The 52,659-nt window shown below is 40.5% G+C and overlaps 3 protein-coding genes across 3 annotated transcripts; 1 reads left to right on the top strand and 2 right to left on the bottom strand.

Moving 5' to 3' along the window:
- Nucleotides 1-327: 327 nt before the first annotated feature.
- On the bottom strand, nucleotides 328-20,114 carry LOC135705021 (all trans-polyprenyl-diphosphate synthase PDSS2-like). The gene is made up of 4 exons (XM_065226571.1): nucleotides 19,709-20,114; nucleotides 12,134-12,796; nucleotides 1,014-1,747; nucleotides 328-950 (listed from the first exon to the last, which is right to left on the bottom strand). The coding sequence occupies exons 2-4, from the start codon at nucleotides 12,481-12,483 to the stop codon at nucleotides 679-681; spliced, it is 1,356 nt and encodes a 451-aa protein (XP_065082643.1). The 5' UTR covers nucleotides 12,484-12,796; nucleotides 19,709-20,114; the 3' UTR covers nucleotides 328-678.
- A 1,917-nt stretch (nucleotides 20,115-22,031) lies between these two features.
- LOC135705061 (all trans-polyprenyl-diphosphate synthase PDSS2-like) lies at nucleotides 22,032-33,055 on the bottom strand. The gene is made up of 3 exons (XM_065226623.1): nucleotides 32,599-33,055; nucleotides 22,929-23,255; nucleotides 22,032-22,868 (listed from the first exon to the last, which is right to left on the bottom strand). Exons 1-3 carry the CDS (start codon nucleotides 32,931-32,933, stop codon nucleotides 22,184-22,186), a joined length of 1,347 nt encoding a protein of 448 aa, XP_065082695.1. The 5' UTR covers nucleotides 32,934-33,055; the 3' UTR covers nucleotides 22,032-22,183.
- A 6,483-nt stretch (nucleotides 33,056-39,538) lies between these two features.
- On the top strand, nucleotides 39,539-45,577 carry LOC135705108 (uncharacterized). Its single transcript, XM_065226682.1, has one exon. The coding sequence runs from the start codon at nucleotides 39,539-39,541 to the stop codon at nucleotides 45,575-45,577; it is 6,039 nt and encodes a 2,012-aa protein (XP_065082754.1).
- The last annotated feature ends 7,082 nt before the right edge of the window (nucleotides 45,578-52,659 follow it).

Raw genomic sequence — 52,659 nt, 5'->3', positions numbered from 1 at the left:
ATGCCTGTACCATTTTTGTATTAGTATAATTGTATGGTTCCAACCCGCAAAATTCCAATACCGGACCGGGAATCGAACCAAGCCTCCTCCAGCATGGTCTTGCTTTGTAGCTGCGCCTTTACCAACTGAGCTAAGGGAGGTCCCAAACGTACTGGTAGCAAGCCTGATGTTGGGCGGTACGCTTTCATATAACAATCCATATGAATATTGCTAGGAGACAGTTGAAAATCCTCCTTTTATCTCAGTAACTAAACTATTTTACGTTGATATGATGAATATCAACATATTGTTGGCTGTGATACGTTTGACGATAGAGAATGAACAACGTTCTACAAAAGTCAACAGTTATAAATATAATTCAGAGTATGAATCAAACACAATCACCACTTAAAAACTACGTCCTACCTAATGTAATATTGCCCACATTTTGTAAGAGTAAATACATAGTTCGGAAACGTCCATCATTTCCTCATCAATTCAGTGGTTTCACCATCAAATCAGCATTGTAACAATTGAAAGATTTTTCCTTTCGCTGGACGGAATGGTATTTTCGTTTTTTGTTTGGTTATCTTCGCACATCATCTTTCCTACCTCTAAAAGAAAACTGAAGAGTATTCACTATGTCTGGTTCAATAGTGGGTTCGTAGCAATTTCCTGCTGAATATTTAGTTATAAATATTACAAGTCCTGCATCGCTAAAATGATGTTCTGGAGAGCGGTCCGAGCGTCCGATGGAGGCAACTCATTTAGCACCGCCATCGCCGCCAGACTATGCTTCTTCTGCAGGTTGCACGTCTTTTCCAGACCAGGTCCTTTGAATACTTCGCTGTGAATCTTGGCGTAGTCTATGTTGTCCACTGATTCTCGTCCCTTTTTGATCTCCTCGTACAACGTTGGATCGTACTCTAGATGAAACAATACCGGTGCGGAGATGAGGCTGAAGCGGTCTCCTAGAAAGATAAAAAACAAATTTGAAAATTCCCTACAAATGCCATCACATTGAGATCAAGTACCTGGCGAGAGGTTGGGACTGCTGAATGGCTCCATATCGATGCAAGCCTGCCAGGCCAGTGATAGGTGCTTTCCGAACAGGTAAGCCTGCTTTTGCAATTTTACTGGTTGGCCTGCTAGAATCAACGCTCCCTGGCAACTTTTGCCCAGCAGACTTCCAGCCGCTAGGATATGCCTCAACGACCACTCCCGCTCGGGATTCCCCAGCACGTCCTTGATGTTCAACGGCTGAGTATTGTCTTCCAAGTCTCCGAATCCCAAATCGTCGTCGTTTGATACTGCTCTGGCCGATCCCGGTTCCGGTTTTGATGGCAGTGGGTTGTTCTGCATATCTCGATCGCCGACGAAGTTCGATTCAGCCAAATCTCGCACTGACGACGAAATCAACTCAATCAACTCTTGGTTCTTAAGACCCGCCAACTGCAGACAGGCATTCCCCAGCAGATAATCTCCACTTAGCAGAGCAATCTTGTTGCCGAAGATCATCTCGCTATCGCCGCTGAGTTCATTGCCGGCGTTTGCCAGTGGCTGTAGGTTGACCAAACCCTGATGAACGAGCGACGAGGTGCGAATCATTTCGGTAACCTCGGCCAGACCACGCTGCGAGTGCAGCACCCCGGCACTTTTGTCCTGTTCCATATCCGGAACGGACGGGGCATGTCCAACGGCTTTCGAAATGAGCAGCACGATGAGACCCCACGCTTGCATGTTGTTTTTGCCATTGTAGATCAGGATTCTGGAATGAGCAATAGATAATGATGGTGTAATTTGTTGGATATGGCAAACGGTGTTTTCGAGGTCTTTCGTTCGTCGAACTTGAAACAAATAGTTCTAGCGTTCAGAATCATAAGGGCTTTGCTGCGATGATCGATTCTCTTCATCGATTTTTTCTTCGCATAACCACAGTTCAGTGAAACAATTTTCCGAAACTATTACAATACAGTGTAGTGAAAGATTGTATTAACTTGCAAATGCAACATCAAACGCACCGAGAAACAATTAAAATGTTTATCCAGCCGAGGCCCTTATTTTTCTGAACGCTAGAGTTGTGCGACATGTTTATAATAAAAGCCCAATATATACGTGTAACGCACCTAGACAACCAGATGCCACATTTCACATACCTTGAGCTGGTTGAAGTGGAAAACTCTAAATGGTATGGATATTGCGAAACCATAAAAGAATGATGTTGCGTGACAAAGAAAATGATGGACGACATAAAAAATAATGCATGAAATGAGCAAAATTTCAGCGAACAGTGAGTTACGGGAAATTTGTACATGTTCATCAAACTTGGTAGAAATTCAGTGAACTTTAAGAAGTTTAGGGAATTTTAGGAAAGTTTACATAAGCTATGGGAAAATCATAGAAGTTGGTAGCATTCTCCAAAAATTTGCGAAACTCCCAACAAGTTCAAAGAACTTCATAGGAGAAATGAAAACTTCCGATAAGATCAATCGATTGGAAAGAAGTTCTGGAAGCGTTGTTTGAACTTTTTTGTTATACACGGATCTCCGATATGATATCACTAAAGCCCTCTGGATATTTATCAAGACGTTATTATCATTTTGAAGATCTGTTCAAAAAATCAAATGTCGTCTCTCAGATATTGATTCTACACGGCAGGGAGGATTCAAAAAATCTCCAACCGATCGAGGATTTCAGCGAAGATATCATATCGAAAAGACTGAGAACTTTGCCAGAATACAAGCGACAGATGCAGTAGCGCTGCGGTTGAGCGAAGATGGAAGCAGTGAAAAGAAAAATTAACAAATACACAAACCACTCTTCTGAGGTTGCAGTCTTTACTATCAAATTTGTTTGAATCATTTACCTTTGAGTGGTTGTTCTTGTCTCATGGTGGTCGTCATGCATTGAAATCTGGCATTGCTGATCAGTGTAAGATTTACATTACGGGTTAACTACACTGTACCGAAACATCATACTCTGTTCGTATGAATCCTCGGACCATTCATATTGACACATCGAATTCGCTTTTGAATATGATAGCTGCAACCGAATGACGGTTGTTTTGAAATCAGATGGTGTCTCTCTCGAACACAGGATGAACATTGATACAAGAAGCAACCTTCAGTTGAAATACGTATTGCTCTCTGCAGAATGATTGTCATCCTAAATTGAAATGCATATGGTATTGTTTCAGCTCCTTAACGCTAATCATGCAAAATGATCATGCAAATAATCTAATGGTACGGCATTTGCAGATCTGAGCTGCCCAACAAATTTAAGCTGATTAAAATCTGAATAAGCCACTTTCACCCTGAAGAACAATTTTTTTTTAATAAGCTCTTGCAATGTTTGTTGGATGGTACAGGAGATGAAAATATAGCCATCGCTATCAAAGCTGGTACGAACATGAATAAAGTGTGGAAAACCGAAGGTAATCAAAGGGGCAACTTCCTTTACGAACGGAAGATTTTTGTATCCATGATTAAATTACTCTTCATGAGTATTTATTATGGAAATGTAGATTAGGATAACCAATCGAAAAATTAATCATATATGTAGCTCTTACCAGTGTGGTCAGTTCTACGCGTTTATCCGTAGATATACGGATTTTTAGATTTATTACGGACCGACGAAAACGAATTTTCCAGATTTTCTTCATCATCATCATCACTTTTAAAAATAATGCTATTTGAATGACTGTTTTTTGCAAAATGGTCATTATATTTAGCAATAATTAACCCAATGGAAACAAATTTTCCTATCTATGGATCGTGAAAAGTTAACAGCACTGGCTCTTGCATGTCATACTATTCTTAAATTGTTGTTCTCTGGGCACTGAACGTTTAACAGCTAATTATCAAATAAATATCATCCGTTATTTGGATAACAGTAATATCGATGCTCATTATACTGATGGAAAATTTTAAATTTTTGCTCTACAAATTGATAAATATCAGGTTTTTAGCGATGGGCCCAATCTTAGATCCATAGGACAACATTAGAGCCATTTCCCCTATGAGCAAACAATTTGGTTTTCCCATAGTAATTTCCATATAAACTTCAAATGGTTTGTGCCAAGTCAGTTTCTTACTAAATTTGTTCAAACTTTGCATAAGTCTAATACTCATCAGCTATCGACATTATTCCTCTTGTTTTTTCTGTTTGCACTGACCTCTGTCACTGCAGTAAATAAGGGCTAGTGACTTTGACTTTATGCCCTGAATTCAACCATAAGGCAACCATCAGAAATTCGAAAGCATATTGTTAAAGAGCTTGAGCATTGCAGCATTCATTCGACGTATTGTGGATGTTTTCGTTCAGTGTGCCTTTCGTAGGTCTAAATTATCTCCTTGGATTTGTTTTCCGTCGATCTTGTTTTCCGTGCTGAGCACCAATGCCACCGACGCCAGGAAGGCAGCTCCCACACCTGGACCGTACCTATGGACCCATCAACTCATGAACCGGGGACCAACGGCTTTACTTCCCTTCCGAAGGAAGGCGTGATCAGAGATGTTATGCCTCAGAACATCCCGGCGGCGCCGACTGGGATTGAACCCAGGCCTGCTGGGGTGAGAGGCAATCACGCTTACCACTACACCACCGGCGCGGCTAGGTCTACATTATAGAAACTATAGATTCCATAGATAAGCGGAGACACAAAAAGATGTTTTGGCAACCATGAAAAATAAATGATCTTACTGGCATCTGTGAAAAAAGTTCATGCCATCATAAAGCTCTTCGTTGTGCAGTTTTGTTTTGTTTCGTGCGCAAAAGTTCAAAATGAAGGGCAAAGCAAATCTTTGCAACAATGAATCGAGGAATAGTTTGCTCTATCGATCCTTCTTCCGTTGTCCGCGAAATAAATCGAAATGTGGAGTGTGGAAAGCCTTTTGTGCTCATAATATTACAATACTTCTCCCTCAAACAACACAATGATGACGTCATGCTCGTTTGGTTACACTAACTGACAGTTCGTTTGGCTACATTATACTTTGCCTCCGCTTATCTATGGAATCTACAGTATCTATAGTCTAAATCCCTTTGATTGATGAAGATGAAACAGGTTTGTTCCCGTACTTGATTTTCTGTAAGATTCTGTAGAGCAAAAATCAAAAGTATGTTCCCGTACTTTCTGCACAAAATTATTTTCTAACATCAACTCTCGTGTAACATTTGAAAAGGGCCTATCCTCCTTTCTCTTTGGTTTACCACGGCAACATAAACGAATTTTTCGCTAAGCTCGCAGCTCAGTTCGACAGGAGATGATGTTAGCTTGCGCCTGAAATAACACTTTGAATGGGAAATTCATTTGCAGTCGGGTTATTCGCGAAAGAGAAAATCGATGAAGAGAATCGATCAACAATGATAGGCTCTTTTCTCGTGTTGTGCGAGTTACTCACAGAAAGCAGCATCAACTTACAGCAAACGCAAAAAATCAATTACGGGAACAGACCTAATGTGAATGTAAACATTTCATACACGGTTTAAAAATAAACTCAATAATTTATAATAATAAAAAAGGTCAAGGTCAAGGTGTCAAAAGGTCCTATCTGCTTTAATCGATTCTCTCCATCGACTTTCTCTTTTGCTAACCATTGCTATGCAAACAGATTTTGGGCTATTTTTACCACATGGTTTGATGAAGGAAGTTTTTATCTAGCAACCAAAACGTGAAATAAAACAGGGAAAGGTTTTGCAGCTGAGTTATTATCGCCACAGAAAGTCGCTGAAGAGAATCGATCAATGCAGATAGGACCATTGGAAATGTTTATCTAGAATTATGTTATGTTACTTTCACCCAACTCGCCGTCTAGCCAAAATTGAGTAAACAAGAGAAACTCAAATTAGGCTCAGCGATCCGAGGAAAAAATACGAATAGAAATAAAAGTACAACAAATTTTCCTTAGCAAAAAATAAAAAAAATAAAACACAAATAAATGATTGAAAATATATTGTAAAATCAGGGAAAATAAATTAATAAATAAAAGGTAAACGAATGAATTTTCGGTTCGAACGAAATTCGGCTTAGTTTCAAGCTGGTTACATTTTGGTTGTCACATTCTGGCACTTGCTGGAATTTAACCGGATTCATTCTTGTAGCTTGTGCCGGCTGGAATCCGTACGGAACTTTCCAGATAATTCGGAAGCTGGTTTGTGCTTGAGCGATGGTGGAGCGTAAGCTGGAATAGAAAACAATTTGTAGATAGCACACAAATATTGAATCAAAAATTGAACCTACTTGCTTGAAATGATTGCACATTGTAGTTGAAACAAAATAAAAATCAATACGTAATCTTAAAACACATACAAACGTCTGTCACTCGCGACTATTCACTTCAACTGTGATGCAGGAGCTGGAGCACAAGAGAATGACAGAATTGAATGTTGTGAAGATAAACAGTAAATTTTTGACCAAGGCATGACACATTTCACAGAAATTTTAATGAAGTACTCATTTGACGTTGGCACCATGCCGTGGTTTTATTTAGGAGCCACCCTAGGGTTTCGATTTTGTCTTGAACTAGAGCGCGACGTTTGACGTTTGAGCAATTTTTAGTTTGCACGGCGCTCAAATTAACGTGGTTCAAATTAAATAGTGTGCAGGTTAAAAACTGGCAGATTATCGGGGGTCCACTGTATAGAACTTAGAAATTTCATGCGAAAATTTTTGAGATTTGCAGACCAGTTTCTAACATTCACAAACTTTTCGAGACTTCAGACATCAAACAATTTTAAATTCAAAGATTCCAGATTTAAAAAAAAGTCATGGCTTGGACACAATTTTTGGATTCTAACGCTTCGAAGAATTGTGTACATAAGGTTGAATAAAATGCCAAATGAGTTTTGAGGATAACTGTAGAGGAATTTTAGGGATAATTGTGAAGGAAATCTGAAGAGAATTGTAAATTGTCATTTTGAGAAGTGATTCAAGATAATTGTTAGGAAAACTAAACGTGATTTCCCTGGTAGTTCTGATGAGACTTATATGGGGATTGAGAGGAAAATTCCAGGACAATCAAAGGCAAATTTGATGGCATCTAAGAGAATTCTGAGGAAACTTCAGAGTTACTTAACCTTGTGACAAACTTAATGACAGGGCTGGTAGCAATCACTGCTGTTAAAAATAGTGATTTTAGTGACCATTTTGATGAAATAAGTGACCAAAAAGTAAATTTTAATGAAAACTCATAGGAATTTCCGAGGAGCTTCAGAGGAAAATTCCAAGGGCATTCTGAGCATAATTTCATAAAGTTTGTGGGAGAAAACAACTCCGGAGTATAAGTCCTTGGAATTTTTTTGAAAATACTAAAGGAGGATTACAATTAACTCTAAGAATAACTCCAGGACATCTTCAAAGGAATTCGGAAAATAAATTCAGAAGAGTTTACCAAACAAATTATGAAAAGAAATCAAAGTAATTTGTGTGGAGAAATGCCAATAAATTCTTAGGAGACTTTGAACGAGAGTAGAATTCCAAGGGAAGGAGTGAGATTGAAAAGGTAATCTGAAATGAATTCAATGAATATTCGGAGAACCTTTCGAAAGGGTTTCTTATTGTGGAGAATTCCAAGGAAACTAAAAGAAAATTGAATTCGGAGCATAGCTTCATCAAAATTTTGAGGAATATGGTGAGGTTTTCAGAACTACTTGAAAGTTCCCAATTTTTTTCTGAAGTTAATGAAACTGCCTTGAAGTTCTTTTGTAGTTTGAGAAACTAGCCTGAGACTCACAATACTTTTCATCAAATTCTCAAACTTCCCTGAACTTTTTAGGACTTCCTAAAGTTTCCTATTTTTTTTTCAATGATCATGGATCTCCTCTAAACGTTTAATAATTCACTGAAGTTCTCAAAACTTCTTTAAAATTTATGTGACTTCTCTAATGTTAACGGAACTGCTCTGAGGTTCTTTGTTCTTTTCTGAAATTCTCAAAACTTCTCTAAAGTTTTAGCAGTTCTCATGAATCTTGTTGTATTGCGCTGAATTTAATTGAACCGCCCTAAAAATGCTTCAGTGAGTTTCTGAACGTATACGAAGACCTCAATTAACTTTTTAACGTCTCTGAAGTTATCTGAAAATCTGGGAACTGCTTTAAACTTCCCACTAATTTTCTGAAACTAAAGTAACAGGCCTCCCCAATGTTCATAAAAAATCCTGAAGTTCGCGGATCTCTCCTTAAACTCCATAGATTTCTATAAAGTTCTCGAAATGTTTGTGAAGACCACAGTCTTTCTGTGAAGTTTTCGAAGTTTTTCTAAATTTTTGGAACCTTTGTGCTACCACAATTTTCATGGAATTAGAACGAAATAATTATGTAATATAGTTCTATGATTTTCATTGAAGTTCTTAAGATTTTTTTGAAGTTCACTTCCCTTAAATTATCGACACTTATTTAAAACTTCTTCAATAGTCTAGACTTTCCTGGTGGTATTTAAACTGCCTAAACGATTATTGAATTTCTTTAAAGTTCTCTAGACTGCCCTGAATTTTCAGTATTTTTTTTAAGGACCCGCAACTTTACTGAAATTCAATTATTTACCTTGAAGTTTTGACAATTTCCCTTAAGCATTATAACCATTATAAACGGTCCCTAATTTTCCCTGAACTTATCAGTGGTTACCTGAAGTTCTCTTAATTTGTTTAATAATCCGGCAATTTGTTTGATATATATTCATAATTCCCTGACGCTTCTGAATTCCCTGAGTTTCTCGCAACTTCTTTAAGGTTTCTACAATTTCCTTGAAATTGTTTGAACTGCCCTTTGATTCTATAATCTGTCTTGATGTTCTCGAAGCTTCCCTAAAACTTTCAATTCTATTGGAGATCTCGGTTCTGCTGCTCGGAAAAAAAATGGAATTTCCGTAAAAACCTTTAAATTTCCCTGAAATTTTCTGGACTTCTGTGAAGTTTCTGAAATATTTCTGAAGTTTTCATAAATTCTCTCAAGGACTCTGTACTTTCCTGAAATTTTTGGAACACCTTAAGGGTTCTCGATTTTTTATTCAGCACATCATGGAACTGTCCTGAATTTTTCTAAATTTACGATTATAGGTATTCAAACTGCTCCAAAAGTCTGGGCTAAAGCTACGGAAACTGCTCTTAAGGTCTGAAAATCCCCAAAAAAATCTCTAGATCTAGCTTTTCTGAGGTACTTAGAACTTCTTAAAAGTTCTCTGAAATTCTAGGAACATCATAAAAGTTCCCGAAAATTTTCGGATGCTAAAAGAACTGCTTTGAGGTTCTTCAAGCTTCCAGTAAGTTCCCCATATTTTCAGCGTATTAACTTCCCTTATGATTCCGCAGTTTGTTTATGGAGCTTCACTGAAATTCTCATCATTTCTTTTCATTACCCATTACTTCGCCAAAGTTCCTACGAACTTGAAATAAATCATTTTTTTTCCTCGATTCTGGCACTTTAAATGTTTTCAATAGCTTGAACTTGTACATGGAATACGAAACTTCAAGATATTGAATAATTTTAGTTCTTAGAATTACTCAAATTGGGTAAGTTTTTTATAACTTCATTAAGTGAGAAATTAAGTAAGTGATAAACTTCAACATTCAATGGATTTGATTGTAAAGCTGATTCTTTAAAACTGATTGACATGTCTTAAAAACATTTGGGTAAATTGCTATTGTTTTTGATCTAAAAAAAAAAGAATATTTTTAACGCATTTAAAAATTTAGCTTTATTATAAACCTGGTATTTATCCGTTAAAATACTGGAAAAACCTGGAAAAACCTGGAAAAGCCAGATAATTTTATTTAGAAAAATGAATAAACACCCTGTAGATAGAGAAAGACGATTAAACGCTTGAAGCAAAGAATGATCAATCTTGAAATAAATTCACGCTAAAAAAAAGTTGAAAATCGTGACTGATTACAAGAAATAGTGACTCTAGTGACTTGGCCTTAAAAAAAGAGACTTTTTAGTGACTGGCTTGAAAAAAGTGACTAAGTCACTAAAAAGTGACTCGCTACCAGCCCTGTAATGATGATTTAGCAAAAACTCTAGCATTGTCCCTAATAATCAAATTGTCTATGTAACACTCTAATTACGTTGTACTCAGCCAAGTAGAGCCCTTTTTGATACCTTTGAACTATTTGCAAAGCAAATTCAGAGGAGAGCTCCATGGAAATATGCCAAAGGAATCTAATTCTGACGATAGCAAAAAAAAATCTGTTGAATTTCAAGCTAGTTTGAAGATAGTTTCAAAGCAATTCCTAGGAAACTACTTTAGAATTTTGAGATGTTTACAAGAACTTTCCGAAAGGAATCTAAAGAGAATAGTAATGTAATTGAAAGGGATATATTTCCAAAGAATTCCAAGTACAAATCCAGGAAAATTCAGAAGAAAGTTCCAATAGATCTTTAAGAAGAGTTTCAAAAGAATTGCGCAGAGAATTCTGATGGGTATTCTAAGGAAATGTTAGGACAATACAATGGAAAACCTTGGGTGATATTCCAACAGCAAGGGATTGCTAAGGATAATACCTAGATAATTCAGATAATAATTTAAAAAAATATATAAGGTAAACTTTAAGAGAATGCTGAGGAGAAATTTTCTAGAATCTGTGACATGAAATAAAGCTTTCAAGGTGCAAAAACTTTCAAAGTAATTCAAACTACCGGACATCGGACAGCGAAAAACTGTTGAGATAGCGAAGCAAGCATAAATCAAGTACCTGAGGAATGGATCCCTGGAATTATTTAGAAAAAAATTCAATATCTTGAACTTGAAAAATTTATGAAACTCTGGGACATTGCTCATTTGTGTCGATCTCAGTCTTAATTTTTGGCATAGGGAAAGTTGAAAATTGCGAGCTTGATAAAATATGCAAGATATCGGACTTAGAATTTGTATTTACAGATTTCGACTAATAGATAGATAAAGCAAATCAACTTATTTATAGGTTCAAATCAAATTCCCGGTTATTGCCACCCAGGTCATCATTTTTCCACACTTAAAATCTAACAGACTTGTTCCGTCGGTGAATAATAAGATCTGCCTGAACGGCACAGTGGTGCAATGGTCGAAAGAAGTAGTCTACCTCGGCTTAACACTAGACAGCAAGCTGATTTTCAGGGACCACGTTGACAAAACCAAAACCAAGTGTAATATCTTGATAAGATCACTGTATCCACTCATCAGGAGGTCTACTCTATCCCTGAAAAATAAGCTTGCTGTCTACCTTAAACTCCAAAGGATCCAGAACAAGATCCTTAGGATGGTCCTAAACAGTCCCCCGCCGACTAGAAATTCTGAGATCCACCGCCTGGCTGGAATTCAGACATTAGAAGAACGGAGAGTATTCATCCTGGAAAGGTTCACAGACACCTGTCTGAGATCAAATCATCAGATCATACGTGATCTAGCACGTTAGGTTAAGATATACTCGTAGTTAGGTAGGTTATCACTTTTTTCAATTCAAACAAAACACACCCCAAAGGGGTATTCCGTAAACTAGTTGAAAAACGCAAATATTAAATTAGAATATCAAATTAAACAAAGATGAAGAGCCAGGTAGGCTAATCAATTAAAATGTTAAATCAATGTACTATCATAAGCAACAGAAATAAACATAATTTTACAACTACCCGGTTATTGCCCGGATTTTCTTGGTTGTTTTCGATTCCCGGTTGTCCCGGCCTACGCTCCAAATAGCAAGGTTTAAATAAAAATGAGTTTACTTTAACAATTCCCTTATGAGCGCTGGAGAGTTAAGATCACACCAACAACACTTGCGTTGAAAAAAAAATCACGTAAAAAAGAACTGAATCATTCATTCAAGTGATAAGTATTTACAGGTTGATCCACAAAATAATTCACTGCTCCGGTGTAGTAAAAATTCAGTATTTGAATACATTGTTAACACATTTTTCAGCTAAGCAAATATTCCGCAATATCTGATACACCACTCCACGCTGTAAACATTCCTTCTCTTACTGTATCTGCTATCAAACACCCATGTGCGAAAAGCGCCACGCTTTACGCATACAAATCACTCATAAGAAAGAAGCAAAAACCCGAGATGAAACTAGAAAGCGCGTAACACCCCTGCGAACTCTCAAACCTCTTCCTCTCAAGGTCGTTCCTCAAATGGAGAAACAGAAATCAGTGCCATATCAAACAACAACAGGTTGAACTTACTTGGCCGTCTTCAGCAGCGGATGGTTACTGCCAACGAGCTTCCGCAGGTGCAGTGCCACATTGGCAATCTCGTCGCTCAGCAGCCAGCGCAGACTCAAAAAGGACGTCGGATAACCGACGATCTTCTCCGCTTCGCTCACGGCCCGATTCCAGTCGTGCTGCTTCTGGACGGGTTTGGCCGTGCTAGCCGTTGCTGCTTGTTTGTCGCGAACCAGCGCGGTGGAACTGATTGCGCGCAGGTTGACCACTGGGTGACGATGACGGGGCGCTGATCTCAGAACCGTAGGACTGCTGGTTTTGCTGACCATCCGCAGGTGGGACTGCAGGCAGCAGATGCGACTCAGGGACATTTTTTAAAGGTTTGTGTATTCCGAAGGTTTCCCAATCAGCCTTTTTTCGGTGGGAGGTGAGTTTACTTTTACGATTCACTGGCTTCACTAACTGTGAAAGTTGAACAGTTCCGTACGTGCGCGCGCACACCACACAAGCACGTTGCTCACTCACCGTGGCTCGACTATGTTGGACAGGTGACTGTCTGGTACTAAGATGGGTAGGTAGGTATCTGCGCACTCACTGGCTAGGGTTCAGGTTCGGCAAGAAATGTGCGAAGAGAAAAGGTAAAAATTCCTTTCCGTGTACCGTCCGGTCGGCGATTGCCGGTAGCTGGAAGTGCAGATCAAGAAAAAGGGTTAGTATTAGTTGATGGGCAAAACCGGTTGGGTGCGGGAGATGTTTGTCTCGCATCGTTAGTTGGAGTAGGATGAACTTAAGTCGGTGTATAATGAGTCACGCCAAGAGAAAAACAGTTGAACACGCATCACGGTTTTCGAAAGATTCCCTTTCTTTTAACTTGGCAACAGAGGACTTCTGCATCAACTTCAAATGACTTCTAGCGAGGAAAAAAATTAACGGCTGTAGTAAATCATTATATCAGTGATTTTGTCGAATTATCTTAAAGAAAAATAGTAGAAATTGTCATTACTGATCATTACAAAACGTATCGCATGACAAATGTAATGCTCACTGCTTGTATATGATCATTTCTTCGATAATATTTTATATTTAATTGCAATACCTTTCGTGGACCTTTCACAGCATCGTAATGCTTGTTTACTTTGCACGATAGGTAGCCGGTTTGACAGTTCAATAGGTAGACTTGGCTTCACTCTTGGTGTGACTCATTATACACCGACTCTAGGATGAACTGCTTAGGTCGATTGTGACGTATGATTGACGTATTTTTGCTAACTATTTTATACAGCACTATCCTCAACTACCGTTCTACGCATATCAGTCCCATGTTTCAAAAGTTGCTTCTGAGAAAATCGCGAAAAATGTTTCGAATTATTTCTGCTCATTGGAAGAAATATACGTTAAAATAAGTTAGCGCATTGTTCACATTTCAACAGAATCAATATGTTTTAGTGAAAACTACAGAAAGTACCTTCAATGAAATCAGTTAAGCCTATTTTTATACGAACAATATTTAATGGGACTGTTATGCCTAGAAATTGGCACTGAAGTAGGGAATTCTAGGCATGTTAGTCAACTAATGATGAATGCACTATTTAGAACATAAACTTCTTAGCATTTTGTTCTACTCCTTAGCTAAATGAACGTAGGCCTAAAGGAGATTGTGCTTAATCATTTTGAGTCCGACCATAGATTTATGGCTGATGTGCTGTGGACAAAAGATCAATACGTCACACGATCGTTGAACGTTGGCTTCGATGATTTCAAGAAATACTTTGGAAGAGTTGACATGCACATGCAAATTTCTTCCGTACGGAGTTGACCTTTATACTACGTATCATTATATTATATAAGGGGCTTTTCATGAAACACGTAGAAACTAGAGAGGGTCTAGTATAGGAGCGGACTAGCTGGTTTTGAGCCAAACGAACTGACAAAGCCAGAGTCAATCGAGCAGCGCCTATCTGGATTGCATTGGCAGTGTTGCTAGAAACTACCCAGGCATAGGTTGCTAAGGCAGTTTTTTTTTAGTCCGCTCCTCTTTTATACTAGACCCTCTCTAGTAGACACTATAGGGGGAGTGTGGGGGGTGGTGAGTGTCTACGTTAGTGTCTAATATTGCATTGTTTGAAATTAGAAACTTACGTTTTAATATGAAATCCTGTTTTTCTTAATATTTATCAACATTAAATAAAACTACCACTTCCTAAAATGGTTCATACTGTTTCTTTTGATTGTTTAAATCTTGTTTCCATAATGTGTGTACACAAATCGATTCGTTAATGATAAATTCAGTCGAGAAAATCTTTGTGGGACAGTTATGCGTAGAATGTCAACATGGGACAATTAGGCTTGATGTTGTTTTTATACAAACCCCAAAGGGTGGTTTGTTTTGCGCCAACTTTTTTCTCAGTGTACCTCAGTGTACCGTAGCCGGTACGGCAGTGCCAAGAAATCATTGAACTGACTTTTGATTGCTTGTGAATAATGACTTGTTTGGCAACCCGGTATTTTAAAGCTCTTGCACGGCGAATGAGAACGACTCAAATTTGAGTATAGTTCACTCATAATCGCCAAAAGTGCAGGAACTCAACGATGAGTTGATTTGCCTCATGTTTTCCCAGGATTTTCCAGGGAAAAATTCCCGAATTTGAGAAAAGTAAAGATTGGATTCACTCAGTCTATTGGTACTAAACAATCGCTTCCCAGGCCAGCAAAAATCGCATTCTCCACTTCTTCAATACCCCACCCGTATGCCGTCCGAGGATCTGCTGCTGACTGCATTCACCACCAAGGACTGCCACCCGTCGCAAGTGCGAATGTTCCCGCTGAAATCGGAAAGTTCCTCCTCCGGATTGGTCGAGTTCCCGAGCGTAGCCTTGGCGGTGAACGCCATCATGAAGTGCAACCACAGCGCGATCGATCACAAATGCTCAAAACTCCCGTTCATTATGAAGCTGTTAGTTGGAAGTGCAAAAAGACAGGAGTAAAAATAGTTCGTTGAACTATTTGAGATTTTGCCCAAGCAACGCTTGTCGTGACCCGATGTGCGGTATAAGAGGTGAGGAGAAAGGAAACTAGTGGACTCTTTCATTCTGACGGTGTTCTTATGCAACAGCAGACGTGACGTCACGCCTGTTGCTGCATAAGAAGACGCGAGAACGAAAGAGTCCATTAGTTTCCTTTCTCCTCACCTCTTTTACCGCACATCGGTCGTGACCGGCCCAAGATTTCCAGCGTCGGCCACGGCTACACGAATTAGCAATGCAGCTCCCACGACTGCATCCAATGCTGCTGCTGCTGCTGCTGTTCCTTCTGCTGGTCCGTCTCCTTAAAAATTCTTTAAAAAAAAAAGACGGACCAGCAGCAGCATTGGAAGCAGCCGCAGCCGTGGGAGCTGCATTGCTAGTTCGTGTAGCCATGGCCGGAAACCTCGGTCAGGTCAAGATACCGCTGTTAGCTGTTCTTCGTCTGGGAGGAAATGTGGATGCGACTGCCGTCACAGGTGTTACGATTTTGAGAATCCATGGCGAGACTTGGTGGAGATTCACGGTTGTTTTGAAAATAATTTGACTAGCAGTGGCAACATCAATAACATTTCGACACATGCACACTTCATGTTCAGTGTTGTCAGTAACTTTAAAGATCATAAAAATTGTAACCATGGGTGCCAAACAACGCCAATGACTGCACCCGGGTGTGTAGAGTGACCAACCCCTTGACAAACCCAGAACAAACAATATGTTTTTCTATTTTCAATCCAAAATCTACCTAAAAAAGTACTGTTTTATGAACAAAAGTGAAAAACGCACAAAAATAACATGGGACAGATATTCTTGTCAGTCATTAGTCTTAATTCGCATGGACTTCGATGGAATGACCACAGGACTTTATAGCATAGAATGCTGCGTCCACGTCTGTTAGGGGGAGATGTTTGATAGTTTTCATCAGTGGTACATTGCAGAAGGTACCTCAACTGCATCAAATCGTAGCTTGGTAGGCAAGGAGGTGGTAGAAGGCAACATAATCAGCAATACGATAGGCTTGGGTTATATCTTTGAGGACACGCACTTCTGAGTCGATCAGATGATTTAAAACTGATTCGACGATGTTGCTCCTAGCGTGGGATTGCAATGTCGCTCGTTCCAGTTCTGGGTTTACTTTAGTCGGTGGGAATTTCATTCTTCATCGATCGGGTTTCTCCTTTGTTTCTGTACACCTGCAAGGAATCAACAATTCAAAAGAACATCGAGCAATGCGGAATTTGCTTGAACGACATATTGGTTTGATGGTTTCTAGTTCTTCTTGAATGAAGCTGAATGCTTGCCATCCATCCATCAGAGAAATTGAGAATGTAAACACAATCACAAAAGTCATAACTTTGAGGGTTACCAAACTCATGGAATATTGATGCCTTGATAGGCATACTTTCATTGACCTTGAGAGGCACGTTCGGCACAGCGCTCGGCCCAGCTTTCGGTACAACTCAATTACTCGGCACGAATTAATGTGTACAGAGTTGAATACCCCTAGCCTGAAACTCTACGATCAGTTTCATGAATTGAACACTTCAACAGATCTTCCGATTTTCCGCATGGCCACCAGTGTTCCGGACTCAGATTCAAATTCATTCCCATGTCAAGTGCATTCAAAAGATTTTGAGAAGGTCTTAGAACAGTTTCGAGAATGGACCATTTTTACGAATGTTCAGAGTCATCCTGAGAACCACCCATCCCTAAGTTCACATTTCGATCCCAGATTCGAGTGATTAAAAAAAAATATCACGTGTCTCTAGAATCAGTTTAATTAATTGACCACTATTACGGATGTTCCAGATCTTCCGGACGACCATCATGTGATCCCAGAGTCCACAGTCAAGTTCCAGATCAAAATTCATTCAAAACTTCAACTGATGTCAAAAGAATTCAAAGAATTTCTGTTCAATATGATGCACATAGGGTTTTTGATTCAATTTCCGTCCTACTTAGCACAACAAGCGCTTTACCTCTCTTTTCTGAACGAGTTTAAACAAAAAAATGGAATATTTCTGTCAAAGATGACTTGCAAATTTATTCACCTTTCAATACGTACCGTTGGATTTGATAAATAGTTACAAATTGTTGAGATATTGTCTAAAATCTAACACTGCTTCTTGATTCTAAATTCGTTCTACGAGTTTCAATTCCGTCCTAACGCATTGAAACGCCTTTAGATTTTCTTCGTCCTACGGAGAAACGTAGAAAAAGGGGATTCGCTAGAAGCGCTTCTTGTGTTTTGAGAACAATTAGCGTAAATATTTGTACAATGCGCTCTAACAGGATTTATGTTGTAGCTAATGAACTAACGCATCGGAACAAACCTATTATTGATTTCTGCACGGTGAAATCATTGATATTATTGATCTTTTCTGATTGATAGAACGGAAATGGGCGATTACGACGAAGTAGTGCTCTACCCTAAATGGAGCGTCATATATCATATAAGTTTACATTATATATCATGTAAAGTTCTGGCACATTTCATGCAATGTAGCAAATGTTGTATACAAAAGCTCATCTTTGTAAACAACATTGTTTACAAGTTGCTCGGTTGCGTGAAATTAAATTTAAGTTTACGTGAATGAATGTTTACATCACAATTAAAATTCAGAATTTTTATCTGTGTAGGATCACAACCTTCTAAGTCTACATTCCGACTACAGATATTCAATCACGATTCATCACTACATCAAGACTAACAATTGAAATGGCCTTAACTCCATTTTGTAAACAAACCTCGTAAGACCATTTTCTCGCGAACCGAAGTCCGCAAAGGCAAACCAACATAATGAACAGGTAGGGGAAATTCTCCTCCACCCGATTGTGGTTAAGGTTTGCGACAGAAGGTTTCGGTTCACGAGAACATGGCCTTACAAGGTTTGTTTACAAAATGGAGTTAAGGCCATGTGATTTCAAATGAAATTCTTGAATCAGTTATAATAATTAATTCGTCAATTACGGATGTTCCAGATCATTCGGAGGACCGTCCTAGTCCACATTCCGGTTCCATATCCAAATTAATACTTTTATCATCACCAGGCATGGAAAATCATTTGCATTCATTTCGTGCATTCATTCACATTCATTTGCCTCTAACTTTTTTCTTCAACAGCATTCCGCAAAGTGATGTTTAGAGCTTTTGTAGGTTTTGTTATTAGCTACAACTTTTGTCAAAAAGTCAAATCCGTATCTCTTATGCATGACGAAGCGGAGCGAACAGAAGCCACTACTGTTTTTCAGTGAATGTATTTTACATTCACTGAAAAACAGTAACAAGTTCTGCCCGCTCTAGTTCGTGATGCATAAGAGATAAAGATTTGAGTTATGAGCAAAACTTGTAGTTAATAACAAAATCTACAAAAGCTCTATGCATTATTTTGCGGAAGGCTGTTGATGTAAAAAGTTAGAGGCAAATGAATGTATGAAATGAATGCAAATGATTTTCCATGCCTGATCATCACTACAAATGATTTCATAACAAATTTCATATTAAACAAAATAATGAAGCGGGGCTACTAAAATAGCTTTAACAGCGCACCAATACGGTTGCGGTTCTGAGAATTACCCAGAAGCTCTCTTCAGAATTTCCTTGGATTTCTCTCAAGAATTTCTTCGGTACTATTCCGAAAACTCGATTCTTTGGAATTATTCCCGGAGCATTGGAGCTCAAATGGAAATGTTTTCATAATTCATGTGGAGATACTCCTCAAAATGTCATTCCGCAAAATGGCTTCTCCTCTGAATTGCCATGGAATTCTATTTCTGCTGTAGAATCCTACTTAAAATTAACTTGAATTCCTCGATAAAACTTCCTTGAAAATATCCAAAGCATTTTGTAAGAAATTTCACGCACATTTTCCCTTCGATTTCTTCTAAGAATGTCTAAATTCTCTCAGAAATTTTGCTCAAAACTCCCTTGAGACATGATTCCAAATTCCATAAAAAAAAATTCGTTTCCTAGATAATATCATAGTTAGGGTTCGTCCATAAACCAGTTCGATGCTTTGTGTTAACGAGTACATATACGAATCATAAAATTTAAAATGTGTATGATATTTGTCTATGGAGCGAAGGGGGCTCTGAAATCTGTTTAAAACTATTCCCGTAGTTCATGGAAGGGCCTCTTAAAACGAAAGCGGAAAGGGTTAAAAGATATCGACAGTGAGCTTTCATAAGGGCGAATACGCGATGATCGATTCTCTTCATCGATTTTCTCTTTGCATTGCTACAGCTAAGCGAAACAATTTTCTAGAATTTGATCAATGCAGAGTAGTAACAGGTTGTATTGGCTATCAAAAGCAACAGCAAACGCACCGAGAAACGTTGAATCTAGCGAGTTATTAACAAAAGAGAAAATCGACGAAGAGAATCGATCATCGCGTATAGGCCCTTATGCATGCTCACTGTCGATATATTCAAAACGATTTTTAAACAATCCTTCTCAAAATTAATCAAAATCTAATTTTCACTTAAATTTAAAACTAGCCGAAATCGATACTTTTACGGTACTACCTACAACACTAAAAACCGTTTTGATTATGAATGATGATCTTGAGCTACATACCTTTATTTACACTTCTTCAGCACTGCTTGTTTCCAACACAACGACAATGCGATTTTCCTTTTTATTTACATCACAAAACTTTTCTTCGCAATCACGTCGGGGCGGGTGTGTAGGTACTTTCTCGCTGCTTCCAAATTCACAAAATCCAAATCAAACGTAGTTTCGTTGATTCGAGCTTCCTTTTGGCACGTCCAAATCACACAATCACTACCAATTGAATGACGACAGCATCACACGTAGCAGCTGGGATAAACCATGCGTAGCATTACCGAAAAACAGAAACTTGTTTTCGGCATAAATTATTATTTAGCACCCGATAGAAACTCCGGCACGGCACCGATTTTAACTCCCGTTGTCCACAGTCAGTCGCTCTCTGTGATGTAAGTGTTTACCGTAAACGTTGTTCATTCGTTCCGCGGATCCAGACCGAATGACATTCCAACACACGCACACGTCCACAGCAGTTTCATTCTTTCTGCAATGTTTGTTTACGTTTTTGCCGAACTTTTTTTACACACGCTCCCGTTCGTTTTCGGTTTCACTTACACAACTACATAGCTTCACGATGCAAGGGGGGCACTTAAATAATGTTTCAGTCATGAAGCGACCTCTTCCTTTGTCTGCTTTGAAATGACCGTTACAGTTTGCTGAATGGCTCGGGTGATGGTTTTTCAGAATCGTTCTTCCTGCAAGGTCTTCAATGCCGAAAAGAGATGTTGTACAAATGAGTATTCTTGTTTTTGAAGATCTCCAGGATGGGTAGCCAACAGTAGCGCACTTTGGAAGCTCATTTCGAAAAGGAATCTCCATGACATTTTGTGATTTATGATGGTCATCGGATGAGTGTTGTCTTTCGAATCACCAAAATCTGGCTGGAAAATTCAGCGATGACTTTCTGTCAATCACGTATTCCGTATTCTGGATGAAGCAACAACGTTCGCTTTGGTCTTTGGTCAGAATAATCAGTGGACCCATGGTAGTTTGTTTTTCTGGAGGATCAGTGTTCTGAAATGAAATTACACTTGATTTAGTTTATGGGGTAAGTATGTGGCGATGAATGAATTTTAATAAACTTATATAGTTTAATAATAGCATAATAGCACATATCCATTAGTGTAATAATTTTTTAATTAGTGTAATATCATAGAGGTAACTCTAAAACTAGTAGGTCCCGAAGAAACGTGCTCAACTTTTTGGCTCAGCTCTAGTACCAACAATCAATACGAAACTAACGACTTTAAATTGGCTCACTACTTGACTAGCCTATTGGTCCCAAGCAAACGATTAACGTACCCAATTCTAGTCGAAATTCTAGTACTACGCAATGTTTGTTTTGATTCGCTATGAAAGTTTGACAGATAAAATGAGGGGTTATTGGTTTTTCCTATGTTTCGAGGGGTGAATCGATTAGCTTGGGACCGAAGAGAGTACCAGAGCTGAGTCAAAAAATTGAGCACGTTATTTTGAGACCTTCTAGTCTTAGAGTTACCTCTATGCTAGTACTATCTTCGGTCCCAAGCTAATCGATTCACCCCTCGAAACATAGGAAAATCTACTAAGTGATGCATACGCATGTTTATAAACTTGTTTCCAGCTAAAGAAAAATAGCACTAAGCAAACAAAACAAACCCCTAAAAAGACTGAGCTTCTGTGAATTTCTCCTACGGATCCGTATTTCTGCCAAATTCAATCAGTTCTACGAAAACTTCGTAGAACCGACATCACTGACTTCCATCTGTTTTGTTTTTATAAACACAGCTGACGCGCGTTGACAGAATGAGGGAAAAGTAACTAGTGAAAAAAATGCATGAACGAGGGATGCTCCGGTTGCAAAACAATTCTTGGGAATGTGCATGATAGAGGGTGCTGGCAACCCTTGGAAACTAACGATTTTAAATTGGCTCACTACTTGACTAGCCTATTGGTCTCAAGCAAACGATTAACGTACCCCATTCTAGTCGAAATTCTAGTACTACACTATGAAAGTTTGACAGATAAAATGAGGGGTTAGTGGATTTTCCTAAGTTTCGAGGGGTGAATCGATTAGCTTGGGACCGAAGATAGTACCAGCTGAGCCAAAAAGTTGAGCTCGTTTTTTCGGGACCTTCTGGTCTTAGAGTTACCTCTATGGTGCTAGTGTGCATGCAAAATACGCTCGACGATATTTTTTGAATAATGTTCCTCTAAGAGCTATGTCTGTTTGTTTGTACAATTATGGTCAAATCTAAAGCTATTAAATATTCTTACCTTACACAGAGAATGGAGAACATAGCGATGCTTGTGACAGTTCACGGATTTAGTAGGATTTGCTTAATATTCTCTCTCTCACACACACACACACACACACACACACACACACACACACACACACACACACACACACACACACACACACACACACACACACACACACACACACACACACACAAACGCGCGCGTGCGCGCACGCACGCAGCGAGAATGCGTTTCCGTCTCTTACAGCTCCTGCATGGCCAGAATGATATTCTGTAGAGCCGTTCGCGCATCGGACGGAGGCAATCGATCCAGCACCTGCATTGCCGCATGGCTGTGCTTCCTCATGAGGTTTTTCGTCCGTTCCAGTCCCGGTCCGGTTCCGATGGCCCGGTGCAGATTTCGGTAATCAATTTCGTCAACCGAACTGCTGCCTTTTTCCAGCTCTTCGTAGATGCTGGGCTCGTACTCCAGGTGAAAAAGTACGGGCGCCGAGACCAGACTGAATTGAGCTCCCAGGGGCAAACTGCTGGAGAGGAACGGCTGCAAATCGATGCAGGCTTGCCACGCCAATGAGAGATGCCTGCCGAATAGGTAGCCTTGTTTTTGCAGTTCTTCCGGCTGTCCAGCCAACATCAGTGCACCCTGACAGCTCTTTCCGAGAAGGCTTCCCCCGCCAAGCACGTGCCGCAGGGACCATTCCTTCTCGGGATTGCCCATGGCATTTTCCATCCTCATTGGTTGGGTGTTGTCTTCTAGGTCCCCGAAACCGAGCTCTTCCAGGGTGCAGTCCGCTGAAGACTTTCCACCCACCTCTGAATCCGGTCTGGATGGAAGTGGGTAGTTCTGTTCATCTCGGTCCCCGATGAAGTTGGATTCAGCCAAATCTCGATAGGCCGACGAAATGAGCATGTTCAAATCTTGGTTTCTGAAAGCAGCAGATCTTGTTATTCGTTTGTGCTTGAAGGAAATAGAGTATAGAAAATACCTGAAAGAAGCAATCTGTTGACTGGCATTCGCCAGCAGGTAATCTCCTCCAAGCAGTGCCATTTTGTTACCGAATATCATTTCACTATCTCCGCTCAGATCATTGCCAGCATTGTCCATCGCTTGTAAATTGATCATCCCCTGGTGGATCAGATGCGACGTCCGGATCATCTCCGTAACTTCGGCCAGCGCTCGTTGGGAATGCAGCACTCCGGCACTTTTGTCCTGTTCCATATCCGGAATGGAATCCGCATGGCCAGCGGCCTTGGACACCAACAGCACGATCAGTCCCCAGGCTTGCTGATTCTTGTCGTTGTAAATCAGTGTTCTGAAATGAGTTCCGTTCGGTTAGTTTCGGGTGTGATCTCATATAGCACAAAGATACATAAAGAGTTTTTAACTTGACTTGTTTCCCTGATTCAATGTTTGCTTGTTATTTATTTGTTGTTCGATTGTACAAATATTCAACGTTAGCCATTTATCAATCGATACAACGAAGAAACGTGTCTGGCAACGGTAAAAATATGAATTTAAACCACGCCGCTTACGACTTTGAGTGTAACCTTCTTCTGAATCGACCCCACAGAGCACACCTGTGTGGGCAGTTTCGGCAATTTTAAATTTCTTTTTCAATCCCGGTCATCGTGCGTTTCTTCGTTCGTTCGTTTGGTCGGTTCAGATTGTTACTGTTTTGGTGGCCAGCCTACATTTTCGGCGGGCTAGACGCGGAAAGCAGCCCGAAAGGGTGGTAACAATTTGATTTTACTTTCCATTTCGAATGTACTTTTCATTTTGCCATCGGCGAAAAAAAATGGTTTGGAACTGTGAGGAAAGCCGCCCATAGGTTTGTTTGTATTTTTTTATTCTTCGATTTAAACGTACCGGTTTTTGTTTGCATTTAGCGAAAGGTGCATGGTGCAAGGGTGCAATACAAACCTACAAATGTTTCGTTTGCGTGGTAACTGAACTAGGTTTTTAGCCTAGTAGGTTAATGAATTCATTTTTGCATGCTAGGGTCGATAAAGAATGCCAAAACGTTATAAAATGCTTACTTTATACTAGTATTGTTCAAAAGATCGATTTTGATCCTATCCTTCATAACCTTGAGCACTGGCGGGCACAGGGTGGGGCAAGGGGGGGGGGAGGGGAGGGCTCTGATAAATGAAATAAACGGAAAATTTCTGGTGAAAAACTTGCACTAGTCTGGTAAATGAAGGTACAAGCTTTATTTAAAATTAAGCTATATTGAAAATTTCTGGTGGAAAATCTGCACCATTCTGGTAAGCTTTTGGAAAAATTTTGGTCTTAAATTTGCATCCTTCTGCTGAATAGAGAAACAAACTTTAATAATAATTTCTGCACGGTTCGAAAAAGTAGTGTAAATTTCTGTTCAATATGATGCACATAAATGGAGCGTCATATATCATATAAGTTTACATTATATATCATGTAAAGTTCTGACACATTTCATGCAATGTAGCAAATATTGAATACAAAAGCCCATCTTTGTAAACAACATTGTTTACAAGTTGCTCGGTTGCGTGAAATGAAATTTAAGTTTAAGTGAATGAATGTTTACATCACAATTAAAATTCAGAATTTTTATCTGTGTGGTGTAAAATTTGCACCATTCTGATTATTGGAGGGAAGCTGCTTTACTGAAAATTTATGATGAAAAATTTGAAAATAGGGACAAGCTTTAATTGGTGGAAAACCTGCAACATTCTGATGATAGGAGACTTCCCAAGTAACAATTTCCAGTTGAAGAAACGCTTTCGTTTTGATTTTGTTCAGCTGCATGTTGAATAATAATTGCACAATGTGTTCACCACAACTTTAATAAAACCCTTGTTTACACTGGTCTGGAGAACCTATACAACTGCAACACAAAGGTGTTGTCTAACGTATTCAGTAAAACGTTTACCCAAAATCAATTTCTTGTTGAAGAAACGCTTCCATTGTGATTTTATTCAACTGCATGCTGAATAATAACTGCATAATTTGTTTATTACAACTTCTGTAAAACTCTTGTTTACACTGTTTTGGAGAACCTGTTCAACTACAGCATTATATGTATACGCGGAATAGGAGTAGAAGCAACTTTTATACAACGTTTATAGATACATATTTAAACTCAAGCTTTATTATTTTGGTGAAAGCTCTTATACAACGTTTGTAGACACCTCCTAACAGCTGCTTCGAAATGTATTAGAGATTGAACCTGAGAGGCGTTTGTTACACTCTTTTATGACTCCTAAATAATCATTGTACAACAAGCGGTGAAAAGCGTTTATAGCACTTTTTAATGACTCCTTAATAACCGTTGTTACTCACAATATTCACAGATTAAAATTAGTTTAACAATTGTCGTGGTACGCCAAAATAATTGCTTGTACAGTTTTTATTAATTTAATTTATGTGTGCACATTGAAAATATATGTAATTATGCCATAATTCACATTCTGTGATCATGGAGGAAGTAGCAACAGGCATCTGTTTAATCTTTGATTGATATTCTTTCAATTAATCTCTCTAATCATTAATTGAGAGAATTTATCTAGAAATGTTATCGTTGATTATATGATATAGGTATGTCTTAAATTAATGTTTGCATTTATTAATATAACACCTAGGGGAAATGACGGCTTCGACATGACAGACTATTTTCGGCAACCCAAATTGAACCACTATTTTCACTGGATTTTCTTACGAAAACACTTCGCTGAATGCATGCAAACGATTCTTTATGCTTTCAGCTTCAATTTGACTATATTTTTACGACTGAGAAAAAGCAATCTAGCAAGGTTTTCTTGAAATGAAACACACGCACTACAAATTGTAGCTGATTTCGAGTTGCCGATAAGAGAACAGCAGATTTACATGCAGTTCAAATGGAACGGTTGCCGAAGAAAAACTGGTTGCCGACAATACTCGCTCTCACTAGAGAAGATTGGAGCTTTGTAAAAGCGTTTCAAAACAGTTTTTGACAATTCTTTCAACTGAAATTGTTAGAGCAGCTGGCAGCAAAAGATTGTAAACAAACCAATACTGCATATGTGAGCGTTCCATAGAGAAAAAGGCTATAGAAAGAAGGTCGCTGCTTAGGTTGCCGAGAATACGTAAATTCCCCTATATATAATTTACCTCTACTCCACCGAGGGTTTCTCGAAGCAAGATTCGAACTCATGATCCCGGATTGCCAGCCGCTTCTGTTTCCATCTGCTCTATTCTTGAATACATATTTGGATCATATGAGAGAAGTATATGAAGCTCATCTTGAGTGACTTCTCTTGCAGTCGAATAATCATTGCAGTTTTTGAAGCGTTTAACCAAATGGCAATACAACTACATTCTTGTTCAACTCTGGAAGCTATTATTCAACGTTTGATCAACTCAGGTGTTTTATAAGAGCTCCCAATGTTTTGTTTTGATGCGTTTATTCCACATCCTATATGGCTCCTGTCAAACAGTTTAACCGAACGTAAACAATCATTTAAGAGTGCTCCAAGCAGCTTTTGAAGCGTTTAACCAAAAAGGCAATACAACTACATTCTTGAACAACTCTGGAAGCTATTATTCAACGTTTGATCAACTCAGGTGTTGTATAAGAGCTCCCAATGGTTTGTTTTGATGCGTTTATTCCACGTTCTGTATAGCTCTTGTGAATCAGTTTAACTAAGGTGCTATAAAAGTTATCGTAGGTCTTATAAAACATATAGTTAAACCGAACGTAAACAATCATTTAAGAGTGCTCCAACAGCTTTTAAAACTTTTAATCAAATGGCAATACAACTACATTCTTGTTCAACTCTGGAAGCTATTATTCAACGTTTGATCAACTCAGGTGTTTTATAAGAGCTCTCAATTGTTTGTTGGGTTAAAGCAGGCTATATTGGAAAATGTCTGGTGAAAAATGGAACAAAGGAAATCTGCACCAATCACAAGATTGGAGAAGCAATTTTCATTGAACATTAACGGTGGAAAATTTGCATCGTTCTGATCAGTTGAAATTTTCAGGTGTAAAATTTTCTGGGGGCAAGTTTGTATTGAAAATTTCTGGTGTAAGATTTGCAACAATCTGCTGCATGGAGGGGCAAGCTTTATTGAACCTTTCTGGTAGAAAAATTGCACAGTTCTGGTGAATTCAGGGGCAAGCTTTATTGAACATTTTTGGTAGAAAAACTACAACAACTTGAATTCCTAGAAGAATCTCAAGGGTATTGAATTCTGAGGACAGTTCCAAAAGAAAAGATTTCTAAGGATGATTCCATGAAAATTCTGCTAATAATTTTTAGTGAATCCAGCAGATAAATCCAAGATAATTTCGAAAAAATACCGAGATAATAAAAATTTTAATGAAATTCCAAAGGGATGTTGAGAAAATTTCAAGGAAATTCGGAGGATAATTTCACGCTCATTCTGGGAAGAATTTCTGGAGAATGCAGAGGAAATTCTTCTGAAAATTTTGGGAAATTTCAGTTCCAAGGTGTTCTGAGGAAAAAAAGTTCTAAAATATTCCGAGAAGAACCTCAAGGATTTTGAATTCTTATGACAGTTCCAAAATATTTCTGGGAGAATTCAAAGAACATCTTGTGGATAATTTCTAGTGCATCTTGCAGATAGCTCCAAGATTTTTTCGAAAAGAATACCGAGGAAATTAGATTTTGAGTGAAATTACAAAGGAATTTTGAGGAAAATTTCAAGGGAGTACCGATAATTTCTAGCTCATTGCGGGAATTTTTTTTTTTTGAAATTCTAAGAGAATTTCAGCTCCAAGGTGTTCTGAGTTAAGAAAAGAATTTCAAAAGAGCTCATAGAGTTCTTAAAATTTCGAAAAGAACCTCAAGGAATTCCGAGGATGAACTTTTTCGCAACTGTACAAAGTTTAAAGACAGCTTTTGGATTCCCTAATTGAAAAGTGGATATTAGTTTGCCATTGAATCTTGGTCTATTGTTGTCTTACTGGAAAATCGTCTAAGAATCTTCTCTGAAAATTTCAAGTCATTTGTTACCGTGGTGAAAAAGTTACAGCTGTTTATGTGCGTTGCAATAAATTCGGGTTTGTCCTTTATATCATCTTTAAAACATGTTGAATGTTCGGCATCATTTTCTGTCACTCCGACTGGTGGTACTTTGGGACGGTTCATCATCGACATCGTCGATGGGATTAAATTGCCAATTTCCATTGGCTGTCTGAAAGCAGTTTGCCTTGAAGAAGATGAACACCACCGGCGCAAAAAATTAATAAAATTGGATAAATTAAACAGTAGGGAAACAGTGGTGGGTTGGCAGCACCATCTCCCACGCACTTTCGAGTACTCCCCATCCCCAGATTAAATACACCATAAAAAATTGCCCCTCCTTAACAAGATTCCTGTGCACCTTGAGAGAACCACGAGTATCAAGGGGGTGACCCCGGCGTAGTGGTTAACATCCATACCTCTCACGCCAAGTTCACGAGTTCAAATCTCACCCTCGGACAAATCAAGTGTGCGACTTAAATAAAAGAAAATAATAAAATAAATTAAAATAAAAAACACGAGTATCCAGTCCCAGCCCCACTAGACTTAGATTTAAGTTCTTCTTCTTCTTCTTCTTCTTCTTCTTCTTCTTCTTGATTGGTAAAAGATGCGATAGGATTTGTTCAAAGGGATTACTGTCGGCTTCTCTTCGTCAATGACGAAGAATGTATGAAAATGATGGTTTTTGTACCGCGACAATTTATTTTTGGTTTTCGTCAAACGTCACTGACCAAACTGACCTTTACCAACTCTGATCACAACTATTTAAAAAGGCACCCCGTGGAGGCTTCTTAAGCTCACACTTAAAAAAGTTTGATATAATCAATTGTACCTAATAAAGATAGGTATAATGTCAACATTGTAATTATTCTGCTACATATATATTGGGAAGTCCTTCACCTGTTCCATTCACTTCATCTCTCTTAGCTTTTCAAGTTTAAATGCAAGTTATTTTTTGCCAATGGATAACAATTTCAAGTGTTGAAAACCAGTACCTAAATCAAAGTAGTGTTGTTCAGAATCAAGAGACTAGTCAGATTGAGTTATTGAAAAATTAAAATGTTTTGGTTGTAAAATACCTCTAGATAATTCTTTTAAAATTTGTAGTAGATGCCGTCTTCAAGTTTATCGTTTACCATCAAACAAAACGCCTTCGAATGATGGAATGCAGCAAGATGTGGAACAACCTTCTACCAGTGGTGTACGATCAAAATGACAATTTGTTATGTGTCTAAGGAAAAATACAAATAGCCAACCAATAGCCAAGAAACCAATTTCTGGAACTCGAAAATATCATTACTATATTCCAGTTTCAAACAACCAAATTGCAGTAAAAGTATTCTCTAGTTCTAACGATACACCCAATGTATTCAATGTATTCAAATAATATGAGTTGTAAAAAAAAAAAAATGTTTAGATAACCAATACAAATCTTTAATATGATATCATCAGCGTGTTTCTCTTCCGCTGCATCGAAATAGAACGGGTAAATTTGACAGTTACCGTATCTGAGAATGAATATATATATTTTTTTTTTAATTTGAAATTTTGAAATCATGGAAAAACATCTCGTTGCTGGACGTGATGACTAACATTTTAAAATGGTATAAAATTTTGAACATTATTATTACTATTATTATTATTAATTCGCAATAAATTGAGAACCACTGGACTTGGACGCAAAACTCAAATAAATTATTATTTCACTAAAAAATATGTACAATTTTATAAACTTTAATAATTAACAAAAACAATTAAAAAAATATAGATTTTTTAAAGCAAGTAATCAGCCTTAACTTTTCACCAAATTTTAAACATTTTTTAAGTTTTCTAAATAAAAACAAATATAAAGATTAAAGGGGGGGGGTGTTTTGGGATAATCAACGTTTTAAGTTTTTTTTATAAATATTAATTTACTAAGTTTTTCATTTAAGTGTTTTTTTTTCCTTAAAGATAAGTTAACAACCTAGAACTTCTTTTCAGATGTGATTTTGATCAGATCAATAGTTTTCATGTTATGATTTTTTTGAAAAAATGTAATCAATTTTTTTAATCCGCTCTTTTTAAAAGTTACTGTATACAAAAAAATCATATATAAATAAACAATATAAAAAGTTTCTTTCCAATCGGAAGGGGTTGAGACAATATTGATATATTTTTTAGCGTTTTGGGCTGGAAATGCTCTAATATAATTGATAATAATATTATGCAAAAATGGTACAGGTATCGGAAGCTCTCAATTAATAAGTGTGGAAGTGCAAGTAGAACACTAAGTTGAGAGCATGCAATAAGCTAATATGCAACAAGCTTGTAATACGATAAAGAAGAAGAACTTTTTGACACTAGACTAACAAATAGACAGCTCTATCCCACACGAAGTTCCATTGAGGGGCGGTATGATGGTGATTTTTTTCTAATGTAATCGCTCGTGTTTATAAAAGTTTAAGTGCACCAAAATTGATCAAATTTTGTATTTCGGTCCCATTTTTAATCCAGATTACACCGATGGTGTAATGGTAAGCGTGATTGCATCTCACTCCAAAGGGTCTGGGTTCAATTCCATGTCGGTACCATCGGGATTTTCTGAGGCATAAAATCTATGGTCACACCTTCCTTCGTAAGGGAAGTAAATCCGTTGATCCCCGCTCCATGAGTTTGATGGGCCGTTAGGTAGGGTCCAGGTGTGAGATCTGCTTGCCTTGCCTGGTACTCAGTACAAGATTAACGAAAAATAAATCAAGGAAAAAAATCCCTCAATGAACCCAATCAATGATTTTCACACTTAAATTATTTACCAGTCATTTTACTGGGTTTATGAATTGCGGAAAAATCTCGTTAAAATGACCGTTACTTGCTAATAAATCAACAAAGTTTACATAGGGGAAATGGCTCTATTGTTGGCCTATGGATCTAAGATTGGGCCCATCGCTAAAAATCATTTCCCCTATTTTATTTTTTATCAACCCAGCCTGTATAAGTTGCTAATGCGGCTTTCGTTGATCTTACGACTTGATAATCCGACAGCACGATCTCTCATGGAGCTTTTTTTACATTGTTAAGTTGGTAACCTTGATTTGTATGGATTTGTCAGTCGTACTATTGGATCAACCCAGCTAATCTTTCCACAACTATGGCGGATTAGCGGAGGGATACTGTAATTTACCCATTTTTCAATTGTTTGATTTTAAAAGTTTGGCCGAACAGTTCCGCATTTCAAATGTAACTGAGTAGCTAAATTAGTGGAAATTAGTGTGTAGCTGCAAAAAGGCGCGTAATATTTATGCTGTTTGTTATGCGCAAACGTTTACAAAACTACGGTTTTACATTAAATCGCATTGGTGTCTTCTGCGCACTTAATAATAAGGAATAAGGGCGCCGAAGACACCAAAACGATTTAACGTGAAACCATAGTTTTATATGAGTTCGCGCACATCCAATAGCACAAATATTACGTGAAATGCGAAATATTAAATACAGCTTTAGGATCTCTGAGCAGTGCCGTTTGCGAAAGATTTGTGTAGTCCATTTTTGGCCAGCTTTTAGGGCAAAATATTCAGGTTTTGTCAAACTAATTTCCATTAACCTGATCTAATCTTCATATCATACCACTTGATTTGCATATTTATCTTTTCTTTACGTTCGCCACGCGCAAAATCCTATCTCTTGCATGATTTAACACCGCAGGCTGGTGGCAACATGGAACTAGTTGTCCTGACAATATAACCTAGGCCTGGCAGAGACGCAATGGATTTCGAATTATCAAAATCGAACCATTTTTTTTATTGCTGCGCGGTCGAAACGGATGCGAAACGCTTTCGACAGCAAAAATGATTATTTATCGCACAAGGTCTTGAATTGTTTTTAATTTGACAAGTAAAAGTGATTTATATTTCGAACCTTGTAAAATGAGTTAATCTGAATCAAATAGAAGTTGCAGATTTTGTGTAGTTTCATAAAACGACTTTCTTTGGTATGAACATATAAACAATTATACTCTGTCAAAAACCCTCACAACTACTCATCAAGGAGAAAGCTATTGACAAATAGCTAATTATCAATTATTATGTTGCAACTTGAAAAACATGGTTGAGCCGAAGATTTCAAGGCTGAGCGAACGTTATGTATGCATCATCTTGTTCTTTGGCTTTATTACGTTCCTACTGGGACCATCAGCCCTCAACTTTGTGTTCTTTAAGCACTTCCACATTTGTTAATTTAGGGCGTTCTACTAGGCCTTAACAATTTGTTATTAGTATAATTATGTGGCAAGAACAATCATACTCTAAGCCCCGATAAGTCGAAAAAAAATCCAAGACTCGAGCTCAGCCGCCCCCAGCATGGACTTGTCTTACAGCTGCACCTTTACCGACTGAGCTAAGGGAAGCCCTGAGAGACCTTAGGGTGATAGATATCTTCATCTAAACCATAATTAACCATTGCCAAGATGAATCGATTTCAGTTATAGATTGATGCATGCAAAAATTCCTCATCCACCACGATTCCATCTGACCTTCACTGACTGGCCATCGACCCCCGTAGATCTACGCTATCATTCCTTCAACTTCGCAACGCACAAACCTACCCCACGTAAATTATGAAACAGGATTCTCCTAAAGAAAAAGGCAGGAAAAACGTAACACACAAACTCACTTGGCCGTTTTCAGCAACGGATGATTGCTGCCAACCAGTTTGCGCAGATGAAGCGCTACATTTGCTATCTCGTCGCTAAGCAGCCAGCGCAGACTGAGAAAAGACGTCGGGTAGCCCACGATCTTCTCCGCCTCGCTTACGGCCCGGTTCCAGTCGTGCTTCTGGACCGCTTTGGTAGCCGTGGCCAACTTTTCCCCAACCGTCGAGCTGGAACTGATCCGCCGTCTATCGATTGCACTTCCGGATGCTACCGTTAGAATGCGTCGGGGAACACTATGGCTTGTGCTCGTAAGTTGCTGCTGCCAGCAGATGCGGGCGATTCTGCGGAACGCCATCACTCCACACTTGACCTCAATATGATTCAATTTTCTTCAGCACGATAACCCCGTAAAATTTGGACACACTTCAATCTTGCTGCTTCAATCACGTTTAAATCACCTCAACGACGACGACGGTGACGACGCGACGGACGTCCAAAATGGGAAACTGAAAGAAAACACCGCAACCTTTCACTGACCGGAATCGGAGGGCCAGTTTGGGAGGGCAGAGCTTTTGGTTGCTCTACTGTATAGTGATTTTTTTGGGTAATGAAAAAGCCGCTCGCGAAATAGCTCTAATAAACGGACCGCACGCTCGAACTGCCAGTACAGGACTACCCCAGAAGGTGCGTACGGGCCGCGGCTCTGCTCAAGTGGTATAGCGCGCCAGTTTCTTGGGAGTCACATTTTTTCCTGCAGCGTTGGCAGATTGTAGTGTATTTTAGCGAGGTAAAATAGTTTTGCGCCACCGTGAACGTGATTAAATGTTAAAACCGAAATCGGTGGAGAACAGAATGATGAACTTGAAAATCTTGGGATTTAGTCGGTGATGATCATGATTTCGGCATTTCAGCGGAGGCGAACCAGCCCCATGCTGAAAGCATCTCTAATAAAGACAACACAACCTAACCTAACTCAGTAAGCATAAATGGTCATCTCTAGGTCACCGAGCTCCTCATACCCCCACAAACTGTTTCAACCACTTTGTTGTCACTGATGTAATCTGACTGATACGAAAAATTTAAAATCAGTGAGATCGGAGGTATTCTTCTTCTTCTTCTTCTTCACATTTCAAGCTTATTGCATATCGCATATTAGCTTATTGCGTGCTCTCAACTTAGTGTTCTAGATGCACTTCCACAGTTATTAATTGAGAGCTTTCGATGCCTGTACCATTTTTGCATTGGTATAATTGTGTGGCAAGTCCAATCATACTTCTATGCCCAGGGAAGTCGAGAAATTTTCAAACCCGAAAAATTCCTAGACCGGACCGGGAATTGAACCCAGCCACCTCCAGCATGGTCTTGCTTTGTAGCTGCGCCTTTACCGACTGAGCTAAGGGAGGCCCCATCAGATCGGAGGTATTTACATACAACTATGATTTCCGACCAGGAGTAATGCATCACAAATATCACTCATCTTTTAACTAGTCCCAACCGAAGTATATTATGTTTTAAAGCAGTGTTTCACAATCCACCACACCACCACAACCATGCATCACTCCTCCGCTCCACCACCGTCGACAGAACCCGATAAAGGATCCCAAAATATCACGCCGTAAGCCCTTGCACAACTGCTTTTTTTTTTTTTTTGAGAATTTGCTTGAAATGTGGACATTAATTTTCCCAAAATTACCTTCACCTCTGAATTTTTCTCAAAATTCCCTCTTGGTATTATCTTGGAATTCTCTTGAAACTCGCCTTAGTAGTCAATTTGAAATACATTCAGATTCTCTTTTGGCACTACATATAGTTTCTCTGAAGTTCTGTAAACTTCTCTGAACCTTCAATAATCTAAAGGTCTTTGGAATAATTCTTGATCAACTTCACTAATAAAAAATAGCCATTATAAAGAGCTTAACGACGTGCTCTGGGTATCATCCAAACCATTTGTGGGATAGTTCTACCATCCGGGTTACCGTTCGTTTATGGTGTTTGTTTAATATGGTTGCTAGCTTGCGAGAATATTTTAAAGACGTGACTCACATTATTGGACAGTTGGAGAGAATAATACCTGATCAAGCAGATGTCTTTAAAACTATCCAAAGACTTAATGGAGATCTTTGATTAACTGATGGCAAATATACTAATTGGCAATAGAGCTAACTCTTTTGCTTTTTGTAGACACGATTTTCAGCCCACAAGCTCACCTTTGCGTCAGATAAGGTAACTAATGTATTCTATAAACATTACGAGGGATGCTTCAAAGCTTTAAGAGAGGTTTAAACTAAACTTGTTTAAACATTTAATTTCGAATTCCCATAGGCTTCAGCAATGATCGCAAGATTTTTCATTGATTTACAGTGCAATAGAATTTGATTTTTCTTGCTTAACCATTGCACCTCACTCACCCCTCGACTGTAATCAAATGCAGGTTGGTTGCCTTTTCTGACGTTAGGTGTCGTGTCGAACAGTATGTTTCTGTACCCTGACTGATGTATGGGAAATCGAAGTGTGAACTGTATAATAAATGCAGTATATTTGCTGAAGGGTTTTAGAATTAATTCTGATGAAGCTGATATCTTGAGAGAATATCCGGGAGACTTGATTTAAATTGTTGGACAGCTGAAGACTTCAGAATAATAGCTGATCAACCTGGAGTCTTGTAAAAATATCGAAAGAACTTTATAAAGATCATCGATCAACTGAATAAGTTCTAATCTCCTTGTTATCTTGAGAGAATATTCGGGCGACATAATATGAATTATTGGACAGTTGGACATCTACAGATCAGCCTGAGGTCATGTAAAAATATCCAAAGCACTTTATGAAGATCTTTGTTCAACTGAAAGTATTTTGGAATAATTTTTGATCAACTTGGTATTCTCTGATTTGAATTGTTGGACCGTTGGAGATCTTCAGAGCAATTCCTGATCAACCTGCAGTCTTTAAAAAAAATAGCCATAGGATTTTATGAAGACTTTTGATCAACTGAACGTGTTTGGAATAATTTCGGATGAACTTAATATCTTTTGTGCGACAAGTTGAAATTCTAAGCATTATTCCTGATCTACCTGAAGCCTTAAAACATATATACAAAAGAATTCGTGAAGATCATTAATGAATTGATGGTTTTTGAAATAATTTTTAATGAACCTGATTTCTTGAGAGCGAATCTCAGTAACTTCCTCATTTTCCATCAAAACAATGAATACTGACTGAAAAGACATAAACCGTTATCATAAAGTATTCAAGGAATATGAAAATCTTTGATCTGCTGAAGGTCTTTGAAATAATTTATGATGAGCCTTATATCTTGCGATAAAATCCGGGAGACATAATTTTTAATTAAAGAATATTGGAGATCTTCCGGATATGATGAATACATGACCAACCTGACATCTTGAAAAAATATCTAAAGGATTTATGGAGATCTTTGAACAATTGAAAGGTCTTTGGAATAATTCCTGATCAACCTAATATCTTAAAAAAAAATATCTGAGAGACGTGACTTGAATTGTTGGAAGATGAAGATCTTTAGAATAATACTTGACAAAACAGAAGTCTTTAAAAACAATATTTAAATGACTTTATGGTGATCTTTAATCTACTGAAGTTCTTTTAAATATTTCCTTTAAGCTTGATACCGTAAGACCAGGAATTATTATTGATTTGTGTGAATTTAGTATGGTAGAGAACAAAAAGTTATGCTTTTTAGCTCATTGTAACTGCTGATGAACAGAATAATGTCTGATCAACAGCTTCTGAACAGTTCATAGTACTTCCAAGGTGTTCATAGAACTTCTGAGATGTTCATAGAACTTGCGAGATGTATTATTTTTATTATTTTCTTACTAAAAACACATCTCTAATTGAACTTCCGAGTGGTTCATAGAACTTCCCACCATTTCACAGGCCTTTCGAGAAATTCATAGAATTTTCGAGATGTTTGAAGAACTCCCGAGATGTTCATAGATCTTCCGAGCAGTTCACAAAAGTTCCGAGCAGTTCATCGAACTTCCTAAATGTTTATAGAACTTCCGAGGTGTAAATAGAACTTCCGATTATCATGAAACTTCCGAGATGATCATATAATTTGGAGATCTCTTGAAGTTCTCTGGACTTTTGTGAAGTTCTCAAGTTTTCCTGACGTTTCATAACTTTCTTGGAGCAATGTGAACTGATATTTTCGGAACATTCAGAATCTTCCCACTATTTTCCTGAAGTAAGAACGAAATAAATAATGTGGAAAATCTTAGATTTTCAAAAAAGTGCTCGAAATTTTTCGGAAGCTTTTGCAAGCTAAGTTACTACTCTTAAATTATCGATCCTAATTCTTTTTTTTTTTTTTTCTTTGATTTGTTTTCCGTCGATCTTGTTTTCCATGATGAGCACCAATGCTACTGACGCCAGGGAGGCAGCTCCCACACCTGGACCTTACATATCGACCCATCAACTCATGAACCGAGGACCAACGGTTTTACTTCCCTTCCGAAGGAAGGCGTGATCAGCGATGTTATGCCTCAGAACATCCTGACGGTGCCGACTGGGATTGAACCCAGGCCTGCTGGGGTGAGAGGTAATCACGTTTACCACTACACCACCGGCACCGCTATCCTAATTCTTCAACATCCTAAAACTTCCCGGATGTTATTAAAACTGCACATAATATTTCTGAACATCACGAAGATCTCTAAACTTCCCTTAATTTCTCGCTATTTCTTGTACTTTTCCTGGAGTTTTGAAAACTATCGGAACTTCCTCTTAAATCTCGTATTTTACCTGAACCTTTCTGAACTGAAGTTTTCGGAACTATATTTTCTAATTTTCCAGCTATTTTCCATATATTCATAATACTTCCCCTGAAGACCCATCAATGTTTCTGAAGTTTTCGGAATATCTCATATTTCCTCGGAAAACCTTGAAAGTTCCTGCATTTTTTCTTCTTTTCCGAAGTTAATGAAACTGCTCTGAAGTTCTCTGTGCATCCTCGTAGTACTCGAAACATCCCTGAATAAAATGAAACCAACCATAAATCTCTTATACTTTTTTGAAGCTCTCTGAACTTTCTTAAAAAATTAGGTACTGTTGAAAATTTCTCACAATTTTCGAGAAATTAATGGAGCTGCCTTGAAGCTCTCTGATCTTCACTGAAGTTCCTGCATTTTCTTGGAAATTCTTGGAGCGGCCATGAAAATCATGGAACTTCCCATAAAATGTTCTCACATAATGCTGATGTTCATTAACTTCCTAAACGTTTCCCAAATTTGCTTGAAGCCCTCGGAGCTTTATGCAACTTTTCTTTTAAATTCTGGAACATCTCTTCAAAATTCGCCAACCCGAGCGTCTGTTCACCATGGAGGTGCGGCTCAAACAGCGTCTGTCTGGCATCCAGCGGCTGAATAAGAAATGCTCTTCCCCGAAAGCTACACCTAAGATGGCAGCCCCATCACGGCGGATAGGAGACCTTAGGCCAACCACCTACTGTCTCTGAAACCTTTGCAATTGTTACAGAAACCAACAGAGAAAGACATCGAACTGATTTAACGGCAACGACTTTTAGCGCAAAACAACGGACACGAATAGGATCATGGAATGTATTGACGTTAGCCCAGCAGGGTAAACTGGCACAACTCACCAACGAGGCGCGACGCATGAAGCTAGAAATCATGGGACTGAGTGAAGTTCGTTGGCCAAACTTTGGAGAACACAAACTGCCGTCGGGACAGGTACTACTATACTCTGGTATTCGAGGTGAAAACGCTCCCCGCCATCGTGGAGTTGGTCTCCTACTTAGCGTCCAGGCAAGTGCTGCGCTCATCAAGTGGGAGCCTGTTAATGAGAGAATAATCGTTGCCAGATTTAGAACACGGGTTCGTAACCTTACCATAATCCAATGTTATGCGCCAACCGATGCTGCCGAGCTACAGGACAAGGAGAATTTTTACAGTCAACTGAATGCCGTTTGTGGATAAGGTTCCAAATGATGACATCAAGGTCTACACTGGCGACTTCAATGCGAAGATCGGCTCCGACAACACGGACTATGAGCGTGTCATGGGACGCCATGGTCTCGGCGAAATGAGCGAGAACGGTGAGCAATAACGACATGGTGATCGGGGGCTCGCTCTTCCCCCATCAGCCAGTGCACAAAGTCACGTGGGTTTCCCGTGATGGACATACCGAAAATCAGATCGACCACATCTGCATCAGCCGAAAATGGAGACGGAGCCTTCTTGATGGCCGGAATAAACGCAGCGCCGACATCGCGTCTGACCATCACCTTCTGTGCGCACCTCCGAGCACTATGGACACATCTTGCGACGTACTCTACCAGAACCTCAAACGACGTTGATACGAAACGTCAGTGAAGGATCGAGCGGAAACTAACCAACTGTGCGGGTGTGTGAGAATGGTCAGAATACGTATGAAACGGAGAAGAACGATAATTAATTGAATGTAAACAAAGGCATTGGAGCAAAAGTGTAGTTGCATCGTTTGCATTAAAGTGAAATTTAGTGAATATTAGCATATTAGGAGTTTAAATACTTATTCCAAAGCGGAACTTAGTGGGAATTTTTATAAAGTACAATCGGATTCAGTCGTAAGTGAAATTTAGTAAATTTATCATGAATTATATTGTAAATTTATTCAACTATTGTAGTGTTGGAAAACTTCCCAGAAAAAACGTAACCTGTAAGAGAAAGAAGCGGATTAGATAAACCATAAATGTAAGTTGAAATGAATATTGTTAAAATTATTGATAGCTAACGCAAATATACTTAGTTTTAAGCTGTTCACAACACAAAAGTGAAGTGCTGCTGTGGAAATTCGGTTTTCATTAGGCTGGTCCGAACAATTTCTTAAAAATTTATGATGGTTCGACCAAACCCTAACCCTGATCCGGAACGGTCAGGATATAGTTGTGCGGGATGCCAACGTCCAGATTGTGCTGAGGAAGAAATGGTATTTTGTGACAATTGCCAAAAGTGGTACCATTTCGGTTGTGCTGGCGTTACCGAGGAGGTAAGAGACGTTTCTTGGAGCTGTCCGGAGTGCAAGATTGTTGACGTGGGTGATGCTGGTTCATCTGAGCTGCAAGAGGAGTTGAAAAAGCTCGAAGAGGAGAAGAAGAGGCAGAAGCAGGAACTGGAAAGGGAGAAGATTTTGTACCGCAAGCGACTGGAGATGCAGCAAGAGATGTTCGAGATGCGCCAGCAGCTGGAAAAGGAAAAGCGGGAAATGGAACTGGAGTTTGAAAAGACGCAAATGAAGAAGAAACTTGTCGAAGAAGAAGCCCATCAGAAGAAGCTCGACGAGATGCGGAAGGAAATGGAGGAGAAGCTGGAACTGTTGAAGATGAAGCGGAACAAGAACACTGATGGTAAAAAGGTACAGGAAGAAGAAGAAGAAGAAGCTGAAAGTAGTGAAAAGAGAAGCTCGAAGAAGAAAAAGCAGAAGAAAACGAAGTCGGGGGAAGTAAAGCCAGAAAAATCGAAGCTCGAGAAGAAAAAGTCGGGAAAAGAAAAACCTGGGAACGTGGATCCGCCGGCAGTAAATGCTGCTGACATTCGAGGAGCGTACCGTAAACACTCGACACCAAAAGTAGCCAAAAAACCTGCAAAGAAGCCAGTTGAACGTCCAATAAGTCTGCCGGAGAGTTTCCTGATCGGTCGAGACAAGAACGATACACCCTTTGGACACCCAGAGGTCCCGAAGAAGAAGAAGGATAAGAATAACAGCGGTAAGCTGATGAACCAAGTGAAGGGAGTATTGGAGTCAGATAGTAGTGAGAGTTCCGAAGAAGAAGAAAGTTCGGATGTGGAAGAAAAGAGCTCCGAGGCGGAGGAAGAAAGTTCCGAAGAGGATAGTTCTGAAAGTGAGGAAGAGAGCTCGGAGAGTTCCGAGGAAGATCATAATCAGAGAGATTATCGGCGTAGAGTGCGACATCGTCATCAAAAACCAACGAAGGCCCAGCTATCCTCTCGCCATTTCCTATCCAGGAAGTTGCCGACTTTTTCTGGAAAGCTGGAGGAATGGCCCATGTTCATAAGTAGTTACGAGACGTCAACAAAAGCGTGCGGGTTCTCAAACGTCGAAAACTTAGCGCGTCTTCAAGAATGCCTGAAAGGAGAGGCACTGGAGGCGGTGAGAAGCAGACTTCTATTACCCAAAGCAGTCCCGAAGATTATCGAAACCCTGCGGATGCTGTTTGGCCGTCCGGAGGGACTGCTCAATATGTTGCTGATAAAAATCCGCAATGCAGCGCCACCGAAAGCAGAACGGTTAGCGAGTTTTATCAGCTTCGGGGTAGTAGTTCAGCAGCTTGCTGATCATCTTGAAGCTACAGGTTTAACCGCTCATCTGGTGAACCCGATGCTCATCCAAGAGTTGACAGATAAGCTGCCGGCGGGAACTCAGATGGAATGGGTGCGGTATCGCAGGAAGAGTGCAATCGTTACGATACGAACTTTGTCCGACTTCCTGTCTAACATTGTCAAGGATGCAAGCGAAGTCACGTCATTCGGAGAAGCTGCCCGGTTTGTGGAGCAACGGCCGTCGAAAGGGAAATCGAAGCGGGAACATGAAGGATATTTGCACGCTCATAGTGGGGTAGAGAGGAGTCAAAGTCCGCCAGTGAAGGAAAGGAAACCGTGTAGGATTTGTGAAAGAGTCGACCATAGAATTAGGAATTGTGAAAGATTTCGCAAACTCCGACTTGCCGACCGTTGGGAAGCTGTACGAAAGTGGAATCTGTGCCAGTTGTGTTTGAACGAGCATGGAAACCTTCGATGCAAGTTAAACTTTCGTTGCAACGTCAGTGGTTGTAATGATCGTCACAACCCACTACTCCATCCAGTGGGTTCGGTTGCTGGTTCAAACTGCAACATCCACGCCATCCTACCGAAACCCTCCGTCATCTTCCGCATGATGCCAGTTACGCTGTATTGTGGAAAGTTCTCTGTGAACACGATCGCCTTTCTGGACGAAGGATCGTCGTATACGCTGGTAGAGAAACCGCTGATCAGCAAATTGGGAGTACGAGGAGTGACCCAACCACTTCGTGTGACTTGGACTGCGGGAGTCTCCCGGATCGAGAAGGACTCGCAGAGAGTAGATCTGTTTATCTCCGCACTAGGATCAGCTCAGCGTTTTCAGATCAAGAGTGCGCACACGGTGGAGAGTTTGAAGCTGCCGCAGCATACTCTGTCTCTGACAGAGATAGTAAAGCAATATAGTCATCTACATGGTGTACCGGTTACAGACTTCCAGCAAGCCACTCCGCAGATTCTCATCGGGCTGAAGGATATCCACCTGTACGCGCCGATCGAGTCAAGGATAGGACGACCGGAGGAACCAATAGCAGTCAGAACTAAGCTTGGTTGGACCGTCTACGGACCAACGGGTCTCGAGAAAATGGATGGTGGAATGGTAGGACATCATAGGTGCAGTACTTTGTCGAATCAGGAGCTCCACGACCTCCTCAGGAACAACTACACTTTGGAGGAATCAGGGATTTCCGTCGCGTTGCTGCCTGAATCCGAGGAAGTCAGACGAGCGAAGGAGATTTTGGAGAAGACGACTGTGAGGGTAGGTGATCGCTTCGAGACGGATTTACTATGGAAGGAGGATGATCCGCACTTTCCCGACAGCTACCCTATGGCAGTGAAACGTTTGCAGTGTATGGAAAGACGTATGCAAAATGACTCCAATCTGTACAACAAGGTTCGCAGTATGATTGGCGATTATCTAGCAAAGGGGTACGCACACATAGCTACGCCGTCAGAGTTGGCTGCGTTCGACTACAGCAAGGTGTGGTACGTGCCTCTGAACATCGTGTACAACCCGAGGAAGCAGAAGTATCGTCTGGTGTGGGACGCTAGGGCAGAAGTTAAAGGCGTTTCATTGAACTCCAAGCTGCTGAAAGGTCCGGATATGCTTACCGCACTTCCCGCGGTGATCTGCAGATTCCGTGAAAGAGTGATCGGATTTGGCGCAGATATCAAGGAGATGTATCACCAGATGAAAATGCGTGAAGTGGATAAGCGGGTACTGAGATTCCTGTTCCGAGATAATCCTTCGATGGCACCGGTGGTGTATGTGATGGACGTAGCGACATTCGGCTCAACCTGCTCGCCATCTTCAGCACAATATGTCAAGAATCTGAACGCGAAGGAGTATGCTAGGCAGTTTCCAGAAGCAGCGGAGAAAATCGTCAAGAACCACTACGTGGACGACTACTTCGACAGCGCGAACACCGTTGACGAAGCTGTGAAAGTGGCGAAAGAGGTTCGGTATGTTCATTCCAAGGGTGGCTTTGAGCTGCGTAATTGGGTGTCCAACTCAGAGATGTTCCTTCAAGCCATGGGCGAGCGGAAAGCAAATCAGTGCGTGAGGTTCAACGAAGACAAGGAATCAGGTTCCGAACGAGTGCTGGGAATTGTTTGGAGTCCAGCAAGCGACGAGTTCTCGTTTTCCACTAAGCTGAGAGACGACCTCGCTCCATACTTGTCAGGCGAGCTGCTACCGACGAAGAGAATAGTTATGAGCTGCGTGATGAGTTTCTTCGACCCGTTAGGACTGCTATCCATCTTCACCTTTTACGGGAAACTGTTGATCCAGGATTTGTGGCGGAGTGGATGCGAATGGGATCAGCAAATCGACCAAGAGTGTGCAGAGAAGTGGAGCCAGTGGATTACAAGGCTCCCAGAGGTTGAAGAAGTTCGAGTTCCTCGTTATTATTTCCAAGGTGGGTGCATCGGCCGCATAGACTTTAGCAGCATACAACTCCACGTCTTCGTCGATGCAAGTGAAAACGCATTCGGCGCTGCAGCGTACCTCCGCATAGAGACGGCTAACGGTCCACTGTGTTCACTTGTGATGGCAAGATCGAAAGTGGCGCCACTGAAGCATCTATCGATTCCTCGTCTGGAGCTTCAAGCGGCAGTGCTGGGAGCTAGACTCGCAAATTCCGTCGTCGAGATACTGTCCTTGCAGATTAAGCAGCGATTCATCTGGAGCGATTCGAAGACCGTGCTATCATGGATCCAATCGGACCATCGTCGGTACAAGCAGTTCGTTGCGTTTCGGATTGGTGAAATTCTCAACCTTACGAAGCTCGAAGAATGGCGATGGGTTCCGACAAGGTGCAACGTAGCTGATGCAATGACGAAGTGGGAGAAAAAGCACAGTCTGTGTTCCGATGGGCCATGGTTCCGTGCTCCACACTTTCTCTACCGGTCGGAGGAGCAATGGCCGGAGCAACATAGCGTCACGCCGAACGTTTCCGAGGAGATTCGAGCATGCCTTCTTTTCCACGACGTTACGGTGACAGAGCCAATGGTAGACCCACAGCGGTTTTCAAGATGGAAGGTACTAGTTCGGACAGTAGCATGTGCTTACAGATTCGTATCGAATTGCAGAAGGAAGCCAGATGGTTTAAGGATCGAGGCAGTATCGACAACCGAGAATGCGAAGAAGGTAATTAAGAGAAGTTTGCCAGCAACGAAAGTACCGTTGCAACGAGAAGAGTATCGGAAGGCGGAAGTGTACCTTTGGAGATCGGCACAAGCGGACTGTTTCATGGACGAAGTCAAGGTGCTAATGAAGAACCGGGAACTTCCATACGAGGAGTGGCATCAATTGGAGAAGAGTAGCTATCTGCACAACCTGAGTCCGTTCTTGGACGAGCAAGACGTGCTGCGTATGGAAGGAAGAGTGGCGAGAGGTTCGTCTCTGCCATTCGAGCTCAGGTTCCCGATCATTCTTCCGAAGAAACATCCGGTGACTAACAAGCTGCTCGAGTACTATCATCAACAGGTTGGTCACGGCAACATGGAAACCGCCGTTAACGAAATCCGGCAACGCTTTCACATCCAGAACCTGCGAGCGGAGATGAAGCGGATCGTGAGGACCTGCGTGTGGTGTAAGGTGAGGAAGTGCCAACCGAAGAACCCCAGAATGGCTCCACTGCCGAAGTCGCGTGTTACGCCGAACTTGCCGCCGTTCAGCCACACCGGAGTAGACTACTGTGGACCATTTATAGTTACCGTCGGTCGCAGGTCCGAGAAAAGGTATGTCTGCTTGTTCACCTGTATGTCAACAAGAGCCGTCCACCTTGAGGTTGCTCACAGCCTGACAACTCAAGCGTGTCTGATGGCCATACGGCGCTTCGTATGCCGTAAAGGAAAACCGCTGGAATTCTACTCCGATAATGGGACGAACTTCCAAGCAGCCAGCAAGGAGATCATGAAAAGGATCGAATCCGAATGCGAAGACGCGTTCACCGATTCCAGAACCCGCTGGAACTTCAACCCGCCCAGCGCACCTCACATGGGTGGGGTTTGGGAGAGGCTAGTACGCTCTCTCAAGGCAGCGTTGAACGTGCTCAACGATGGACGAACGTTGACCGACGAAGTGCTGCTGACCACTCTTGCGGAGGCCGAAGATCTGATCAATTCGCGCCCTCTGACGTACGTGTCCCTGGAGCCGGGAGTGGATGAAGCTTTGACGCCAAACCATTTTGTCCGAGGCGTTGGAGCAATACGAACGGAACATTCCGTTCAACCAACGAACGAGGCTGACGCTCTCCGAGACCGTTACAAGCGGTCGCAATTGCTGGCAGATAAATTGTGGACTCGGTGGATTTCCGAGTATTTGCCGTCGATCAACCAGCGTACGAAGTGGCACTCAGAGTCGGTGCCATTAGAACGAGGTGACCTAGTGTATATCGCGGACGACACCACACGGAAGAACTGGATCCGTGGCATCGTAGTCGAAACCTACCAAGGAGCGGATGGTAGAATCAGGCAGGCTGTAGTAAAGACCGCTAAAGGTGAGTTCAGGCGCCCAGTGGCGAAGCTGGCGGTGCTTGAGGTTCAGGACCGTAAATCTGGAGTGGAAGGAACCCCGCCAGAATTACGGGGAGGGGGTATGTGCGCACCTCCGAGCACTATGGACACATCTTGCGACGTACTCTACCAAAACCTCAAACGACGTTGATACGAAACGTCAGTGAAGGATCGAGCGGAAACTAACCAACTGTGCGGGTGTGTGAGAATGGTCAGAATACGTATGAAACGGAGAAGAACGATAATTAATTGAATGTAAACAAAGGCATTGGAGCAAAAGTGTAGTTGCATCGTTTGCATTAAAGTGAAATTTAGTGAATATTAGCATATTAGGAGTTTAAATACTTATTCCAAAGCGGAACTTAGTGGGAATTTTTATAAAGTACAATCGGATTCAGTCGTAAGTGAAATTTAGTAAATTTATCATGAATTATATTGTAAATTTATTCAACTATTGTAGTGTTGGAAAACTTCCCAGAAAAAACGTAACCTGTAAGAGAAAGAAGCGGATTAGATAAACCATAAATGTAAGTTGAAATGAATATTGTTAAAATTATTGATAGCTAACGCAAATATACTTAGTTTTAAGCTGTTCACAACACAAAAGTGAAGTGCTGCTGTGGAAATTCGGTTTTCATTAGGCTGGTCCGAACACCTTCTAATCGGCGAAATCCGCCTACGCATGGCGCGGATCCAGCGACGGGAGGAGAGACTCGGGCGGTGGTTCAACACACGCCGACTTGAAGATCCAGCGGTAAAAAGGTCTTTTGTTGAAGAACTTGATACTCGAGCTGCGGACGTTCCAGAAGGTGGCAGCGTAGAAGAACAGTGGACGGCCATCAAGAATGCCTTTATAGAAACAAGCGAGAACAACTTGGGTGAGCTGCGCACCCAGAGGAAAGAGTGGATCACAGATGAAACCTGGCGGAAGATTGAGGAGCGTAGAGAAGCAAAAGCCGCGATAGAGCGGGCGAGAACCAGAGGAGCCAAGAACGAAGCCCGTCACCGGTACTCGGCTCTAGAGAAGGAAGTCAAGCGCTCTTGCAGACGGGACAAGCGAGCGTGGGTGAACTCCCTCCTGGCCGACGAAGGGGAGAAAGCCGCAAACACTGGCGATATACGCCTCCTCTACGATATCTCACGACGCCTGAGTGGAGCAAGGGTGAACCCGAGGATGCCAGTGAAGGACACGACTGGACAATTGCTTACCAACCCCAGTGACCAGCTGAAACGCTGGTTTGAGCACTTCGAACAACTTCTTCAAGTTCGACGGCCAACCAGCCATCAACATCTCGGCATGATCCGCCTAGGGTGCGGCGCATCACTCGCGTCAATTCCGAGGCCCCATCACTACAGGAGATTGAAGCAGCTATCCGAAGCATGAAATCCAACAAGACTCCAGGGGTCGATCGCATATCAGCGGAGATGCTTAAAGCTGACCCCATGCTATCCGCACAAATGATGCATCAACTATTCTGTAATATCTGGGACACCGCGACTTTTCCGGCCGACTGGATGCAGGGCATTTTAGTAAAGGTCCCAAAGAAGGGGGATCTGACTGTGTGCGACAATTGGCGAGGCACCATGTTACTGTGTATTGCTCTCAAAGTTCTGTGCAAAGTTATCCTGAATCGGATACAGGAGAAGATCGACGCGACTCTCCGACGGCAGCAGGCAGGATTCCGTGCTGGAAGATCTTGTGTGGACCATATTGTCACGCTCCGCATCATCCTGGAGCAGGTCAATGAATTCCAAGAGCCCCTTTATTTGGTATTCATTGACTACGAAAAAGCTTTCGACCGTCTCAATCACGAGAATCTGTGGGGCGCCCTGAGACGCAAGGGAGTTCCGGATAAAATCGTCAACCTCATCGAAGCGCAGTATGAGGCTTTCACGTGCAGAGTTCTGCATAACGGAGCCTTGTCCGACCCTATCCGGGTAGTCGCTGGTGTGAGACAAGGATGTATACTATCACCGCTACTGTTTCTCATCGTAATCGACGAGATCATGGTAGGTGCAATTGACCGTGTACCGAACCGTGGGCTGCTTTGGCAGCCTATCACCATGGAGCATCTCAACGACTTCGATTTGGCTGATGATGTTGCTCTACTAGCACAACGGCGCTCTGATATGCAGAGTAAGCTCAATGACCTAGCCGAACGCTCCTCTGCGGTGGGTCTCACCATCAACGTCAACAAGACCAAATCGTTGGATATCAACACGGGCAACCCTTCCAACTTTACGGTAGCGGGGCAAGCAGTGGAGAAGGTCGAAAGTTTCCAATATCATGGCAGCCAAATAGCGTCGGACGGCGGGACCAAGAGCGACATAGGTGCATGAATCAAGAAGGCTAGGGCTGCCTTTGCGAGTTTACGAAACGTATGGAGATCCAACCACACCAAAATCCGAATTTTCAACTCGAACGTGAAATCTGTGTTGTTATACGCCAGCGAGACGTGGTGTGTATCAGCGGAGAACACTCAAAAGCTGCAGGTCTCCATCAACCGATGCTTGCGGTACATAATTCGTGCCTGGTGTCCTCACAACTGGATCTCGAATGCCGAGCTCCATCGTCGATGTCATCAGAAGCCGATAGCAACAGAAATTCGAGAGCGAAAGTGGAGGTGGGTCGGCCACACACTTCGACGGGGCGGAAACGAAATCTGCAAGCAAGCGCTGGATTGGAATCCGGCAGGACATCGCAGCAGAGGCAGACCCAGGGGCTCATGGCGGCGGAGCCTCAATAAGGAAATTAAGCAAGTCGATAGGAATCTGACCTGGGCCCATGTCAAGGCAAAAGCGAGCAGCGACCCAGGATGGAAGTCTTTCACGTTGGCTCTTTGCACCGCTGGTGGTGCACAGGACCCTTAATCAAAAAAATTATCTTCAAAATTCCAACAAGTTTATTTTGTTTTCCCTTGGTTCGTTTTCCATCGTTCTTGTTTTTCGTGCTGCGTACCAATGTTACCGACGCCAGGAAGGCAGCTCCCACTCCTGAACCCTACCTATCGAGCCATCAGCTCATGGACCGGGAGCCAACGCTTTTACTTCTGTACCATTTTTGCATTAGTATAATTGTGTGGCAAGTACAATTACAACCCAAAAAATTCCCAGACAGAACCGGGAATCGAACCCAGTACCCAGCATGATCTTGCTTGCTAGCTGTGCCTTTACCGACTGAGCTAAGAGAGGCCTTGAACTTACCCTTACTCATGTGGACTTTCATGAAGTCTTTGGAACTTGTCTGATATCATTGGAACCCATCACTGAATATCCCATAAGATCTATAGACATAGGTTTTCTGAACTACTTGGAATTTATTTTAAGATTCAACAAGTTCCCACAAGTTCTCTCTACCTCTCTGAAGTTCTCTTGACTTTCCTGCAAAATTCTCTGGATATCCCTGAAGTTATTAAAACTTCTTCAAAGTTTATGAAGCTTTGCTGAAGTTAAAAGAACCACCTTTAGGTTCATGAAGCTTCTCTGAAATCGCTATTCTCCTGAATTTTGGAATTGTCTTAAAATTAAAGGAACCACCCTAAAGATCCCTTAGCTTCTCTGAAGTTCTCTGGGCTTCCGTGAATACCTAGAACCTTCATTGAAGTTTTCGAATTTTTTCTTCCTTGAAGTTCTTTGGACTACACATAAAGTTTTGGAACTTATTGAAAATTTCCACTATTTTCCTGAAATTAATGGAACTGTCCTAAATTTCGGATCTTCCCTGCCCTAAAGTTTTCAGAACTACACCAAGGTTTACTTAACAGTTTTTGCAGTTTTCCTGAATTTGATACAATTTTCCCGAATTCTTTGGGACTGTCCTGAAGCTATTGGAAATATGAGCGCATATGCACGTAAGATGGCCCAAATAAAACCAAACTACAAATTTTATATCTGTTACTCTAAGGAAGCCTTAGCGTGAAACTTCAAAGTCACAAATGTCAGCTTCCACAAAACATAAAAATTTGAAATTGCTAATCTCTGTTTGTAGTAGCACAGCAAACAAGGAGTAGCAATTTCAAATTTGTATGTTTTGTTGAAGCTGACATTTGTTCCTTTAAAATTTCACGCTAAGGCTTCCTTAGAGTATCACCTTGTAAGCAGAATTTGTTTTCAAACGTTTGTTTCTGAGTTTGGAATATTTTCATTCCACATTTAAAGGAGCAAATTGAATCTGGATGTGGGCAGTGAAATTTTGCAAATATGAGAGCGCATAGTAATCTGGATGGGCGTCAAAAAATTCCCTTCTATATTTTAGTGTGTAGCTTTTGTAAGAGGAGCGCAAGTTGATAGACATTTTTGCACCCGGTAAATATTAATTAAAGAATAAGAATAATAATAATAATCAGTTCTCGGAGCTGGTAACTCTTGGATATGCCAGTCACCGAATACATTACCAACTCGATTAACGAATTTACCGAGTTTACCAAAATCCGGTAAATTCAGTAATACGATTGGTAAAGAAGTTCGTGATATCAAGTATTCGAAGCAAAACAGATCCAATTGAATTGCATGATTTTTCGGTATCCGAAAAAATAAAAATTGATGCCAAATGAATCAAAAAGGCATAAAACGTCGAGATATGGTGTTGCATCAAATATTTTAAATTTTTTGTCATAAATCGACTTTCTGGAGCTTAGATTTTTTTTAGATTTTTAAAATTGCATGGAACTTAGTAATAATTGCTTATTATGGGCAATTATTTACATTTGTGCATAAATTCGGTCATTTTGAATCTTCAATCGAAATGACGTGTTTGAAAAAATAGTAGGGAAAAATAAACTCTTACTTGGAAAAATATACAAGGTTAAATTTGTTTCGTCAATTAAATAAACAATCCAAAAAGTGTTAGAAATTTAATTGTCCTTATTCAATATTTGCTAAATTCATAAATCATATTCATTATATTTGCGAAATATTTCTTTGAGAAAGCTTATGAAAAATGCAAACTTTTTAAATATTGAAAAGTTTGGGCACCTAAAAGTTGAAAAAAACTTTGCGTCAAATGGTTGATTTTTTTTTACATTTCCCTTAAACGTCAAGTGACGTTTTCGTGCAACGATTTATTGTAAAATGTCGATAACGCCATTTAGAAAAATTGCATGCTACAAAATAATCAAAGCCAAATGTGAATAATTTCCCGTAACAAACAGGGTCTCCCGAAACTTTGGATGGCAATAATTCAAAACGTCAATAGAAACCTATCTAATGTTACTCGAAATCTATGTAATTCTAGCAACACTACTGCATCTGCACAGTGTTCAAGTTTAACTAGGTTTAACTCTTTCTTTAACCCCCATCCCGAACACAAGCTTACGCATAATTTCTTCAATTCCGTCAGTTTCCTGTTCGTATAGGAAAGCAGTGAAAATTTTCGACCATTTTCGTAATGTACCAAGTCGGTGGGTCAACACTACCGCAATCATGGGAGGGAAGACAGTGAGCAAAGTCTCCACTTACCCCGTGGTCATAAGTCTACACAGTTTAAAAGCCGCTGCTCGTTGCCCGAATGGATGGACCATCCATGGAAGAAGTGCGTCCGCATTCACTTTCCATACCATCTATGCGTTCGCACTCTCCCGGTATGACGATCGGATTCCAAAAAAAAAGGTGAGTGGCTGTACATATACATAACTATTCGCATACAGTCAGTGTGCAGCACAGGGAGGTTCACGTTGGTCAGAGAGCTCTTATAGGCTTCTTCATAACAGTACGTTGCTCACGACTCGGATTTCGGTTATGCACACGTTAACCTCCTATAGCTGTTTGATTGTGTCACTGACTATCCACACCGGTAAGTTAATACGTCATGCATGTAAAGTGATACGCTTTCATTTCACATTGATACGGCAAAACGAGTGACTGAAATACATCTAAAATATGATCGATTTCGACTTGTTCATAAATTCAACGGACTACGTCATCGATTTAGAAATTGATTGCACAGTCTGAACGTGCCTCCAGCGCGTGTCTGATGAATGCGCCTTCTCAGTCACCTCTTAATTCAATCAGACTGGTGGTACACGGCAAATGAACCTGACTCATAGTTGAGTCCGGTTCAGTCAAATTTCGCAAAAACGTAAGACATATTACGCTTTTGCGAAATTGAGTGAACGGGACTTAAATATGAGTCAGATTCATTTGCCGTGTAGTTACCGCCCATGCGATTCTGCTAGTGAAATTAAAGCTGTCAGCATTCTGGACGCACATGCACTCACGAGGAAGGCTATAGGGAAAGCCGCAAAAATGGCTTTGTAGCTCTCTCGTCATTTGTGTCAAACTCATAAAACCGGGCAGCAGCGGTGGCGGTGAAGTAGACTCACAACAATCTCTTTCCTTTTGAAAAGGTCGGTTGACGAATATTTATGGAAAAATCCAGGAGTAAACAGCGCTTAATTACTCGCCTACAGGAATCCCCCGAATAGCGCGGTGAGTGGTGCAGTCCACCCACCGCTATTGCTCAGCTGTCCTCCAACCAATAGATTACCATCATGGCTTTTTTCGCAGCAGAAGTCACTAGTAACAAATGATAAGGTTATTTATTTTGAATGCAGAAAACCGAAAAAAATGTTGATTTTCACAAAATATGAACCTTCTTCGAAAAAAATATTTGGTGCACTTAATACATCTAATTTTTACCAAACTAGGTAGGCCAAATATGATTGCAAAAACTTAAATCATCAATCTTCCGTTATAATTGCTTATCTTTTCACAGATACGCGTATTTCGTCTACTACTTGCAGACTTCATCAGTGCCAAGTGGTGTTGAGTACTTGGCACTGATGAATACTGATACTGATAAGCAATTATAACGGAATTTAAAGGAAATAATACAACACACTCAAGGCTCTGCATTAAATCATCATTCATTTTCTCCTAAATAAAATTTTCCCCATAGGAACGTGCCACCATACTGTCAGTAGTTGTGAGATCAAAGCTGACAGCTTACGGTAATCGTCAATCAGCTCAATCGATTGGAGAACAGTCGAGATATAGCGGAGGGAAGACTGCACCACCCACCGCGCTATTCGGGGGATTCCTGTACGTACGTTACAAAACACGGGTGCGTCGTCCATAAGCAAGCGATAAAATTGTATGCAACCGGTTCCGAAAGTTTGCCTGGTTTCGCGTAGGACTTAGGGACAATAATACAACCACTGAGAATCAGAGAGTACAACTAAAGGCACTTTACTCACGCCGGTACTCGCAACGCCCGCCGCTGCATGAGTAACCTGC

Source organism: Ochlerotatus camptorhynchus, unplaced genomic scaffold, assembly GCF_037179485.1.
Source record: "Ochlerotatus camptorhynchus isolate MF236.1 unplaced genomic scaffold, CSIRO-AGI_Acam_v1.1 ptg000257l, whole genome shotgun sequence".
NCBI lineage: Eukaryota > Metazoa > Arthropoda > Insecta > Diptera > Culicidae > Ochlerotatus > Ochlerotatus camptorhynchus.
The sequence above is the reverse complement of the archived record's forward strand: the minus strand, read 5'-3'. Positions and strand labels throughout refer to the sequence as shown.

What these genes read in the sequence shown, in the direction of transcription:
- LOC135705021 (XM_065226571.1), bottom strand. Translation starts at nt 12,483, where the DNA reads ATGTCCCTGAGTCGCATCTGCTGCCTGCAGTCCCACCTGCGGATGGTC. An exon ending in CCGCTGCTGAAGACGGCCAA is followed by an intron (nt 1,748 to 12,133) that starts GTAAGTTCAACC and finishes TGCTCATTCCAG; the next exon opens with AATCCTGATCTACAATGGCA. An exon ending in CAGTCCCAACCTCTCGCCAG is followed by an intron (nt 951 to 1,013) that starts GTACTTGATCTC and finishes TTATCTTTCTAG; the next exon opens with GAGACCGCTTCAGCCTCATC.
- LOC135705061 (XM_065226623.1), bottom strand. Translation starts at nt 32,933, where the DNA reads ATGGCGTTCCGCAGAATCGCCCGCATCTGCTGGCAGCAGCAACTTACG. An exon ending in CCGTTGCTGAAAACGGCCAA is followed by an intron (nt 23,256 to 32,598) that starts GTGAGTTTGTGT and finishes AACTCATTTCAG; the next exon opens with AACACTGATTTACAACGACA. An exon ending in CAACAGATTGCTTCTTTCAG is followed by an intron (nt 22,869 to 22,928) that starts GTATTTTCTATA and finishes TGCTGCTTTCAG; the next exon opens with AAACCAAGATTTGAACATGC.
- LOC135705108 (XM_065226682.1), top strand. Translation starts at nt 39,539, where the DNA reads ATGGTATTTTGTGACAATTGCCAAAAGTGGTACCATTTCGGTTGTGCT.